Below are 72,089 nucleotides of genomic sequence, written 5' to 3'. Positions count from 1 at the left end.
ATAAGACACCGTTGTTTGTATCTGTATTTCCTCTGTCTCACACTATAGCACCTAGGGCACAGCTCAATGTACATAACAGGTGTTGAACTAATTATGCTGATTGAGAGACCCGTGAAGGTAAATCTTTTAAGAATGATTTGATGCTTAACAAAAAATGTGGCATGCTTGTAAATTATAAGCAAGCTGAGTCCATTTACTTAGCCAAATATATCCAACCAACCAGAAACCTTGCACTCCATTCCCAGTGCAGGGAAGCCAGGAGTAAAAGACTTAAGAAATGTTAGACTTAGAAAACAACAAGACGCATGTTTGTCTACTGGGTTCTGTTCCCCACGTATGATTCCTTTTTTCTTTTTTTAATTTTATTTGTAACTGGAGGATAATTGCTTTACAATGTTGTGTTGTTTTCTGCCGTGCAATAAGATGAATCAGCCATAAGTTGCATGTGGGTGTGTGTAGTATGTGTATGTTCCCTCCCTCTTGAGCCTCCCCGCCACCCCCCCCCCCCCAATCTCACCCCTCTAGGTCATCACAGAGCATTGGGCTGGTCTCCTTGTGTTACATAGCAGCTTCCCACTAGCAGTCAATTTTACATGTATGATTTTTGCTTGTTAATACCACTAAGATGCAGGACTTGTTGTGAGCACCAGTGGATGGTTGAGCTCTTTGAACTTGCCTTCCTTCTACCGCCCCCTTCCTCAGCCCCTCTCTGCTCCCCCCCTTCACGTCACCTCCATCCTCCTCTTTGCTCTCACTGCTATAAGTCCTGTGTTTTGGTGGCTTTCTCAAAACAACCCCCACCTTCCTGACAACAAGTATGGCCCTATGCTTCTGTTTCCTGGTGTTTTCTGTGTTGGCAAGGACCTCTGGGACCCACGATTGCCCAACTCTCTGCTGTCCTTGCTTTGCCCTTGCTACCACTCTGTTGCCCAAGTTCATTTCAGTCAGGTTTAGTTTTCAGTGTCAGCCCTACCATGCTTCTTGGTGAGCACATTTATGGCCCTTACCTGCTACTCCACTTTATGAAATGATATTCAGGTCTAAGTGTGCACACACTGAACATGCTAAGTAGGATGGAAGCCTTGTGCTTCAACCCAAAACATTAGCAATATTTGGAAGAGTGTGGTCTGTGGACCACTTGCATCTGGGTGCAAACTAACAAAACAAATTCCTGGGCCCTCCCTCGAGCTACGGGTTTTTGTTTCTGTAGTTCTCAGATGCTATGAAAAAAACAAAAACAAAAAACTGTCCAGTTTGAGAGTCACTGATTTGTATCTTGTTCTTAATCTTGGTTGAAAGCCCCAGCATGGAGGAAAGGGGTAGAGAGGAGGGGAGTTTCTTAAAAAAAAAACCAAAAAAAAAAAAACCATGAGGGGCTGGCCACACAATTAAGTAATTTCTGAATGTAGGGATTAAGCACCGGTGCTTTAAAAAAGCCTCCAAAGTGAATCTTGAGTGTAGCTACATTTGAAAACAACTGCTTTAGTCCAGATGATTCAATATATGCAGTTTTAAAAGTCTGTAATATAAAATCGCTTTAATAAAGTTTATCCTCTTTGCCTAAAACCTTCCTGTCTGAAGGTCATGTTAATAAATGTCTTCCTTTCTGTGTTTTGCCATGGAATTATCTTCCCTTTTTGGGTATTCTTTTTGTTTCTGGCTTTTTTTCTGATTAAGTAAACAACAGGAGCAAATATAAAGCTGGTGGTCCACTGCTGAAACTGGTATAGCAGGTGTGTTTTGTTGTAAAAAGGCTATAGTTAAAAACAGAGATTTTTCTCATGAAAAATATAGGCAAGAATACTGGAGCGGGTTGCCATGCCCTTTGTCAGGGGATCTTCCCCACCCAGGTGTTGAACTTGAGTCTCCGGCATTGCAGGCAAATTCTTTCCCATCTTAAGTACCAGGGAAGCCACAATGAAGGCAAAACCAGAACTCTCCACACTGGAGTCACCCTCCTGGGAGTGCTTAGTAGTGTCTGTTACTCCCTCAGAGGGAGCAAGTCACCTCCTGCCCCCAGCCCAGCTGGCTAACTCTGACCACTTCTACCTGGTCCTACAGGCACTTGTATTTGTGACCTGTAGCGTAAAGGAATGGATTTAATCAGTCAGCATTTGAGTACCCACTATGTTTCACATACTCCAGGATAAATGCTTTTCTTTTTCTCACACCAATCTGTGAACTCTACATTGTCCTCTTTATAGGGAACTCAGAGGTTGGCCAGGAGTGGGGCTTGGCTTGGCTGAGGCACTAGATCCAAATTCCATCCAACTCTATGTTCTCGAAGCTTCCCCAGTTTCACATACTTGTAGGAACTGCAGTAATTCTGGCTTAGCTTCATACCTCTTAGATTTGAGAGAAGGAACTTTCTGGGACACCTGTGTGAAGTATTTTGCATTCCATTAAGGCTTCATCATCTGGATTAAGAGAATTTAAAAATCAGTAAACTTGGGGAGGGCTTTAGTCTAATTAGGTTCAAGTGTCAAAGCAGAAATTTTTGGGGCAATTGAAGACAGATTTGCAATCCTGTCAAGTGGATGCAGTCAGATATGTAACCTGAACATTTCAAGGACAGTTAATAATGGCTTCTCAGGGAACTGAATGGGAAGAACATTTGTTTGATGTAGTTAGTTATCTGAGCAGTTTTTTTGGTAACACAAATTCCTAAGTGCACTTCTGGTGAAGTGAGGCCTCATGCTCACAACTTAATAGTGGTCACTTCAGCTTCTGATTGTCTAGAGTACCAGCCTTTTGGTATAGTTTTCAACTGGTGTTATAAATATTTTATCAGAGTTAGTTCATTAAATAGCATTTTATGTTCTTAGTATGATTTTCAGTGACATCTTGGGGCCAGAATCATTCTTTTAGAAATGAATCGCAAGTTACGAGGTATTAGTGGAAAAATTCCGTTTCTATGTTCGTTCAGTGATACAGCCTTTCTGTAATGAAAGCATGCAACTGTTTTATGTAGAGCACTTTGGGGTCACTGAGTAAGGACTCCAAGGGAGGCATTGCTGAGCCATTCTGTGTCTAGAAAACACATGGAATGATAAGAAGGAATGGAGGACATTTAAGGTCCATAAAGAGGATGTTAAAAAAAAAAAACTTTTAAAATTTTATTTTGTATTGGGGTATAGCCAACTAACAAACAATGTTGTGGTAGTTTCAGGTGAGCTGCAGAGTGACTCAGCCATACATATACGTGTATCCATTCTCCCCCAAACTTGCCTGCCATTTATGCTGCCACATAGTGTTGAGCAGGGTTGCATGTGCTATACAGTTGGTTCTTGTTGATTATCTATTTTAAATGAAGCAGTGTGTACATGTCCATCCCCAATTCCCTAACTGTCCTTTCCCCCCACCCTTCCCCCAGCCCCGACAACCATAAGTTCCTTTTCAAAGTCTGTAAGTCTGTTTCTGTTTTGTAAGTAAGTTCGCTGTATCATTTCTTTTTAGATTCCACATATAAGGGACATATACGATATTTCTTCTTCTCTGTCTAACTTACCTCACTCAGGATGACACTCTTTAGGTCCATCCATGTTGCTGCAAATGGCATTTCATTCTTTTTAATGGCTGAGTAATATTCCATTGTATAAATATATCACATCTTTACTCATTCTTCTGTTGATGGATAATTAGGTTGCTTCCATGTCTTGGCAATTGTAAACAGTGCTGCAATGAACACTGGGGTGCATGTATCCTTTCAGATCATGTTTTTCTCAAGATATATGCCCAGGAGTGGGATTGCAAGGTCATATGGTAGCTCTATTTTTAGTTTTTTAAGGAACCTCCATATTGTTCTGCACAGTGGCTGTACCAATTTACATTCCCACCAACAGTGTAGGAGGGTTTCCTTCTCTGCCCACTGTCTCCAGCATTTATCGTTTGTGGATTCTTTGATGATAGCCATTCTGGCTGGTGTGAGGTGCTATCTCATTGTAGTTGTGATTTTGCATTTCTCTAATTATTAGCGATAGTGAACCTCTTTTCCTGTGCCTATTGTCCATCTGTAGTCTACTTTGGAGAAATGTCTATTTAGGTCTTCTGCCCATTTTTTTGAGTGGGCTGTTTGTTTTGATGCTGTTAAGTGTCATGAGCTATTTGTAAATTTTGGAGACTAATGATTAGTCACATCATTTGCAATTATTTTCTCCCAATCTGTAGCTTATCTTTTAATTTTGTTTATTGTCTCCTTTACTATGCAAAAGTTTTTGAGTTTAAGTAGGTCCCATTTGTTTATTTTTGTTTTTATTTCCATTATTTTGGGAAAAAGATACTGCTGCGATTTATGTCAGAGAGTGTTCTGCCTATTTTTTTTTTCCTGCCTATGTTTTAAGAAGAAATATTTGAAAAGCAACAAAGGAAAAGCAACAAATAACATACAGAGAACCCCACAAGGTTATCAGCTGATTTTTTTTCCAGTGGAAACTCTGTAGGCCAGAAGGGCACAATATATTAAAGTAATGAAAGGGGAAAATCTACAACCAAGAATACTCTAACCAGTAAGACTCTCAGTTAGATTTGACAGAGAAATCAAAAGCTTTATAGGCCAAACAAAAGCTAAGAGAATTTAGCACCATCAAACTAGCTTTACAAGGAATGAAAGACATTTAAAATATTAAAGTTAATAGTTATCAGGATAGGAAAAACATCTGTGGCTGTTTAGTGAGATCATGTTCAATGAGTTTTTCACCTTTGTACTCCTGCAGTTTCTGCTGTGAGGTGGGTGGCTTTGTTTATTAAAGTATTGTCTACCTCTGTCCCCATTGGCTCAGGGTCCAGCTGAGCCTCATCTTGAGGGTAGTAGGATTTAACATTTAGAGCTGCCCGAACTGGAAAAGACCAGATAGACACTTCGCCTTCCTACTGCCTGGAGAGGTATTGGGAGGCTGAGGACCGAAGGGGACCCTGTGCTTTTTTGGTGATGATCTCGGATGACCTTGGCCTGCAGTGGCTTGAAGCAGGGTTTCCATTCCCCAGCCAGAGACTGAAGTCAGGCTGCAGCAGTGAGAGATGAATGGACCAGTGGGCAGTGACAAGGACCTGGCCCATCAGCAGGGCAGAAATGAATTCCCAAAAAGTGATGGAAAGTAGCAAAACAAGAAAAATATTTATTAGGTAGAAAAAGAGTACATGTGGATAGACACATGGGCAGGCTCATAGAGTCATGCCCTTCTGATAATTCAGATCACTTATGTGGGGCATCTCTTTTGGGTTTCCTTTGGCCAATCATCTTGCTTTACCTGGTTCTGTGTCCATATTTTGTTTATCTCAGGATCCTCCCATGTGTGTACTCACATGCATCTCTTAGCCAAGGTGGATTCTTGCCAAGAGGCCTCTGGGTAGGTCTCCCTTTTTGATCTCCAAGGAGCCTTTCTATGCATGTGTAGTCAAGAAGGTTTCTTTGACTTGGAGAATGAGGAGTATGTGGTCTTTTATCTCTTATCTGGGCAGAGCTCAGCTCCTTTCTCCCTCCTGCTATTTTGGAGCCAGAGAGGACAAACTCCGGCTACTTAGCTTGGGGCCCTTATTATCTCTTGTCCCAGAGGGAGTCTGTTCCTTCACTTCCTCTCTGACTAGTGCATAGATGGGGCTACTAAAACCACACCCGAGATGAAGGAAGAGTCTGCTATCCTGATTCCCAGGGTGGTGCCCTAGGTCATTGAAAGGGAGCGCAGCTACTGGGTTGCATGCTACCGTGCGGGCTCATTTGCTCAGCTGGTCTGCTCTTAGTTTTGTGTATCAGCCTTTTACCCACTGCTAAGGAAACTCTCTCCAATGAACAAAATCATCTCTCTCCAGGATATAGAGCCTGTAGATTCTGTCCCAGACCTGGTCACAGTGGGTCAGAGAGATTGGTATTCTCAGTCCCTCACATGGGGAATTTTGATTCTTGTAGTCTTTTGAAAGGAAGGGCCCAGGACTGGAGATAACACTTCCTGAAATTCATCCACAAAAGTGCCTACAGGTCTGCCTTGGCTACAAGCTTAGTTTCCTTGTTTTCTTTTGGTGAGGGTTGGCCTAGCAACTGACAGCTCTTAATTAGGCAACACTTTTGTGATCTTTCAGCATGGAGATGGTAGAGAATAGTGGTAATGAGTTCCAGGTTCGGCATCATTCAGACCAGCATTCCAGTCCCGATTTACCAGTTACTAGCTGTGTGTGCTGGATCACAGAGCTCTGAGCCTCAATTTCCTCATCTGTAAAATAAGATAATATCAAAATGTGTGGGAATATTAGAGGATTAAGTGAGGATGTTTATCAAGGGCTATCACAGAGCCTGGCACTTAAGTCTGGGATTAATAGACATTGTTTTTAAATAAGGAAATATTCCCCAAAGTAACTTCAACTTCTCATTCATCAGATGTCGAAAGGGTCCCTGAATTTTCAGAACTCCTTTCACAGATCACCATCAGCAACAGTAAAGATTCCTTCTGCCTGGAATTCTCTTTCCTAAGAAATTTACATGTTTAGGTTCCTCAATATACTCAGAAATTGAAACAAAAGCCACCTTTCTGAGGTTTTCTCTTATCATCTTACCTAAAACCTCAACACCTCATTAAGAATTCATCTGTTGTTGTTCAGTCGCCTAGTTGTGTCTGACTCTTGGTGACCCCGTGGACTACAGCACACCAGGCCTCCCTGTCTCTTACCATCTCCTGGAGTTTGCCCAAGTTCATGTCCATTGCATCAGTGATGCCGTCCAGCCATCTCATCCTCTGATGCCATCTTCTCCTTCTGCCCTCAATATTTCCCATTATCAGGGACTTTTCCAATGGGTTGGCTGTTCACATCAGGTGACACTGGAGTGTCAGCATCAGTCCTTCCAATGATTATTCAGGGTTGATTTCCTTTAAGATTAACTAGTTTGAGTCACTCCTTATTTTTCCTCTTGGCAATTATCACTATGTAGTATGGTATTTTAATTTATTATCACTATCTTCCAATAACTCTTTATATTATGAGGGCAGTAATTTTTGTCTGTATTGTATCCCCAGGGCATAGGGAAGTACCTGGTACTTGGTAGTTAATGAAGGTTTGATTACTTCTGACAGAACATCATGCTCCTTGAATGAAGTGGGAAGTCATTGGAGGATATTGAGCAAGGAGTGACATGATCTGACTTACATTTTAATAGGATCGATCTGGGAAGCCAGAGTATTATTACTATCACTTCTCCATTGTACCCATTATTCATCCATTCATTCAGTAGCCAGTTTAATTTGAAAATAAAAACCCTCCAACTGGAATGTAATATTTTCTATGGGATAATCACACACCCACACACCCACACACCCATCTTGTTTCTGTTGGTTCCCAAGGAAGAACCAAGCAGATACCACTACTTCATGGCTTCTTCCAAATGTAGATAATCATAAGCTAGGTCCATATTCATAACCAGCTTTACTGTATTCAGTTTGAACAAACACAGTCCTGGTTGATGCCAGCATATGTTGGCACAATGAGACAATCAAATGCCAAAGCCCGTATGCAGTGATTCAGGGAGAGAATGTTGGTTTGGGTTTTGAACAACTACTCCAGGCAGCAGTCTTGCTTCTGTCCCAGGTTCCCCATCTTCTTAAGGTACTTCTCCCTTAGGGCCTTCTGGAATCTTATCTTGGCAGAGCTCAGTATACCAAAATTAAAAACAAAAAACCTTAAACTTGTTTGGTAAAGGCTTCAAGAGCAACTTTGGGTAGGGTTATGGTATTTTTAAGTGGGATTCATTGTAGAAGGTGATGAGAGAGGATTTATAGTCTTGGACTTAAGGTGTTTACAACCACATTTCTTATCCTAAGAAGGGGAGGGCTAATGACCACTTGCATCAGTACTTTTGAATATTTGCTCACCCCTGGTTTATATACCAGCACATAATGCGTATGCCCTAAACACTAGCCAGGTCAAAGATGCAGGCACAGCACATACAATAGTGGAAAGAAAGACAGATGGCAGCAGTAACAGAAAGGTTTAAAATAATCAGTAATTCATCTTTGTTGGTGAGTTTAAAATAATTTATTTTCTAATGACACACTCAAGAATTTTAAACATTTTTCTAGCTGAAACCTCCTACACTCTGCCAAGAACTTCAGTCCCCTTCTCCACTTTTCTGGTCTTTTTGAGAAGAACTTGAGGGGAAGCAGAGATAGACAGGGACTCAGGAAAGGAGATGATATAAAATTTTTACTTTGAAGTTTGATTTATTGATCTCTGTGTCTTGTATAGATAAGCTGGAAACATGAAAGCACACATAGAACATCACAAAGTATTATTTGGTCCCATAAAATGTCATTCTGGATTGACACTGGCAATTTTAAGTGATTACTGGAGTTTTCTTTTGATCACTCATCCTGTTCTTCAAATGTAAAGACAAATATGGACCGAACAGCCTGCTAATTACATTTCATTTTGTAAAATACTTTTTTCTTTCATGATCAATGTATAGACCTTTTCTTTAAAATAATGCAAAGTAGAACATGACCATTACCTAAAACTTATGAAATTTACACTTAAGAAGTTACTGAACGATAGCTTTGAAAAGTTTCTCAGAGTTATGTGAAGAACAGTTTTATAATACAGATGGTTCTTATAATTGACAAAGACATTTACACTCTTCTCAATAAAATGTGTTCCAGCACCTTGACAAATTATTGTCTAATACTGCACAAATGTGGCATTAATGAAGAAATGGAAAAAATAAATATCACCATCAGCTTAACTATCAAAATCATCAATATTCATTTTAATGTGATTAAATACATTACGATGTGTGAACAGATTGCTTCCTTGACTTGCTGGTTTAAATTTTAGACAGCTGACAGTATGTAGAATTGTTTATTTTGTAATTGCAATGCATGTTATGTGTCTAACATAATATGAGCCTTTTCTTAATAGAATATTCATATTTGGGAATTAAATCTTGGTGTAGTCAAGTTACATTTTTAAGCCTATTGGCTTAATATGAACACAATACAGACTTGTGGTATTTAAAATATTCCTTTATTTTAAAATGCATCCCTTAAAAATGAATTTCTACAGATTACAAAGAGTTGGGTGAAGTGAAGAGAAATAGATATATCAGGGGATTGAAAATTCAAGGTGACTTTTATTAAAAAAAAAATTGAATGGTCCTACTTTGGTTCAAATGCTAGAAGTTTTCCACTTCCTAGACCTTGCTTTGCAGATGGCAACACAGAACGGTTCTGGTTCAGTTAGTATCCTGCTAGAATGAATTATGAGAAGTCCAGACATGATTTAGTGACTTGGAGCTGCTGCTTTGAGTTCTGAAAATGGTGAATGTAGTCAGGAAACATCGGAAATAATCACAAAAAATGACCCCATAAATCTTAAACACTTCACTGAAAAAACATGTCCAGAAAATAATGCTTACCATGTATTAGTGTTTCATGTTGAGGAAGCAGAGATTCCTTGAGTTACTCAATTGAGCCATTTTCTTAAGCTTAGCTGGCAAATAATCCATGGCCAATTGTACCTCATCTGAAATGACAGACACTAGGATAACATGGATAAATGGGATGACATCTTTAATTTATCATTTAAGTATTTGATGGTGATGGCCTTAGTTTGCTTTACAATAGTGCTTCTTCTGGGGGATGGGTGTTAGAGAGAATTGAAAGAATTGGTACCAGAGAAATGCTCCTGACACCTTGTGTGAGATGAATGCTTAGATATAGGGCAGGGCCCTATGGATTTAAAGGTAGCCCATACAGAGTTCACTGGAGTGGACAGGGGTTAAAACAATTTACTTGATTGAATTTCAAATTAACGAACCTAGAGACCATCATATTCACACTTATTTTTAGATGAACAACTTAGAATTAACAGGAAAAAAATTTCCCTGTAATTCTTAATACCTTAAAAAGTCAATAACATTTTCCACAGACGTTAACAGCTTCAAATATTATTTCCTCAAAAGCCTTTCCTGACTTACTTTCTAGAACACTCCCTCGTTATAGACATTATAGCATCACGTCTTTTCATACATCTTGTTATTTGATTATTTTACTGAATGCCTTCTTACCTACTTGTTCCTGGCTGCTTTGTCTGCCACTGTATTTGTAGTGTCTGTTCGGTACACACTCAGTGGGTATTTGGTGACAGGATCATAAATGAATGAGTCTGGTCCATAGTCCTGAGGGCCCTTATAGCCTACTTGGACAGGTAGAAAACATGGATGAATGTTACCCAGTAATGCCCAGAGGGTGATATAAACATGTTAGTGTACAGAATACACTGTGTACACAGTGTACCTCAAGTTCTGAGGTTTATTTCAAGGAGCAATCAGGTGACAAAGGGCCATGCATGACACTCTGTCCTCCACACCTGGCCAGGCATTTAGGACATCATTCTGATGCAGGGGTAGCCACATCTCCCTCTAATTTCTTAGGACTTTGTCACGTGCCAGTGACAGAAAACCTAACTCAATTTGGCTTTTAACAAAAGAGAATAGAATTCCATCTCTGAGAATATGGTTAGTTAGGTATTTGAACTGACGTTTCTTCTTAAGGCAAAAATGCTATATTAAGTAAAAACTACTCTTAAAAGTATTGAAGAGAGGCTAAAAATATATAAGAAGCTATTCTTGAAAGTATTGAAGATAGTGAATTATAAGGTTGTTGTCAAAGAAGATGGGAATCTAGAAAGGTAAATTGAGTGTTAAATTTTGTTTTGTTCAGAGAACATTTACCAAGCCTGGTTTGTTTTTTATTGTTGGTGTTATTTTGGGTTTTGGGGAGGGGGGGCAGCTCTGTCAGGGACAGGCCTCAGAAGGCAAAGCAGAGCATTTCCCCAGGATGGGGCACTTCGTGGTAGACCCTCCCTCCATAAAGCTGAGACTCCAAAGGTCATTCTTCAGAGTAAGGGTGCTTCAGGATTAAATATGCTCTAGATCTCTACCTCCAGGGCCCTTAGGAGATTTAACCTTTGTGGTAAGCAAAGCAGGGAGGTAAAAGACCCTGAGAAGTTTGACCTATAGGTTGGCCATCAGGTAAAGCTTTAGCTTAAATATGTATCACTTTGTTGATTCAACGAGTAGTCCAGGACTGGCAGAAGCAAATCCAGATCTTTGGGTGAATGTCCCTTTATCGTAGGTCCTGAAAAATTTTCTGCAAGAACATTTTCAAGTTAAATGACACACAGGAAAGAAAAGAGAGAGTTGGGCAGTTAAGCACAGAAGAAAATGAAGAACCATGTCCTAATTTTGCTTCTCATTGTAGCAGACTCTGCTTTTGGGGAGGATCAAATTGAAAAAACAAAATGTTAATATAACTTGACCACATTAACAGATTAAAGGAGAAAAAAAATCATGTGATAATCTCAATAGATTTAGAAACATGCTATCATAGATTTCAGCATCTTCTCATGATAAAAACTTTAAAAAAATCTATGAATAGAAGAAACTTCCTTACCCTCATTAAAAACTACAGTTTGTGAAATGTTCAAAGCTTTCCCTTTGGCTGATAATATGGCTAGTCTGTTACTGCTCTTAATCTCATAGTCTAGTCAGGAAAAAAGACTCTAAGTATTACACAGGCAAAGAAGAGTTGAGAAACCAGAGATGGGTGGTGGATTTTATCAGAGACTGCAAACAGCAGGAACCACCTGGACTGGAGTGATGTGGGACCCTAGTCACTGGGGTCCTCTGATAGAAGCTGGAACCATGGTGGCGTGGGGACCACAGAAGGAAGGGCTACGTCTGGGAGGAGCTTCAAAGAACAGACAGAGCTGCTGCTGGACGCTGTCCTACAGCGACTGACAAAGAAACTCCCTGGTTTTTTCTCTCATGTTCTAATTTTCCTTCAATACGTTGCCTTGGTCACACTTCACTGAAAACCAGAGGACAGGAGGACCTGTTAATGTAATACGTGAATTTCTTTCTCTGGGGATATAGAGCAAGGTGAAGGATGGATTGTATATCTGGAGGATAAACAGATGCTTGGAGAAGGGAATGGCAATCCACTCCAGTATTCTCGCCTAGAGAATTCCATGGGCAGAGGAGCCTGGCGGGCTGCGGTCCATGGGGTCATGAAGAGTCAGACATGACTGACTAACACAACACAAACAGAAGCTAGGTGGTACAGATGAGAAATGCTCATCACACCATGCAGGCAGGCAGTCATCTCTGGGGTGGGGGAGATACAGGAGCCTTCTGAGATACTGGCAATATTCAATTTCTTGCCTTGACTAGCGATTACATTGCTGTTTGCCCTCTAATTGTCTTTAAACCTCACATGAATTTTGCATTCTCTTTTGTGTGTGTGATTTACTTCACAGAAAGTGCATAAAAGAAAATTAATAGTTCACATAACTGAAAAACTAAGAGATAGGCCTAACTTTAAGTATATTTTAATTCAGAAGTTCAAGCATTGCCAAAAAGGCTCGTCTCTTGTCATCCCATCTCGTTTTGAGGGTGGCTGAAACAATCTCGACTTTCACCCCCTGATATTCCTTCCCTTTTCTCAGAAACTTCAGTAAATATTTCATTGTTATCTTTCATGCTCTTTCTGCATCGCATGCCCATTCCTCAGCTAATCAATGTGGCCAAGGTGGAGAGGATTCACTTCCATGAAAATTTCATTAGCTGAATTTGGAGCACAGATGAATCCGCAATGGAATCAGTTCCAATAGATGGGGACACGGGGGAGGGACATCTCAAGTGATCATTCTTCCACGTTAATCACTCTTTATCCACCCAGTTCCTGGTTTGACAGTCTTTCATGTTTGGTATAAAGCCTACTAGGACCTGGAAAGAAACAAAGAATGAGAGAGATAGAAACTGAGATCTCTGTGTATTTGTGCTTCTGCTCTGAGTCCTGACAAGCTATCCTTGAATAATACTAGTTGTTCCAACAAATGTTATCAAATAATTGCTTAAGTCACAGGGTAAATTTCTCTAAGCTGTCTGTTTGCCCTTGCTTCATCACAACTATTTCAATAGAGCACCGCTTCAAGCTCTGAAAGGAATGAGATATCAGCTAACTCTGAGGGAGGCACCCTGGATCAGTGATGGTAACTAGACAGTGTAGTTACAGATGGTCTAGACAGTGTAGACGTCACCTTATATTTGGTTTACTGCATATGTAAATAATGATTTCACCCTTAGTCATTTCTTTTGAATAGATAAGGTATATGTAATCTTCTATGTCTTTATCTTAATATATATTTATTAACCTTTGCTTTGAAACATTGTATTAAATAAACTTCTAAACTGCAGATTTAATTGTTGAATACATTTAATTAACCTGAACACAGAAAGGCGCTGCTAAGATTCCTTTCCAGGATAGGTTTTGTTTCCCTAACTGCACAATGCTATTAGCAGACTGTTTTCAGCTGTCAGCCCTTTCAGAGGTTGGAGACCCCTTTCTCAAGATCTTGCCTTTCCAGGGTGGTGTGATGGTTAAAAGGATGAATCAACTTGGCTAGACCACTATACCCAGATATTTGGTCAAACTTCATCATAGATGTTTCTGTGAAGGTATCTTTTTACATGACATTAACGTTTAAAGCAGGAGACTTCCTGTAGAACTCCTTGCCCTCTGTGGGTGGGCTTACTCCAAGTAGTTGAAGATCTTAATAGGAAACAGATGATCACCCCGGCGAAGGCAAGCATTCTACAGTAAACGGCCTCTGGGCTCGAGCTGTACTGCCTCCTCGAGTCTCCATCTTGAGGCCTACCCTGTGGGTCCTGGATTTACCAGGCCTCCACAACTTGGTAAGCAATTGTTTAAGCTTCATTTCTCTCTTTTTCTGTAGAATCCTAATTATATAGTTGAACTACATTCTAATGACTAATCAAGGTGGGAATGCAAAGGTCCAGCCGCTTTAGCTGAATTTGAGAAAACTCTGATGGGTCTGCCCTGCCCCTGAGTTCCCTCCAGTACTCTAGCTGGTGGGGCTGTTGGGTTGTGTTATAGCTTGACTTCTACCCACTTCAGAGCTCTTCCCCTTCCTTCTACCTGCTTTAATCTGAAGAGCACTCCCTAATAAACATGCTGAGTACTAAACTCCATCAGTGTCTGCTTCTTGGAGAACATATCTTATAACAAAAGGGAAGTAAAATATAGAAGGAACATACAGTAATTCCCATTCTCCCTAAAAAGAAATCCTGAATTCTAGAAGAAAGATAAAAGAGACAAAACAACAGGTTTGGGCTGAAAAGCAAGTTGACTCTGTAAAGGAGTTTGCTAGTTTGGAAGTAGAAAGGAAAGGGATGTGAAAACTTATTACCAAGGTATTAATCTTTTCCATTAGGGTAAAAGGCAACTTTATTCCTAGCCTGCTACCGCTGAGGTTTGAAGAAGGAGAAGGACTTGAACAGAGAAGTAGAGAGCAAGAAATACAGAAAAGCTTTGAACGGTTGCAGTGAGATACCAGGTGCATCCCCATTAGGAGATGGGATGAAAGTTGTCTTACATCTTTATGGAAGAAAAGGAGAAAAACTAAATGCATTTATGTCCCTCTCCCTCCTCCTTTTCCTTCTTCCCCAGTACATTTGGGACTAGTGAGTTATATGTTCACACTCTAGTCTATTACCTTTGTAATCTGTGGCATGTGCATTTAAAGGGAAAATGTGTTTTTGTCCTGTGGTTACATTACTCACTCTAGTCAATTACTCACAAAATAAGTTTAAAGTTAGAGCAGTTTCATTTAGCTTATATGGTGGTGTTTAAGTCTTCAACTAGCCTATAGACTTTGATTGTTGTTGATATATTTATTTGTTTCAGAGCTCAGGTTTCACTTTTAGATTTTCCTAATTAACTTATCTCCATGGATATATATCTTGTTGTCCATGTTGTGCTGAAATAAAGTATAATATACTGTGATAATTTGTGATAAACTTAATGTAATAGGACCTTGTGCAGTTGAGCTATGTCTTCTATTATCATTGTTGATTTTTACCTAAATAGAAATGGAGCTACCTCAGGGGACCTATGTACCCAAATTGGTGAAAACCAAAATCATTCTTTTGGGTAATTGTTTCATTGGTGATATACAAAGAAGTGTGATTTTACTTCTGTTTTCAGGATGGTGGAATAATTTACCTTTGTGACATTAATGTAAATTATCATGGTAGACTTTGTTGTTCAGAATGTTTATTTTCTCCCTAAGGAAGGATTATGTGTATATATCCTCACATGATCCTTTGATATTAGCCTTGACTATTGCGTTGCAATGAAGCAAAATGGCTAATGGGTAAAAATTATGTGTCATTTCTGAATAGCAGTTTTAAGAATCATTGCATGGCCTGTGATTTGGCCCCTTTTACCTCTCTCCAGAAATGCTCCAGTTAGGGGCTGCTCTATCAGTCTGGGCCCTGACATAAAGATTCATGGAACAGAGTCATAGCTGACTCATGTTGAAAATGCACTGGGTGAGAAATAAACCTCCGCTGTTGTAGGATACTAAAATTTTCCAGGGTTGCTTGTTATCACGGTATAATTTAGATAAAACTGATTGATAGAGTTTAATTTCATAGGTTTCATTTTTTGTATAATTTCCATGTGGAGACTTGATATATGTACTTAAATGACTAAGGGGCACTAGACTGTAATAATTCTGTCGGGTAGGAATATTGCTAAAGTAAAATTTACCTTTGTATTTTATTCCTGTAATCTGGTCCTTTCAGTGTTTTGTTTTTCTTTCATTTCCATGACAATAGCTAAGGCAAGGAGGAGAAAGGAAGACAGGGACATAGGGAGGATAAACTGGTTAAAAAATCATGACTGGGGAGGGCAGGGAGATAATGGGTGGGAATAACAGCTCTGTAATTAGAAAAAATGTTAATTTTGAATTTGCATATTTTGATGATACATATTGTTAATCCTTTTGAAAGTAATGCTATAAGTAGTTTTTTCTGCAATCTGGTAGGATCAAGGCAAAAATGTAAGGTTTTCTTGCATTAGCTCTACCCTTAAAGATGATACACATTTGTTGGATTCTCACACAGTTACACTTACATTTGCACACATACTAGAGAAAGAAATGGAAACTCACACCAGTATTCTTGCCTGGCAATCCCATGGACAGAGGATCCCGATGAGCTACAGTCAATAAGGCTGCAGAGAGTCGGACACGACTGAAGTGGCTCAGCACGGCACAGCACACACACACGTGCACTTGGTAAAATAAAGCTTTTATTTTCTTCATTGGAGATCAATACTTAAAATAGTAACATAAATAACCAAAAGATAAGTTAACTTCTAGAAGCTTTTATGTGAGTTTGCCTAAATTATTTCTTCCATTTTGCAGGAGGCATGAGGGTTCTTGTTGGCCTGTATTGCTTCAATTCTATACAAATATAAAAGTATGATTCACCAAAAACACCTAACTCCTAAAATAATAGCCACCATTTAAAATAGGCTTTTATGTGAGACACTGTATTACATGATGTATAGGCAGCAACAAGTGGATAGCTTCTGCAAAATACTTTGAAAACCAGACTCACTGATTTATCAAACTAGGAAGTAGTTACATAAGAATGCATGTGAAGTGCATAGCTTAGTGTCTGACACAGAGAAAATAGGAATAAATGATAACTAATATGTACTCTAATGTAATACTTCCACCAAATGATACAAGTTTTTAGCTTCATTTCCCCCACTTTTAAAATGGAAAAAATACAGGAGAAGATTGGCCAAGATCAATGTGTTGAGACAAAACTTTTATGTTTTCAGTGCCCACTGACTTCCTCCTTTTTCTCTTTTTAAATGCCCTGGAAACACCCAGTCATCATCCTTTTTTTGGAGTTTGATTGTGGTAGCAGAATTTTAAGATTCTGTCCATTAAATACATACCCTATGTAATACCCTGCTCTTTATTTTTACAGTTTTTAAAGAACTTTTTTATTTTGTATTGGAGTATAGCCGATTAACAATGTTGTGATAGTTTCAGGTAAACTGCAAAGGGACTCAGCCATACATATACACGTATCCATTCTCCCCCAAACTCCTCTCCCATCCAGGCTGCCACATAACACTGAGCAGAGCTCCAGTGCTATTCAGTAGGTCCTTGTTGATTATCCATTTTAACTACAGCTATGTGTCCAGGCAACCATAAGTTCAGTCTCTAAATCTATGAATCTCCTTCTGTTTTGTAAGTAAGTTTGTTTCATTTCTTTTTAGAGTCCACATATAAGGGATGTCATATGATATTTCTCCTCTGTCTGATTTACTTCACTCAGTGTGACAATCTCTAGGTCCATTTTTGTTGCTGCAAATGACATTATTTCATCCCTTTTAATGGCTGAGTAGTATTCCATTGTGTAAATGCACCACATCTTCTTTCCCCATTCCTCTGTGGATGGACATTTAGGTAGTTTCTGTCTTGGCTATTGTAAACAGTGCTGCAGTGAACATTGAGATGCATGTATCCTTTTGGATCATGTTTTTCTCTAGATATATGCCCAGGAATGGTATTACAGAGTCGTATGGTAACTCTAGTTTAAGGAACTTCCATATTGTTCTCCCTAGTGGCTGAACCAATTTATCTTCTCATTAATGTGAAGTGTAGGAGGGTTCACGACTCTCTACACCCTCTCCAGTATTTATTTTTTGTGAAATTTCTCATAATAGCCATTCTGGCTGGTGGAGGTATTATCTCATTATAGTTTTGACTTGCATTTCTCTAATAATAATACCTTCCTTGAATGGGGTCCAAGCCTGTGACTATGATGGGATGTCATTCTCATGATTACGTTACCCATCCACCAATTTTTTTTTTTAAGTTATAAGGGAAATTATTCTGTGTGGACTTGACCTTTAGAAGAAGATGGGGCCTCAGAGAGATGCTTCTGCTGGTCTTGAGGGAACAGACTGCCAAGTTGTGAGGAGGGCAACTGGGCAGAGTTCCAGGAGAGGCTTCTAGACTGAATTGATTTCCTCACCAACAGCTAGCAAGAAAACAGGCCTCAGTCACAGGGCCACAAAGAAACGAACTCTATCAACATGTCAATGGAGCATGGAAGGAGATATTTCCTTAGTCCTTGAGATAAGGTTGCAGTTGGCTGACACCTTGATTTCAGCCTTACACACCCTAGACAGGGGAATTGCAAAAACTGTAGGATGAACAATTGTGTTTTTAAGAAGCTCAGTTCAGTTCAGTTCACTTCAGTCGCTCAGTCGTGTCTGACTCTTGCGACCCCCTGAATCATGGCACGCCAGGCCTCCCTGTCCATCACCAACTCCTGGAGTTTACTCAAATTCATGTCCATCAAGTCGGTGATGCCATCCAGCCATCTCATTCTCTGTTGTCCCCTTCTCCTCCTGCCCTCAATCTTTCCCAGCATCAGGGTCTTTTCAAATGAGTCAACTCTTCGCATGAGGTGGCCAAAGTATTGGATTTTCAGCTTCAGCATCAGTCCTTCCAATGAACACCCAGGACTTATCTCCTTTAGGATGGACTGGCTGGATCTCCTTGCAGTCCAATGGATTCTCAAGAGTCTTCTCCAACACCACAGTTCAAAAGCATCAATTTTTTGGTGCTCAGCTTTCTTCACAGTCCAACTCTTCTCTGCTTTTTAATATGCTATCTAGGTTGGTCATAACTTTCCTTCCAAGGAGTAAGCGTCTTTTAATTTCATGGTTGCAATCACCATCTGCAGTGATTTTGGAGCCCAAAAAAATAAAGTCTGCCACTGTTTCCACTGTTTCCCCATCTATTTGCCATGATGTGATGGGACCAGATGCCATGATCTTAGTTTTCTGAATGTTGAGCTTTAAGCCAACTTTTTCACTCTCCTGTTTCACTTTCATCAAGAGGCTTTTTAGTTCCTCTTCACTTTCTGCCATAAGGGTGGTGTCATCTGCATATCTGAGGTTATTGATATTTCTCCTGGCAATCTTGATTCCAGCGTGTGCTTCTTCCAGCCCAGTGTTTCTCATGATGTACTCTGCATATAGGTTAAATAAGCAGGGTGACAATATACAGCCTTGACGTACTCCTTTTCCTATTTGGAACCAGTCTGTTGTTCCATGTCCAGTTCTAACTGTTGCTTCCTGACCTGCATACAGGTTCCTCAAGAGGCAGGTCAGGTGGTCTGGTTTTAAGAAGCTAAGTTGTAGTAATTTGATATGCATCTATAGGAAACTAATATAAGATGAAACACACACCTTGGAGCATGGGATGTGGCTCCAGAGTGACTGCTGTAGTCAGATGACATAGCTCAGAAATGCAGGGCCGTTAAGTCCACGTGGGAAAGATCGACCAATGGGAATGAAAGAAATAAGAGAAGCATCAATCCTCACTCCTTCCCCTCACCCTCAGTAGACTATTCTAATTCCTCTTTTCTTTGTATCTCTTCCAAAGAAGTCCTGCCTGCCAAAGGAGTGCACCTCCTGCTTAATTTGCTTTGTCTTTTTGCAGTTTGTTGTGAGTAGCAGCCAGCTTGGTAATGTGTCACATCACACTTTCCTCACTTCTTTCCTCTTCATCTGCATGCCCCAAATAAGATGTTCACACTTTAAGCCTTACCCTAGTTCTGCTTTCTGAAGGACCTGGATTGAGTCAGTCACATAATAATTAAGTGACAGATTCAGAATTTGAGTGCAAGTCTGGCCATAGAACTTGAGGTAATTTCAGGATAGCTGATTTCATTTTGAGGAAATTAAATTTAAAAGTGAAAAATACACAGTAGAGGCAACACGCTATTTCTATGCTAATAACCACTCAGGAGGACATGGAATACGGGTTTCAGATTGTCTTGTTATTCAAAATAGAGTTAGTCTGTTAGAAGGAACAATTTCTGGCTCTTTCAGTATGTTCAATTTAACATACACATATTTGGGGACAAGGAACTGTAAAGCACAACTGATACTAGATTCCTGTAATGTTCATTTGCTAGTAAGTCTTGGGGCAACAGTATGATGAAAGAGTCACTTGCTCTTCCCATAGTGAAGACAGATTTTCAGGCATACTGTTTTCTCCCAGTTTTTTACATGGTTGTTAATACGTTTCCTAAGGTGGGGATTTTGCCTTGGACTATTTCTGAGATGCTCTTTTCAAGAAGCAGTGTTCAGTGAGCCTGGGGCAGAGTTTGAGGCAAATAAACAGAAATTGTTCCTTAGTGTGTTTTGAATACTGAGTTCTGTTGGTAAATGAAAACGTTCCTTTTAATGCATTGGCTGCAATAGAGCCTGATAGGGTGGGTATCACACTTTGCTGCCTTAATGATAGGGCCCAGAGAATAGGTTTGCTCTAATTTTCAGTTTATTTTTCTCCTTACGAACTCATGGGTAACTTGATGACCATGACTGAGAGTTGAGGATGTCGCTTTTAAATATTTGTCCTTGGGATTCAGCTGCAGATTCCCTGGAAATGCCTGTGCTGCCCTAGAACTTTGACATTTTTACTGATAGTGTGGGTTATGTGGTGGTCACGTTCATACCCCAGCATGCCCCAGTCACATGTTATTGAATGAGATGTGACGGCAACCTGAATGAAGCTGGGCCAAACATTTCTCTCTCAGGAATTTGGAAGTGGAGCTAGAGATCACCAGTGAGATGGGGCTGATCTCCTGACCAGATGACAAGTAAATCTAGGAGCTCCAGAGTAGCCATCTTCCCTCCGTATGTGGATGGAGAACCTAAAGGCCAGTCTAGCTTTATTTTTTATGTAGATTCTTCATCCTTCCCCATGTTAACAGAAGTGTGGTATGAAGACAGCTTGCCAGCAGGGATGGTTTTTCACTTTTCTCTTCTGGATCTACTCTTCACCTTTCTCCTCCCTGCTTTGTTTCCCAGAAGGCTGATCTCCATCATCTGGTTCTGTGTGACTCCTTTGTCCCCCGGCCAACATGAGGAATCATTAGATCAACAAGCAGGAAGAGAGGCGGGGGTATTTATTTCCTTGCTTCCTCCCTCTCAGGTCACAGACTTGGAGTGGTTGCCTTTCAGTGACAAGTCACAGATCTCAGAGAGTGATCTTTCTCCTTCAGCTATAGCTATAGATCTTGTTTTGTTGCTGTTGTTTAGTCACTGAGCCTTGTCTAACTCTTTTGTGACCCCATGGACTGTAGCCTGCCAGGCTCTTCTATCCATGGGATTTCCCAGGCAAGAATACTGGACTGGGTTACATTTCCTTCTCCAGAGTCTCTTCCTAACCCAGGGTTCTTTATTGCTGAGCCACCAGGGAAGCCTCATAGATCTCACTATATTGGAATAACTGCACCCCAGGCCTAGCAATAGGCAGATGCTATTACCACCTCTGGGCCAAAAGGAGAAAGAGGAAGTGGCTTCATCTTGCCTTGTTTTCTCTTAACTCTTCCCTAAACCCTTTGTAAGTGATCCAGTTATGCCTTTTGAGAGTGCCTTTTATCTCCTGCTGGGATCATGACTGACTGATGAATGACCTGTGCTCCTGAAGAGGTTCTTACACCTTTTGTGTTCCTGACTGGGAAACCTAAGATCTTACAATAATTTGTTTTGCTTTAAATGGGCCTTAAAACCAACTAGCCCTAACAAAGTATATGGCTTACATATACTTATATAATACATACATAGGCCTAAACAGTTTTTCAAAACAGAGTAAGAATTTCATTAATAAATCAAATAGGCTGTTTCTGTGTATATGTTAGTTACTTTGCTATGTAGCATTTTTTTTTCTTTTCAGTTTTATTGAGATATAGTTGGCATATAACAGTGTATTAGTTTTAGATGTACAGCTTGATTTCATATGAATATATATTTTGAAATGATTACCACAATAGGTTTAGCTGACATCCATCACCTCGTGTAGTTGGAAATTCTATTTTCCTCGTGGTGAGAGCTTTTAAGACTTTCCTCGTGGTGAGAGCTTTTAAGACTGGCTGTCGCAACTTTCAAGTATATATTATTATTAACTTTAGTCACCATGATGTACATTACATTCCCCAGGAATTATTTATCTTATAACTGGAAGTTTGTACCTTTGACTACCTTCACCCATTTCACCCACCCACAACCTCTGGCAACTACCAGTTTCTTCCATGTATCTATGAGTCTATTTTGTTTTTGATTCTACATATATATGAGATCATACAGTATTTGTCTTTCTCTGTCTGACTTGTTTCACTAAATGTCTATTCAGTTACTCTGCCCATTTTTATTAGATTATTTGAGTTTTTGTTGTTCTTATTGTGTTGAATAATTTCTTTATATATTTTGGATATTAACCTCTTATTAGATAAATGATTTGCAGATATTTTTCCTTTCTGTAGTTTGCCTTTTCATGTTGTTAATCATTTTCTTTTCCTTTTTTAACAGAAGCTTTTTAGTTTGATGTAGTCCCACATGTTTGGTTTTGCTTGTGTTGCCTTAACTTTTTGGTCAAACACGAAAAATCATTGTGAAGACTGACATTAAGGAGCTCACCCCTTATGTTTTCTTGGAGTTTTATGTTTTCAAACTTTATATTCAAGTCTTTTTTTTTTTTTTCCTTTTTTAAAATTTATTTATTTATTTATTTATTTTTATTATTAGTTGGAGGCTAATTACTTCACAATATTCAAGTCTTTAATCCATTTCGAGTTGATTTTTTTGTGTTGTTAAGGTATGGGTCCAGTTTCATTCTCTTGCCTGTGAGTGTCCAGTTTTCCAAATCCTGTTTGTTAAAGAGACTATCCTTTCTCCATTGTATATCCTTGGTTCTGTTGTTTTAGATGAAGAGCTTTCAGCTTCTTACTGTTTAGTATGATGCTAGCCATGGGTTTGTCATATATGACATTTATTATGTTGAAGTATGTTCCCCTATACCAAGTTTGAGATTTTTAATGAATGAGTGTCAAATTTTGTCAGATGCTATTTTTTTTTTTTTGCATCTATTGAGGTGATCATATGACTTTTATCCTTCATTTTATGTGTGGTGTATCACATCAATTTTGCATATGTTGAACTATCCCTACATCCCTGGAATATATACTGCTTCATCATGGTGCATGATCCTTTAATATATTTTAGAATTCAGTTTGCTAACATTTTGTTGAAGATTTTGGCATCTATGTTCATCAGGAGTATTTGTCTATGTTTTTCTTTTATTTTGTGGTCCTTGTCTGATTTTGGCATTCAGTTCAGTCCAGTAGATAAGTTGTGTCTGACTCTTTGCAACTCCAAGGACTGCAGCACACCAGGCTTCCCTGTCCATCACCAACTCCTGGAGCTTGCTCAAACTTGATGTCCATCGAGTCGGTGATGCCATCCAACCATCTCATCCTCTGTCATCCTCTCCTCCTCCTGCCTTCAATATTTCCCAGCATCAGGGTCTTTTCCAGTGAGTCAGTTCTTTGTATCAGGTGGCCAAAGTATTGGAGTTTCAGCTTCAGCATCAGTCCTTCCAGTGAATATTTGGGATGATTTCCTTTAGGATTGACTGGTTTGATCTCCTTGCTGACCAAGGGACTCTCAAGAGTCTTCTCCAACATCACAGTTCAAAAGCATCAGTTCTTTGGCGCTCAGCTTTCTTTATGGTCTAACTCTCACATCCATACATGACTATTGGAAAAAACATAGCTTTGACTAGATAGAACTTTGTTGGTGAAGTAATATCTCTGCTTTTTAATATACTGTTTAGGTTGGTCATAGCTTTTCTTCCAAGGAGCAAGTGTTTTAATTTCATGGCTGCAGTCACCATCTGCAGTGATTCTGGAGCCCAAGAAAATAAAGTTGGTCATTATTTCCATTGTTACGCCACCTACTTGCCATGAAGTGATGGGACTGGATGCCATGATCTTAGTTTTTTGAATGTTGAGTTTTAAGCCAACTTTTTCACTCTCCTCTTTCACTTTCATCAAGAGGCTCTTTAGTTCCTCTTTGCTTTCTGCCATAAGGGTGGTGTTATCTTCATATCTGAGTTTATTGATATTTCTCCCTGCAGTCTTGATTCCAGCTTGTGCTTCTTCCAGTCTGTCATTTCACATGATGTACTCTGTATATAAGTTAAATAAGCAAGGTGACAATATATAGCCTTGACATACTCTTTTCCTAATTTGGAACCAGTCTGTTGTTCCATATCTGGTTTTAACTGTTGTTTCTTGACCTGCATACAGGTTTCTCAGGAGGCAAGTAATGTGGTCTGGTCTATTAGGTAATGCTATCCTTGTAGAATGAGTTTAGAGGTGTTCTGTTTATTTTTTTGGAGGAGTTTGTAAAGGATTGGTTTTAATTCTTCTTATATGTCTGGTAGAATTCACTAGTGAAGCCATTTGGTCCTTAACTTTTGTTGAATGGTTTTTAATTTGTGATTCAATCTGCTTACTCATTACTGGTATGTTCTGACTCACTCTTCCTTTGACTCAGTCTTGGTAGGTTGTATGTTTTAGCAACTTATTGATTTCTTCTATGTTTTCCAGTTTGAGGTATAACTGTTTATAGTAGTTTTTATAATCCTTTGTGCTTGTATAGTATCAGGTACAATGTTGCCTCTTCTCTGATTTTGAGTCCTCTTCCTTTTTTTCTTGGTGAGTGTAGCTAAAGGTTTGTTAATTTTGTTTATCATCTCAAAAAACAGCTCTTAGTTTCATTGATCTTTTCTATTTTCTTGTCAGGCTGTTTCATTTCTGTTCTAATCTTTATTTTCTTCCTTCTAACTTTGGGCTTAATTTGCTCCTTTTCTAGTTCCTTGAGGTGTAAGTTGTTTATTTGACATCTATCACTAAGAACTTCCCTCTTAGAACTGTCTTTTGATGCATCCCCTCAGTTTTGTATGATGTAGTTTCATTTTATATCAAGATATTTTATAACTTCTTTGACCCATTGGTTGTTCAGTAACTTATTGTCTAATCTCCACATTTTTGTGAATTTTTTGGTTTCCTTCTTATAATTTATTTTTCTTTTTATACTTTGTGGTTGGGAAAATGCTTGATATGATTTCATTCTTAAATTTTTTAAGAACTTATTTTATGACTTAACATATGACGCATCTTGAAAAATGTTCCATGTGTACTTGAGAAGAATGTGCACCTGCTTTTGGATGGAATGTTCTGTAAAGGCCTGTCTACAGAATAATCTGTAAAGGTCTACATCAAATATTTCTGTATTGATTTTTGTCTAGATGATCTATCCACTGACAGTGGGATATTGAAGTCCTGTACTATTATTGTTCTGTTTCTCCCTTTATGTCTGTTAACATCTGCTTCTTATATTTGGGTGTTCCTATGTTGGGTGCATAAATATTTTTACAGACGTTATATTCTCTTGGTTTGGCCCTTTTATATTATATGATGCCCTTCTTTGTTTCTTATTTCAGTCTTTGTCTTAACATCTATTTTGTCTGAGAAGTTTAATGAACCTTGCTTTCTTTTGGTTATCATTTGCTTGAGATATCTTTTCCATCACTTCAATTTCAGTCTTTGTATGACCTTGAAGCAGAATCTTTTATAGGCAGCATATAGTTGCATCTTTTTTTGTCATTTTGGCCACTGTATTTTTTTGTTTGGACATTTAGTCAACTTATATTTAAAGTAATTAGTGATAGATATGGATGATTGACATTTTGTTAGTTGTTCTCTAGCTATTTTGCAGTTTCTTTGTTCCTTTCTTTTGCTCTCTTCCTTGTGATTTGATGGTTTTCTGGTGGGCTTAGATTTATTTATCTTTTGTGTATCTACTATAGTTTTATGGTTTGTGATTAACATGGGGCTTATATATAACATTTTAGAACTGTGTAAGATTTTAGATTAGTCTATTTTAAGCTGATAATAGCTTAAATTTAAACACATAATTAAGGTTTGCATTTTTACTCTCACCCCTCCCACATTTTATGTTTTTTTTCTTTTGCACACATTATATTTTCATGTCACAATTTAAGTCTTTTTACTTTGTGTATTCTGTAACAAATAACTATAGTTATAGTTATCTTTCTACTTTTGCCTTTTAAACTTTCAAAATAAATTTGTGACTACTTTCTACCATTACAACATTATTCTGAATTTAAATATATATTTTCACTAATAAGATTTACATTTTCGTGTTTACTGGTACTAATGATTGCCTTTTTGTTTAAACTTGAAGTCCTTTTAACTTTCTGTAAGGCTAGTCTAGTGGTTATGAACTCCTTCATCTTTTGCTTGTTCTGAAGATTCATTATCTCTCCAGTTTTGAAGGACAACTTTTGGGTAAGGTATTCTTGATTGGTAGTTATATCTTTCAGCAGTTTGAACATATTGTTCCACTTCCTTCTGGTCTGCAAAGTTTCTGCTGGAAAATCTGCTGATTGTCTTGTGGGGGGGTTTCCTTATCTGCAACAAATTGTTTTTAAGATTTTCTCCTTGTCTTTTACTTTTGACCCCTGGAGAAGGAAATGGCAACCCACTCCAGTACTCTTGCCTGGAAAATTCCATGGACGGAGGAGCCTGGTAGGCTACAGTCCATGGGGTTGCAAAGAGTCAGACATGACTGAACAACTTCACGTTCACTCTTACTTTGGACAATTAATCATAAGTGTTTGGAACTCACTGGGCTTCCTGGATCTACTTGTCTACTTCTTTCCTATGGTTAGGAAAACCATTATTTATTCAAATAACCTTTCTTCCCCTTTCTTTCTCTCTTGCTTGTGGGACCTCTGTAATGCAAGTATTTGTTCACTTGCAGATGACCCATAATTTCCTTAATCTGTCTTCACTCTTTTTCATTCCATTTTCATTTTGCTCCTAATTGAATGAATTGCACTGCCCTGTCTTTAAGTTCCTCATCTTTGCTTTCACTTCTGTTCTCCTGTTAAACCATTCTATGGAATTTTTCAGTTTATTGGAAGATAATTACTTTTACAAAGTTACATTGATTTCTGCTATACAACAACATATATATACACACCCTGCTATATATACTCTTTCTCTTGAGCTCCCTTACCACTCCCATCCCTCCCCTTTAGGTCATCTCAGCGCCACAGGCTGGGGTCCCTGTGTTATATAGCAGCTTCCCACTAATTATCTGTTTTTACACATGGTAGCACATATTTGTCAGTGCTACTTTCTCAATTGATCCTACCTTCTCCTTCCCCTGCTATGTCTACAAGTCTGTTCTCTATGTTTGAGTCTCCATTTCATCCCTGTAAATAGGTTCCTTAGTATTATTTTTCTAGATTCCATATATGTGCATTAATATGCAACATTTATTTTTCCTTTTCTGACTTCATTCTGTATAATAGGTTCTAGGTTCATCCACCTCACTGCAACCGATTCAAGTTAATTCCTTTTTATGGCTGAGTAATGACATCACTGACTCGATGGACATGAGTTTGAGTAAACTCCAGGAGTTGGTGATGGACAGGGAGGCCTGGCGTGCTGCAATTCATGGGGTAGCAAAGAGTCGGACACAACTGAGCGACTGAACTGAACTGAATGTTCCATTGTATATATGTACCACATCTTCTTTATCAGTTTATCTGTTGATGGACATCTAGATTGCTTTTGTGTCCTGGCTATTGTAAATAGTGCTGCAGTGAACATCCGGGTACATGTGTCTTTTTGAATTGTGCTTTTCTCAGGGTATATGCCCAGTAGTGGGATTGCTGGGTCAAATGGGAGTTTTATTCCTAGTTTTTTAAGGAAATCTCCATACTGTTCTCCATAGTGGCTGTATCAATTTACGTTTCCATCAACAGTGCAGTAGGATTCCCTTTTCTGCACATCCACTCTTGAAGGAGTGGTTTTGAGTAGGAGATGAAGCTTTCCATTCAGACTGGCCCTAGCTCTTAGTTGTCTCTGCACTTTTGTGATTGTCCAAGCAGGCTTTGTTCTTAATGGTTTCCCCGTAACTGAAGATGTGCCATGACTTTCAGTGTTCCCAAGTGGAGGCTCTCAACCTAGATGCATGAAGCTGTACCCGCAGGCAGCAGTTTTTAAAAGTATGCAAATATACCACTTCCTGGAAAATACTGGGAGGTTGGTGACTGCTCCTTCTGTGATGAGCCCTGGGGAGACAGCTAGCCAAGAACTGTCTCTGTTTGCCACAGTGCCACTGAACGCATGAACATAAGCCCCACGGGCTGTCAGAGCCAGGCTATTAAGTGGTATGTCCTTTTGGTAGCAGCCACAAAACCAGGGTAACAGATGTGTGTCCAAACTCATTCACATGGACACTGGAGAAACAGGGAGAGCATGCAGATGGCGTCTGCCAGCCTCCGTGGTCTCTGGAGGAGACTGCTGTTGCCCTCATACTCGTCTTAAATTAGAAGACTGGCTCTCAAACTACAGCTTTTAAGATATTCAAATAGGCCACGTTCAGTGAAAAATGGGGTATTTTAGTCTGCTTTCTCACTTCTGAGCCCTGGAAGGATAGCCACAGCAAATCCTTATGAGCCTGTTGAGAATTGTTTCTTTGTTTCCTATGTTCTTGTGGGTCCTGTGGATGCAAGCCCTGTTGACTTTCAGAGATAGGGATTGTGGGGGCCTCCCAAGTGGAAATCTTGAAAGTTGTGGAGCTACATATTGGATTCAAACCCTTTATTCCTCAGGAAAATCTGGGAATTATGTGTTTTCTTCCAGTGCTACAGTGCTACCCTGGGTAGGGGCTTATGGGGATAGCGTGTCTCAGACTCTCTTACCCATTTGATGTGAGTTTTTTTCTTGTCTGCCTGATGTGTAGGAGTTGTTCACTGGATTTCTGGTTTTCTTTCAGAGGAAATTGTTTAGGTGTAACTGTAGTTTTGGTTTGTCCATGGGAGGAAGTAAGTTCAAGACCTTCTATGTTGCCATCTTGAACAGGACTCCACATTTGTATTAAATTTGAATCAGATATGTTCTTTGCTTAGAAATAGGTGTGGAGATACAAGAAGGGAGATTGTAAAGAAGATGGACAGATAATTATAAAACAAGCAAGAACACGAGAAAAGCCAGAGAGGTAAAACAAATGCAACAGAAGTTCAAAGGAGGAAAACAACTCATTGGGATTGGGGTGATATGGAGGATGGTAGGTACATCTTCACAGAAGCAGTATTGGATTCGCCCTTTTAGGAAAAGGAGTCATGTAGAATGAGCAGATGAGTATATTCCAGTAGAAAAAAAGGGTAAGCAAATGCAGACAACTGAGATGAAATTGGGTATGGCAAGGAAATAAGACAGTCAATTGGGCAGGAGCAAAGAAACAGTAAGTGGAATGATACTGGGGTCACATTAAAGGCTGGGCAAATAAACTCCTGAAAATATTTTGCTTTCTTGGCTAGAGAAATATATTTTTCTGTCTAGGCAATGGGGAAATCAGAGAAGAGTTTCGAGTAGGGAAATGAGCTTGGTTTGAAGTGAGATATATCTGCTTTGTCTGCTGGGTGATCCAAGTGGCTCCCTCAGGTAGACTAAGGATAAATGGCTCAGCAAAAAGGGTGATAATATCTCCAGCTGATACTGAAGATGGTTTGCAGTCTCCTAGGTGATTAACCCTGAGGCCAGATGTTCCTCATACCAGCAAGGCTATTTTCTATTACCATGGGAGCTTGAGGCCTTTTAATTCCCATTATTAGATAATTACTTGTATGTTTGTGTGTTCCAGTTCCCTCTTCCTCCACTGCTTTATAGAAAAATAAAACGAGGGAGGGCAGTGTTGCTTTTCTAGAGCCCAACTCCTGGTATGTCCAGCTATGACCAAGTACTCCTCCCTCTAGGGTGGTAGACATTGGTATCAAATGCATTATTTTTACTAATTCTCTGAATTTCTGTGTTCACAAGTAACCTGTTTCATTTGTGTTATTTGCCTCTGTTTCAGACTTGACAATTTTTGTGCTCCAGGAAAATTAATCCTAGAAAAATTCTCTAAACCTATAAAATCAATCCTAGTGGCCTATCTACTGCTACTTGATAAGAATAGAGGCAAGATAGGGAAATCAGTTAGCCAATTATAAGGGTAGTGATGCGAGTGATAATGAAGTCCTAGTGAGAATCTTAAAGACACATACTCAGGTAGTAGCTACAGGATTTGGTTAGCTGAATGTGAGAATATAGATAGGAAATGTCAAGATTTTGAACCTAGATTACTGGAGACTGATACTGTTGTTCAGATAACCATGGAAGCTGGTTTACAGAGGATGGAATGGGGAATAGTATGGATTTGGAAGGTTAGCTTTGAAATGTGTCCACACCTGATGGAGAACCGGGTAGTAAATCTGAGCCAGTGTCTTAGAGGCAGCTGTAAATATGATCCAGCATGGAAGCCAATGTTGGAAAGTTTCCTCAAATATGTCTGAAATTCGTGTTTTAAAGGAAGATTTTATTTTAGGATTTTAACAAAGAAGCTGGAATATGGTTAGTGATATTAACTAACTGAAATAAATAATTGTAAAAAGCTGAAATATGGTTAGTGATATTAACTAACTGAAATAAATTAAAAATAAATAATTTAAAAATTAAAAAATGTAAAATAAATAATTGTAAAACTGAAATAAAAAATTGTAAAATAAATAATTGTAAATAATTGAACAAAGTATTTCCCATGCGTGGTCCCAAAAAAGTGAAGGTTGCAGGAAGGAGTGCTTTTGGATTGTGTGTTCTCTGTTCTTTACTTTGTCAAGGGGATGAAAAAGCAGCCACCTGATAGAAGTGCCCCCAGACTGGATTTTTCATGTTGCATTCATCATGTACTTATTTCTCATTGTTCTTCCCATGACCTTCTCTTCTCTCTCAGACCTTCTGTCAAGTGGGCCTCAGGAGAAATAAACTAATTAAAATATGTGGGTTCATAATGAGATAATAATGCTGCTATCTCACTCTAAAGATACTTGCTATTACTGACTATGGCATTCATTTAAAAAATTTTAAAGAACCTTCTGGGTATTGTTTTGGCAAGATATAGCAGATTTCTTAACTAAGGTGGATATAGCATAAAAGTGACAAACAGTTCTAAATTGATTTTTTTCTAGCAGGTATTTCAAGGATATTTCAGCTAATGGTATAATCAAGTTTATCTGGAGGTACTGAACATATCAGTGGAAGTCTCCCTATCTTTCAGTAGAATGTTCTTAGCTCTGTTTCTTTAAGCTTGTTTGAAATTGTTTTCTCATCTATGCAGTGGAAGAGCTGAATTTTATATTTTCCAGGTCTTTTCCTGCTTTAAGTTTCTAGGGACAAGTCCAAAATCACACCAGATAGTTCTTTGCCCAGAATGAGGAAGAAGGAAGCCTGACAATAACAGAAACATGACTGGTTTTGGAATCTGAGGGACTGGGTTTGAATGCTGCTTCTAGTACCAATTACTGGTTGTAAATAAGACGGTGGATCTTTTGGTTGCATTTTTACAGATGATAAAGTAAGTCTGAAGTGCCATATATTTTAAAAGACTGTTTCAGGGACCTAAGTACAATAGGTATGTAGTCAGTTCCCATTCCACTATACCAGAAAGTTTCTTTTAGGACAATTTTACAATAATAGTGTTGAAACTAACCTTTGAGTCACCACATTTTAGTTTTATAAGCAGAGTAGACCTAGAAATTAAATGTCAGTGAACACTGAGACCAAGTTCTAGCTTTATTTTTACTTATGTCTCTAGTGATAGGTTTAGCTCATAGGTTTAGCTTCATAGTTTTAAGATTTATATAATGGAGATAACATTCACATTGACTATGATGGAAACAAACAAACAGAAAAACCCAAACTAAATCAAAACCAAAAAAAAAAAACCAAGAAAAAACAAACCCAAACAAGAAGCAAACATGAAGAACTCTTGGAGCTCTTAAATACCATGAGGTTTTAGTGTAGAATCTTTGTCAAAACCATAGCTATCGTAAAGAACATTTTCTCTCATCCCAGCCATCAAGGGATTTTGCACAAATTCAAATCACACATGTATTTCCTACCATAGTTTCTCTATTAGATGGTGGCTTCCTTTGAGGGAGACAGTGCTTTAGTCATATTTGTATTATCTGCCTCTAACACAGTGACTATCACATAGTATCAGGATAGTAAGTGTTGACTGAATATAACTTTAATCCTTCTTTCTTTCTTCAAGAAAGAAACTGAAGAGTGCCATCTCAGAGGGCTTACCTTTTATTTAGTCATGATTTTGATGGTACTCATAGATTTTATTTATTTATACTTTTTTCTTTAATTTTTACTGGAGTATAGTTGCTTTACAATGTTGTCTTTTGGCTTTACAGCAAAGTGAATCAGCCATACGTATACATAAACCCCCTCTTTTTTGGATTTCCTTTTAGGTCACGAGAGAGCACTGAATGAAGTTCCCTGAGCTATACAGTGGGTTTTCATTGGTTATCTATTTTATACATAGTATCAGGAGTGTATATATGTCAACCCCCTTCTCCCAATTCATCCCCCCACCCACGTTTTTCCCCTCCTTGGTGTCCATACATTTGCTCTCTACATCTGTGTCTTTATTTCTGTTGTGCAAATAAGATCATCTATACCATTTTTTCTAGATTCCACATATATACACTGAAACTGAAAGTCTCTCAGTCATGTCCAACTCTTTGCGACTCCATGGACTGTAGCCCACCAGGCTCCCAGGAATGGGTAACCATTTCCTTCTCCAGGAGATCCTCCCAAACCAGGAATTGAACCTGGATCTCTTGCACTGAAGGCAGATTCTTTACTGTCTGAGCCACCAAGATACAATATTTGTTTTTCTCTTTCTGACTTACTTCATTCTGCATGACAGACTCTAGGTTCATGCACATTTCTAAAAATATTCCAATTTCATTCCTTTTTATGGCTGAGTATTATTCCATTGTATATATGTACCACATCTTTATCCTTTCCTCTATTGATGGACATTTAGGTTGCTTCCATGTCCTGGCTATTATAAATAGTTCTGCAATGAATATTGGGGTGTATGTCTTTTTGAATTATGTTTTTCTCTGAGTCTATGCCCAGAAGTGGGTTTTCTGGGTCATATGGTAGTTTTATTTTTAGTTTTTTAATGGATTATCCATCCTGTTCACCACAGTGACTGTATCAATTTACATTCCTACCAACAGTGCAAGAGGATTCCCTTTTTTCCACATCCTCTCCAGCATTGTTGTAGATTTTTTTTAATGATGGCCAATCTGACGGGTCTGTGGTGATACCTCATTGTAGTTTTGATTTGCATTTCCTTAATAGTTGGTGATATTGAACATCTTTTCATGTGTTTGTCTGATAGGTTTTAATAATGTATTTTGAATATCTTAAATTACCTTGATTTTGTGTAAGCTGGGATAAGTAATTTAAAAAGCAAAATCTTATGTTCTTTATGAATAGACTGATTGATTTAAGTAAGTTTTTCAATGGATGGCAACTATTTCATTATACTGGGATGAGAGCAATAGGTAAGGAAAGACTATAGTTTTCCTCCTCGAAAGACTTTATGGCTAGGGGTTATGCTACACTTGAAATGAGTCTCTGGCATGTGGTTTCTTGTTGATATTATTAGGCCACAGGCACCATCATGCAGGTTTGGTCAAGTCCCATCACTGCTCTGCTGGGCAGATTGATATTCTCCTTGAATAGGTTTGTTTGAAGTTGATCATTTTTCTGGTAGGTGGCACAGTTTTAAAATGGAATTCTACACTACCGTGTGTAAAACAGATAGCCAGTGGGAACCTGTTGTTTAGTACAACGAGCTCCGTGCGGTGCTCTGTGATGACCTAGAGGGTTGGGATGTAGGGGTGGTGGAAGGAGGGCATGTATGTACATACATAGGTGATTCGCTCTGATGTACAGCAGAAACACAACCTTGTAAAGCAGTTATACTCCAATTTTAAAAAAGGAATTAGAGTGGGAGGTGGACAATGTTAAATTCAAATCATAAGTGGTCAGTTTTTCCTCAAACTCCAAACAGTTTACATTTAAATGGAATCTCATAATTATATAAATTAAAACAATACTTGCTAATAAAATAGTGGAGGCAAATGCAAAATAAACCATGTAGGTATGAGCCGAGAAGCCCTATAACCTGCATGCTTATAACATAATTGTTGAATGGATACACATATAACATTGCCTTTTCTACACATTGGAATTTTAAGGGAATTTCTTAATATGAGGTTTTTACCTGGTCAAAAACATAGAAATTTAGTTAGCAATTCAAGTTTGCTCTGAATTGACATTGAGACATTAGGGTTGTAAAAAGTCAAGTTTCATTCCCATAGTAAAATGTGGTGTGTTCTTAAAAAGATAAACAAAACTGAGTTCTGACTTAAGTGTATGTTGTTCTTGGTCATCTGGAGAACAGAGTAAGGCTAGGTGCTTATACTAGAGGTCCAAGACTAGGGAGGTAAGACTGAGGAAGAAAAGGACAAATGATGTAAAGATATGAAGTGCAGTGTGATATTATGTGCTATTAGCCATCTTTATTCAATGAGCTGAAGGAACACTTGTCATGTGTGTTCAGTTGGCAAAAGGAGAATGACCATTCTATCTCATGAATTGTATTAAATATGTTAATCTATGTAATGTGCTTAGAATACTGTCCATAGTAAGAACTGTTTAAATATTAGCTATCAGGTATTTTTAAAGAAATGTTCCTTGCTCCAGGGCTCATGATATATATAGTTCAGGTAAACCCATAAATTAAAACTAGCTTGGATTATATTCTATTTCTAAAATAAAGTTCTTACTGAATCAGTAACTATTAGAAATTTACTATGCTCAAGAAACAAAGAATATGGTAATGTCTTAGCCTGGGCCTTCTAGAAATCAGAGCCTAAGATAAGTTTTAGGGTGTTTCAACTCTGAAGTGCAAATCCAGGGCAGTGAGTGTGAAGGAATAAGGGAAAGGGAGTCAAGGAAAGATATGAAACCATTCAAGTGTTACCCTTCCTCATGCTTTAGCACTTAGCACCCTATAGCTACACAATAGTACATAGCACAAGTTCAGCAGTTGTATTCACTCACCACACAGGGCTTTTCTGGGAAAGGGCCACACCTTAAAAGTTCACAGGGGAGAGAAAGGAGAGATCTTATATATGTCTGCCTTCTCCTGCCTTTTGTTTCGTGTTGTCCTCAAGGGAAACAAACTCTCCTGTATCATGAGTCCATCAATAGCTCTTCAGGAAATCAGATTCATGTCCTGCATTATGGTACTTTATTTAAACCCAGAAGTAGAGCGGCAACTCTACATAGCCAGATGATGAGAGAGAAAAGGAAGGAAGCTTCTGGGTTCACAGATTGGATAGATGCATACCTCCAATTTGGTATTCTTCCCTCAATAATAACTCCTGGGTAGATATGTATATACCTGATATCTCCATCTGGTTCAAATCACCCCCCTCTCCGCAAACAGCCCAGTGTCTTGACAGTGTCTGCTTGATTAAGACAATTACCCACTTCCTCCTACTCCTAGATCAGGTGTATCATTCAGTATAAGAATATAAACAAATCTCATATCTGTTAAATCTCAATATCCCTAAGAATAGGAGCCATGCATTATCTTCTCCAGATTTCTCAGAGCACTTGGCAACTAGATGGTAATGGGTGAATAAATAAATAGTGTTCATAGTGGTTAACCCTTAGATCCTGCCTGCCACATCTGCTATTATTTCCTTCTCACTTCTCCCTTCCCCTGAAGGGAGAGAGGGACAACTGGTCCAGTTGTCACTTTAACCAAAATGGCAAAAATTCCCTGAGAGATCTTATATGGGATATCCCCCATCAAATTTCCTGTGGCATTTTACTTAAAAATCTGAATTTATCCTTTGCTATTTTGCACTGCAATCTAGTTAAATGCATATTTTACAGGTTTCATCTTTACTTTATTCAGTAAACTTTGAAAACCTGGGTCTTAGACCTAGCGTTACATACATGAGAATATGTTGTCATTGTCTTCAAGGAACTTATGATTCAGGAGAGAGGTGTTCACAAAGCAGTATCTCAATCAGTCATATTGTTATGCTCAAGTTGTAATGTGAGCAGAAAGAAAAGAGAAGCTTTAGGGTAGTTTTCACAGAGGAAATCTTGTTAGAGTGAATGTATGTTTCACTCTAACATGTTAGAGTGTATGCAAATGAATGTATGTTTTAGGGCAAAATGAGGCTGGAGGGTCATGGAGGGTGGACCGTGGAGGGGCTTCTTGCATGTGCTTCAGCGGGGCACGGTGAGAGAGGACAGCTGAGACATGGGACACCGGGAAGAGCTGGAGAGACCAGGCTGTGTAGGAGAGCATGGTGGGCTATACAGGACAGATGATTTTCCTCGGGGCAAAGGAGAATGACTGGAGCACTACATGTGGAAGGGACAACACAAGCTTCCTGAGGGTAGGGACTATATCTTGGACACATTTATTTATGATGCCTAGCAGAGCTAATAGGTAACCCACACTCAGCGCATTTTGGTTAAATGATGAATGAAGTTCCCATAGCTGTGGGACAGCAAGTGAAAGGCACAGATCTTAGAATTCACAGTAAGACAATAACTGTTTAGAAGTTTTTGTTCCTGCCGTCAAACTTTGGAATTATGACCTCGTTATTTCATACAACTTTGTTCTTCAAAAACTGCTGCTGTATAATACTTTTTGTCGATTAGTTGGAATTGCATTCGGTTAATGGCATATGTAATTAGCCATCTTATCTTGCTCGGAAGGGCACCTAACAAGAGGTAAAATGAGCGGTATGCATGGTTGTAAAACTCCTCAGCTACAGAAACGGAGGTTGAGACCCTTTCAGGGCTCAGAAGAAAAGGAGCTGAAAGTAAAGTAAAAAAAAAAAAAAGCCTATTGTGAATGGAAACTATTCTGTAAAAGGGGAGAGAATTCAGGTCTGATTTTTGGGATTATGCTGCCATATGTATTGAATTCTCAGGTATGAGTTAGCCTTTTCTACTACTGTCTCTGCATTTTTTCTTTTCCCATGTACAAAAGGAGATAATTGCTTAGTTTTGTAAACCTATTGTTTACCAAACTACAAAAAATCTGGTTACTTAATAAAATTTGACAAAACTCCGCTGCATAAAATGAGTGTTACCAGAAGAGGTAACATTTATTTTGTGCTTACTATGGACTAATATTTGAAGTTCTCCACATGTATCTTATTTAATCCTTGTAACAACTCTTTGAAGAACAAGATGGCATAACTGCTTGATTACACGTTAGTAAGGAAATAATTGGAGAAGGCAATGGCACCCCACTCCAGTACTCTTGCTTGGAAAATCCCATGGACAGAGGAGCCTGGTAGGCTGCAGTCCATGGGGTCGCTAAGAGTCGGGCACGACTGAGCGACTTCACTTTCACTTTTCACTTTCATGCATTGGAGAAGGAAATGGCAACCTGCTCCAGTGTTCTTGCCTGGAGAATCCCAGGGACGGGGAGCCTAGTGGGCTGCCATCTGTGGGGTCACACAGAGTCGGACACGACTGAAGCGACTTAGCAGCAGCAGCAGCAAGGAAATAATTATTCTCTACCCATGCTTATCTCTATAGCTGTGCTCTCCAGTATAGTAGCCATTGACCACATGTGGTTATTTAAAGTAAAAAATTTTGGTTCCCCAATAACACTATCCTATTCTAACTGCTTGATAGCCACAAGTGACTAGTGGTTACTTATTGCACAGATACAGAATATTTCCATCACCAGAGAGATTTATGGGAAGTGGCGTTCTAGGGGAACCTCACATATACTGTTATATGGCTAAGAACATTTAGACTTAGAAGAGAACTGAAAAGTCATCTGGTTTAATATCTTTATTTCTAGTTAAACTATTTGTCAAAGTTGTTAAAGGAGTTGCTTAAGATCACACAGTGTACAGTTGAGAAAGCCAGGACCTAAACCTACACATCTTTAACCATCACATGCACTGCTAGGGCCAGGTAGTACACAGCAAGGAGAAGGCAGTGAAGATGTGATGGCCACAGCTTTGGCCTTCACTGCTTCTGTTAACGGTAATCTCAGAGAGGATAAGACTATCGGAGGATTCAACTCTAAAGAGCATGGGTTAGTGTTCATTACTCTCCTTTTTGACACCCAGGTGCTAATTCAGAGGGAACAACAGGGTACCCTAATTATGGGACAGCCTGAGAGGTGGCAGATGCAGAACTGAACCTCCGTTCCTTCCTTCAAGGGCCAGAGAGTTCTAAAGCTTTCAATGAGCCCCACTCTTTCTTGTGTGATACCCCGTCGTGGTGTTACCATGACTTTGGTTCAGCATCTCAGAGAGATGGCTTGTGCCAAAGTCTGGGAACATGTTATAAAGTTTTCTGATTAGTATTTTCATTGTGACTTTCTTTCATTTAAAATATTTAAAATTTCAATTATTATGAATACCATAGTTAACATTATATAATGAATCATACTTTTGCAAGTATTATTTACATGTTCTATAGCTTTAACCTTTTTCATTTGTATATGATATTTTAAGCATATTATAAGTACCTAATGACTTTAAAGATAGGTGTTTAAAATACTATAATTTGCTCCTCTCCCCTTTTATTTTAAATTTATTGAGGCATTGCAGGTAATCTAGTGCCTAGCTGGCTTCCTCCTGGCCCTTGCAATTCTCAAACATGCTGAAGGCCTCTTATGCAAGCAACTGAGACTCTCTGTTCCATGGCTTCTTCTGGATGCAGGAGCACGTTTGTTTGCCCAATGTGGGGTAGGCAAGAAATGATAGGGAGTCATGACAGCTGACAATCGGTAGATAAATACGTTTTTGCTCTGGAAGTAGGACAACTCAGTCATGTTGTTGCCTTGAGGGAACCTACAAGGTGTCACTTCCTTGGATAATATCCTTCACTTTGGTATAGGCAGAACTTGAGACTTCCTTCTGCTCCATAAATATGACAAGTGTAATGAGCACATCACTTCCGTGATTATATTGTCAGACACCATCTTGGCAGACTGGAGATTCTCCAGGCTCCATGTGAGAGGGCGTAGGGAGGGCTGCATGGCCAGGAACTGCAGGTCGTCTGTAGGAGCTGAGGGCTTCAGTCCTTAAAGCCACATGGAGCTGAATTCTGTCCTCCACTGTGTGAGTCTGGAGAGGACAGTAAGCTCCCCGGAGGAGCGCAGCCTGGCAGACATCTTGTGTGAAATCTTGTTGAAAGCCTGGATGGAAGGTCCAGGTGAGCTGTGCCCAAACTGAGGCCCCATGGAGGTTGTGAGACGACAAGTATATGTTGTTTTCAGCTGCTATATTTGTAAGAATTTGTTAAACAGCAATAGAAATTAATACTCAGTTATTACACAGCCTCCCAGAGGGGCCCAGTGGGATGGAGCCCCAGTTGCTATCAGTGGTCACTCATTCACTGTGGTATTCTATGTAGGTTTCCATCTATTTTCTTTCCTACTTCCCTATTCTAGTACTCCTTCTTGGAATCACCTTCTAAGCAAAGTACTTGTACTCACATCCTGCTTTTTTCCTCCCAGGATCTATTCCTGGGAGAACCAAACCTAAAATTTCAGCATTTTGCCTCTTTGTTTCAAACAAATTATTTTTTAAATATTGCTTTGTGAAGATATAATTCACATGTCATGCAGTTTACCAATGTAAAGTGTACAACTCAATTTAAAAAATAGTATACATGGTCATGCAACTATCACTACCATCAATTTTGGAACATTTTTTATCACCCTAAAAATAAAACCTCTATATACATACAAGCAGTCACTCCCCCTATTTCCACCCTTCCCTCCTCCCAGCTCAGGGTAAGCGTAATCTAGTTTCAGTCTGTTTAGATTTACCTGTTCTGTATATGTCATAGAAATGGAATCATGAAATATGTGATCCTCTGTGAGTGCCATCTTTCACTGAACATATTTTCAAGGTTCGTCAGTATTGCAGAATGTATTAATACTTCATTCCTTTTTTATTGCTTAGAATTACATTATGTGGATATAGTATGTTTTATCTATTCACCCACTGATGGACATTTGTGGTGTTTTCACATTTTACATATTATGAGTAATGCTGCTATGAACATTTATATACAAGTTTTTGTGTAGACATATCTTTTTATTTTTCTTGGCTATATATACCTAGGAGTGAAATTTCTGGATCACATGGTAACTCTGCTTAACATTTTAAGGAACTGCCAAAATGTTTTCTAAAGTGATTGCATCATTTTACATTGCTACAAGCAATGTGTGAGAGCTATAAATTTATTCACTTACTTGCCAATACTTGTTATTATCTATCTTTTTTATTACAGCCATCCTAATAGGTATGAAGTATTTCATTGTGCTTTTGATTTGTATTTTCCTAATGACTAATGATGTTAAACAGGTTTTCATATGTTACTGACTGTTTGTATATATCCTTCAGAGAGATATTATTCACATCCCTTGTCCATTTTAAAATTGAAGTATTGGTCTTTTTATTGTTGAGTTACAAGTCATCTTTATATATGCTGCATGTAAGTCTTATCAGTTTGTTGTTGTTTAGTTGCTAAGTCATGTCCGACTCTGCGACCCCATGGACTGTAGCATGCCTGGTTTCCCTGTCTTTCACCATCTCTCAGAGATTGCTTAAACTCATGTCCACTGAGTCGGTGATACCATCCAACCATCTCATCCTCTGTCTTATCATATATGTTTGCATCATTCTATGAGTTATTTTTTCACTTTCCTTTAAAAAATTTATTTTTGTTGAGATATAATGGACACATGATGTTATATAAGTTTAAAGTGTACAAAATGTTGATTTGGTATATTTTTATATTGTATCATTACCACCGTGGCACTAGCTAACACCTCTAACATGTTGCTTTTTTTTTTTCTGAGCTGTGCCTCACTGCTTGTGGGATCTTAATTCCCCAACCAGGAGTTGAACTGAGGCCATGGCAGTGGAAATGCTGAGTCTTTTTAACCACTGGACTGCTAGAGAATTCCCAACTTTAAAGTTTATTATATAATATTGTTGTCTATAATGACTAGGCTGTTCCTTAGATCTCCAAGACTTGTTTATGTACTGGTTGCAAGTTTGTACCCTTAAACAACATTTCCCCAACTCCCCCACTCCTTATCCCTGGTAACTATCATTCTACCCCATGCTTTTACAAGTTTTTTTTTTTTAATTCCACATTTGTGATATTGTAGGCTATTAGTCTTTGACTTATCTCAGTTTGCATAATGCCCTCAAGATCCATCCATGTTGTTACAAATGTTAGAATATCTTTTTTCTCAATGCTGAATAATATTCTGTTGTATATGCTCAGCTGGTAAAGAATCCACCTATAATGCAGGAGACCCCAGTTTGATCCCTGGGTTGGGAAGTTCCCCTGGAGAAAGGGTAGGCTACTCACTCCAGTATTCTTGGGCTTCCCTGGTGACTTAGTTGGTAAAGAATTTGCCTGCAGTGTGGGAGACTTGGGATCGATCCCTGGATTGGGAAGATCTGCTGGAGGAGGGCATGGCAACCGACTCCAGTATTCTTGCCTGGAGAATTCCATGGACGGAGGAGCCTGGTGGGCTACAGTCCATGGGGTTGCAGAGAGTCAGACACAACTGAATGGCTAAGCACAACATATATATATATGTATACACACATATATATATATGTATATATACACACACACACACATATATACACACACACACAACATATTGTAAATAATGCTACAAATGTGGGGCTGTGTTTATCTCTTCAATATTCTGTTTTCATTTTCTTTGGATATATACATAGAAGTAGAATTCCTGGATTGTACAGTATTTGTATTTTTAATTTTGGAGGGAAACTTCATGCTGTTTTCCATAGTGGCTGAACAAATTAGCATTCCTACCAGGTGTACCTTTTCTCTAAATTCTTACCAACACTGTTATCTCTTGTCTTCTTGATGAAAGCCATTCTAACAGATATGAGCTGATACATCATTATAGTTTTGATTTGCATTTCCCAGATGATTGTTGATATTGAACATCTTCTTATGTGTTTATTGGCCATCTGTATGTCTTAGATGCTCTGGGCATTTTAAAAATTGAATTTTTTTGTTGACTTTTGTGAGTTATTTACATATTTTGAGCATTAACCCTCTGAGAATATGTTTTGAAAAATATTTCTCCCATTCCACAGGTTGCCTGTTCATTTTTATGTTGCTGTGTAGAAGTTTTTTAGTTTTATATAGTTCTGCTGCTGCTGCTGCTGCTAAGTCGCTTCAGTCATGTCCAACTCTGTGCGACCCCATAGATGGCAGCCCACCAGGCTCCCCCGTCCCTGGGATTCTCCAGGCAGGAACACTGGAGTGGTTTTCCATTTCTTTCTCCAATGCATGAAAGTGAAAAGTGAAAGTGAAGTCGCTCAGTCGTGTCTGACTCTTAGTGACCCCATGGACTGAAGCCTACCAGCCTCCTCCATCCATGGAATTTTCCAGGCAAGAGTACTGGAGTGGGTTGCCATTGCCTTCTCCATTATTTAGTTCTACTTGCTGATATTGCTGTTTATACTTTTGGTGCCATACCTAAAAATTCATTGCCAAAACTGATTCAAGGAAAATTTCCTCTATGTTGTCTTGAAGGAGTTTTGATCCACTTTGAGTTAATTTTGTGAGTGGTGTTTAATTATGGTCCAATTTATTCTTCATATGGTTATTGAGTTTCTATTAGTTTAGAATCTGTTCTTTCATAGTTGAGTGTTCTTGGCTCCCTTGTCAAACAATTGTTGACCGTAAACCCAGGTGTTTATTTCTGGGCTCCCTGTTCTCTTCCATTTGTCTATGTGTCTATTTTTGTGCCAGTATCATACTGTTTTAATTACTATAACTTTGTAATACAGTTAAATTTCAGGAATATGATGCCTTTATCTCTGTTTTCTTATTGCTTTAGATATTCAAGGTATTTGGTAGTACAATGAAAATTTTTAGGATTGTATTTTCTATTTCTGTTGGGAAAAAAGCTATTGGAATTTTGATAGAGATTGCATTGAAGCAGTAGATGACTTTGGGTAGGATGGACATTTTTACAATATTCTTCTGTTCCATGAACACAGAGTACCCTTCCATTTGTCTGTTCTTTCTTCAATCTCTTTCATCAAAGTCTTGTAGTTTTCATTGCATTGATCTTTCACTTTCTTGGTTAAATTTATTCCTAATTCTTTTGTTTTTAATGTTATTGTGGATGGGATACTTTACTTCTTTTTCAAATGTTCTGTTCTTGGTATATAGAAATGTGATTGATATCTGTATGTTGACAGTATATTCTGCAACTTTACTGAACTGTTCCAACAGTTTTTAGGGCTTTCTGTATGTAAGTTCATATCATCTATAATTAATGGCAGTTTTATTTCTTCCTTTCTGATTTTGATTCCTTCTCTTTTTCTTACCTAATTGTTCCAGCTAGAACTTCCAGTACAGTATTGAACAAGAGTGGTGTGAGTGTCATCATTGTCTTGTTCCTGATATAAGAGGAAAAACTTTTAACTTTTTACTGTCAGCTATAATGTTAGCTGTGGGTTTGGCATATATGGCCTTTTATGCTGCAGTATGCTTCTGCTATACCCAGTTTGTGGAGGTTTTAATCATGGAAAAAAATGTTGCATTTTGTCAGATGTTTTCTATTCATATGTTGATGATTACATTAGTTTTATATTTTACTCTATTAATATGATGTATCATACTTATTGATTCACATGTGCTCAACCATCCTTGCATCTCAGGTAAATCTCACTTGGTCTTGATATATAATCCTTTTAATGTGCTTGTGAATTCTGTTTGCTAGTATTTTGTTGAAAATTTTTGCATTTTTATTCATCACAAATATTGACCTATGGTTTTCTTTTCTGTGGTGTCCTGGTCTGACTTTTGGTATCAGGGTAATGTTGGCCTTGTAAAATGACTTTAGAAGGTTTCCTTTTCAATTTTGGGGGAAGAATTTGACATGAAGTGGTGTTAATTCTTTAAATTCTTTGGTAGAATTCACCAGTGAAGCCATCTGGTCCTGGGGTTTTCTGTGCTAAAGGTTTTTTATTACTAATTCAATCTCCTTGCTCATTAGTGGTCTGTTCAGACTTTATTTTTTTCTTGAATAAATCTTGGTAGGTTGTATGTTTCTGGAGAATGAGCCTGTCTCATATATTATTCAATTTGTTGACTATAATTGTTCACAGTAGTTTCTTAGAATCTTTTGTGTTTCTATAGTATCAGTTGCAATGCCTTCTCTTTCATTTTTGATATATTTGAGTCTTTTATTTTTCTTGGTTTGCCTAGCTAAAGGTTTGGTTACTTTTTTTTTTTTTTAAATAGCTCTTAGTTTTGATATTTTTTCTCCATTTTTTTTTCCTGGTCTCTGTATTTCTGCTCTGATCTTTGTTATTTCCTTCTGCTAACTTTGGATTTACTCTCTTTTTCCAGTTCATTGTAGAGTAAAGTTTGATTGTTGTTGAGATCTAGTTTCTTAATATATGTATTTATTATTCTGTTTCTTCTCAGAAGTATTTTGCAGCATCCCATAGGTTTTGCTACTGTTTTTCCATTTTCATTTTATTTCAAGATATTTTTGATTTTCCTTTGTTGGAAAAAATAGTAAGATTTCAACCTTACACTTGCTAAGTATGTTTTGTGTCCTATCATATGGGTTGTCCTGGTGAATGCTCTGTCTTCTTTTGAGAATAATATGTATTTTCCTGTTGGATGGAATGCTTTATAAATGTCTGTTATGTCTATTTGGTTAATGTACAATTCAAAACCAGTGTTTCCTCATTGATTTTTTTTTTCCTGTCTTGTTGAACTATCCATTGCTAATTGAGGGAGTATTAAAGTCTCATACTGTTTGTATTGTCTTACTTTCCTTTCAGATCTGTTAGTATTTGCTTAGTACACTCAGGTGTTCCGGTGTTGGGTATGTGCATGTTTATAATTGTTATGTCTTTGAGTTGACCACTTAATCGTTATATATTGACGTCTCTATGTATTGTTTCTGTTTTTTTGCTTAAGGTCTATTTAATCTGATGATAGAAGGTATGTGAGTATAGCTACTGCCTCTATTTTTTGGTTTACTCTTGCAGGGAATATCTTTTTTCATCTCTTCACTTTGTACATATCCTTAAATCTAAAGTAAGTCCTTGTAGGCAACATACAGTTGGTTTTTATTTTTTTATACAGTTGATCTGTGCCTTTTGATTAGTGAAATTTAATTCATTTGCACCTAGATTTATTATTTATATGTGTGGATTTACCAATGTCTTATTTTAAGTTGACTTCTACTGTGTTGTAATACCATTTCCCCTCCTTGTTTCTGCCTACCTTTGAAAATTTGATTTTTGTTTCCCCATGGTGGTATGTTCTTTCTCACTTTTTATCTTTGGTACATTTATTCTGTTTTTGTTATGTGGTTACCATCAGGCTTACATAAGACATCTCTTACATAAAACAGTCCATTTTAAGCTGATAGCAACCTAACTTCTATTGTCTATAAAAGCTTCACTCTTTTTCTCTCCCTTTTTATATGTTTGATGTCATTATTTACCTCTTTTTGTGTTGTATATATTCATTAAGAAATTGTAGTAGCTGAAATTATTTTTAATACTCTTTTTCTTTGACCTTCATACTATAGTTAGTGGTGAATACATCATTTTGTTACAGAATTAAAGTTTTCTAATCTGTGTACTTACCTTCACTAGTGTGTTGTGTATTTTTATATGTTTTCATATTGCTGATTAGTGTCTTTTCATTTCAGCTGGAAGAACTCCCTTTAGCGTTTCTTGTAAAGGCTTATCTAATGGTGATGGATTTTCTTAGTGCTTTTTTTCCTCCTAGGAAAGTCTTTATTCCTTCATATTTGATAGCCTAATTAGGGTTCCTATATCTCTATGTTCAATCTTATGCCAGTACCACACTGTTTTGATTACTATAGCTTTGTAGTAAGCTTTTAAAATTGGGATGCATGAGTTCTCCAGTGCTGACCTTTTTCATGATGTCTTGGATATTCTGTGTCCCTTATATTTCCATATGAATTTCAGGATGAGCTTGTCAATTTGCATTTTAAAAAAGGCAGTGGTAATTTTGATAATGTGTTCAATCTGATAATTGACTTAGGGAATTTTGCCAATGACATTATTTTCAGCAATATGGATGGACCTAGAGATTGTCATACTGAGTGAAATAAGTCATAGAAAGACAAGTAGCATATGATATCACTTACATATGGATTCTAAAAAAAAAATCAGGTACAAATGAACTTATTTACAAAACTGAAATAGAGTTACAGATGTAGAAAGCAAACTTATGGTTACCAGGGGTAATGTTTGGGAAAGGGTAAATTGAAAGATTGGAACTGACATACACGCTACTATATATAAAATAAAAAGCCAATAAAGACCTATAGTATAGCACAGGGAAATCTACTCAATACTCTGTAATGGCCTATATGAGAAAAGAACCTAAAAAGAGTGGACATAGCTATACGTATAACATATTCACTTTGCTGTGCAGCTGAAACTAACACAAAATTATAAATCAACTATATTCCAATAAAAATTAAAAACAATTAAGATGATATAAATCTGGGAAAACCCCTCAAAACAAATAAAAAAAAAACCCCAACAATGAAAAAACAAAAACTGCCAACCCATGGTTACCTAGATTTTCTGTTCTTTTATCTTCTAGAAGTTTTAAAGCTTTATTTTACATTTAAACCTACCATCCATATTGAGTTAATATTTGTTAAATATATAAGGTCAGTGTCTAGGTAAATTTTTTTTTTTTGCATATGTAAGTCTAATTGTTTCAGTGCTCCTTTCTACTTCAGATAGCCTTTGCTTCTTTGTCAGAGATTACTTTATTATTATTAGTATAGATCCATCTCTAGGATCTCATTTGTCATTGATCTGTTTGTCTATTCTCCCATTAATACCACAGTCTTTATAGTGTCTTGAAGATGGGTAATATTAGTCTTCTGACTTTTTTTTTTATTATCATGTTAGCTATATTTAAGTTGCATTTCCATGTAAACTTTAGAGTTGATTTGTTCATATCCACAAAATAACTTGGTGGGGTATTGATTGAGTTTGCACTGAAACTGTAGATCAAGTTGGGAAGAACTAATATCTTAGTGATATTGAGTCTTACTATCTATGAGCAATAGAATGTTTCCCAATTTATTTTAGACATTTGATTTCTATCAGAGCTTTATAGTTTTCCCTATAAAGATTTTGTATATATTTTGTTAGATTTATTTAAAAATATGTTCCATTTTCTGGGGATGTCATCTACATATCTGAGGTTATTGATATTTCTCCCAGCAGTCTTAATTCCAGCTTCCACTTCATCCAGCCCAGCATTTTGCATGATGTACTCTGTGTATAAATTAAAAAAGCAAGACAATATACAGCCTTGACATACTCCTTTCCCAGTTTGGAACCAGTCTGTTGTTCCAACAGTTTTAGCTGTTGCTTCTTGACCTGCATGCAGATTTCTGTGAATGATAATGTTCTTTTAATTTCAAATTTCACTAATTGATTACTGTTATATAGGAAAGCAATTGAACTTTTTTTATATCAACTTTATATTCTTTTAGGTTTTTTCTTTTTGATTTTTTTTTCATTTATTTTTATTAGTTGGAGGCCAATTCCTTTACAATACTGTAATGGTTTTTGTCATACATTGACATGAATCAGCCATGGATTTACATGTATTCCCCATCCCGATCCCCCCTCCCACCTCCCTCTCCACCCGATCCCTCTGGGTCTTCCCAGTGCACCAGCCCCTAGCACTTGTTTCATGCATCCAACCTGGGCTGGTGATCTGTTTCACCCTGGATAATATACATGTTTCGATGCTGTTCTCTCGAAACATCCCACCCTCGCCTTCTCCCACAGAGTCCAAAAGTCTGTACATCTGTGTCTCTTTTTCTGTTTAGGTTCCTTTTAGGTTTTTTATATTCACTTTTTAGTTTCAAAAGGGTCTTGTTGTTTGTTTGTTTGTTTTTTTGTAAATTCTTTAGGACTTCCTGCATAGACATTCATGCATCTGCAAACAAAGATATTTTAATTCTTTCTTCGGTCTGTAAACTTTTTATTTCATTCTTATTGCATTAGCTGGGACTTCCGGTAAAATACTAAACAAGAGTGGTGAGAAGGGCACTTGAATTTCTGAAGTACGGTTTTCCTGAGTATAGAAGTCTTGGTGCTATTTTTCTTTCAGCACTTTGTACCATCCTATTGCCTCTGGTCTCCATTTTCTCTAAGTCAGCTCTTAACACATTATTGACCACAGAGTAATAAGTTTTTTGTTACCTGAATGCTATTGACTGGAAATGTTTCAGTATTCACTTACATACAAATCACTGGCCACAGGCATTAATTCCTGCAAAAATCCCCTGGTTAATAATGTGTTCATCTTATTGTGGTTTTCTTGTATGTTGTCAGTCCTTTTTTTCTTGCTCCTCTTAAAATATTCCCTTTGCCTTTCAACATTTTTATTCTGATGTGTCTGTCTATGGATCTCATTGCATTTCTCTTACTTGGATTTCATTGAACTTTGGGCATGTGTAATGTCTTAAATCAAGTTTGGAAAATTTATAGCTATTATTTGTTAGGTTTTTTCTTTTTTTCTGTTCATTTTTCTCTTCCTCCTCTGACATTCACATTGCTTATATGTTAAGTTTAATTCATCATTACACTTAATGATGTCCTGCATTTCTCTGGGGGCTCTGTTCATTTCATTTTTTTATTTTTGTTCTTCACGTTATATAATCTTTATTGGTCTATCTTAAAATTCACTGATTATTCTGCCAGCTCAAATCTACAGATGATCCTGGTAGCAAAGTTTTAACTCCAGTTTTTGTATGTTTCAAAAGAATTTCCATTTGACTCTTTTAAATATAAGACCTCTTAATTGACATTACCTATGATGAAATATTATCATGTTTCCATCTTTAGACATTACTTCCTTTAGTTTTTTAAGCTTATTTATTTACTCGCCATGTTATGCAGCTTGTGGGATCTTAGTTCTCTGACCAGGGATTGAACTCAGCTCCACAGCAGTGAAAATGCCAAGTCCTAACCACTGGACTGCCAGGTAACTCCCTTTTGAGTATATTTATAATACCTGCTTTCAAATTTTTGTCTGCTAATTTTGAGATCTGGGGTCTTCAAAGGCTTTTTCTGTTGCCCCGTTTTTCTTTCTGTGTGTCTGTCTTAGTTGTTGCTTTGTATGTCTCATAATTTCTAGTTGAGAGGTGGACACTATAGATAATATAGCGAATCTAGATATTTATTTCCCCACTACCACACTTGAGGGGCTTATTGTTGTTTGCTTTTTCACTTGTTTAATTTGTTTAAACTTGGCTGTACAATTTCATTGATGTTTATTTTCCCCTCAGTATGCAATCCCCAGGGTTGCTTCTTAGAAGGTACAAGCCTGGGCCTGTGCACAGTCACTCTGATTCCCTCACCTCCCATTCCAGAGATGACAGTGGTTTTACTAGTCTCTTTAAATGTCTCTTTCTTTGACCTCCTTGTTATCTGGTTTTATTTTGTTTATTTGTTGGTATCATACCTGGATGCCTGCTCTCCAGTAATAGCTAGTTTCTTTATTGTTTTACATCCTGGAGCATAAATTGTTCCACAATCTGATCCCATTTGCAGGGACAATCTTTGAGGTTTAGGCCAACCCCAGGAGGGCTTGTCTTAGCTGTTGCTTTCCCTGATTTTCTCCGTTAAGAGTAGTTGGTCTGCCATTTTTCTTGTTGCTCTCATGGAGGTAATAACAGTTAGTGAATTGCTCACTACCAAGTTCTTCACTGCTTCTTCATCACTCTTGGCTTGAACTTCTCTTGAGATTGGTTCCAAATAATTTCAGTTCTCTTAGGAAAAGCTTTTGGTTTCTTTGTTTTATTACCTGTGTCTTCCCATGGCAGAAATTCTGTGCCTCAAGTCCTGGGGGCAGGGGATGCATACTGCTGCTCTCAAAGTTAACTCTCCTCTGTGTGGACAAGTTTAAGCCAAGAATGGGTGGTCTTCTTGACTTGCTTTTTCCTGCATGGAATGTCTGCTCTATGAGTTCAGTTCAGTTCAGTCGCTCAGTCGTGTCGCTCAGACTCTTTGTGACCCCATGAGCTGCAGCACGCCAGGCCTCCCTGTTCATCACCAACTCCTGGAATCCACCCAAACCCATGTCCACTGAGTCAGTGATGTCATCCAACCATCTCATCTTCTGTCATCCCCTTCTCCTCCTGCCCTCAATCTTTCTCAGCATCAGGGTCTTTTCAAATGAGTTAGCTCTTCGCATCAGGTGGCCAAAGTATTGGAGTTTCAGCTTCAGCATCAGTCCTTCCAGTGAACACCCAGGACTGATCTCCCTTAGAACGGACTGGTTGGATCTCCTTGCAGTCCAAGGGACTCTCAAGACTCCTCTCCAACACCACAGTTCAAAAGCATCAATTCTTCAGCATTCAGCTTTCTTTTTAGTCCAACTCTCACATCCATACATGACCACTGGAAAAACCATAGCCTTGACTAGATGGACCTTTGTTGACAAAGTGATGTCTCTGCTTTTTAATATGCTCTCTAGGTTGTCATAACTTTCCTTCCAAGGAGTAAGCATCTTTTAATTTCATGGCTGCAATCACTATCTGTAGTGATTTTGGAGCCCAGAAAAATAAAGTCAGCCACTGTTTCCACCGTTTCCCCATCTATTTGCCATGAAGTGATGGGACCAGATGCCATGATCTTAGTTTTCTGAATGTTGAGCTTTAAGCCAACTTTTTCACTCTCCTGTTTCACTTTCATCAAGAGGCTCGTTAGTTCTTCTTCACTTTCTGCCATAAGGGTGGTGTCATCTGCATATCTGAGGTTATTGATATTTCTCCCGGCAATCTTGATTCCAGCTTGTGCTTCCTCCAGCCCAGCATTTCTCATGATGTACTCTGCATATAAGTTAAATAAGCAGGGTGACAATATACAGCCTTGACGTACTCCTTTTCCTATTTGGAACCAGTGTGTTGTTCCATGTCCAGTTCTAACTGTTGCTTCCAGACCTGTATACAGGTTCCTCAAGAGGCAGGTCAGGTGGTCTGGTATTCCCATCTCTTTCAGAATTTTCCACAGTTTATTTTGATCTACACAGTCAAAGGCTTTGGCATGGTCAATAAAGCAGAAATAGATGTTTTTCTGAAACTCCCCTGTGCTATGAGTGATCTGGTATAAACCCGAATCAAAGCTCAGCATTCTCTCCCTCCCATACCTTGAGTAGATCTTCTACCCTACGAGGGCTGGGTAGAAGAAAGAAGTTGCAGCCCCCTTATCTGTATTTTTCTGGGAAAGAACCTCTGTAGCTCAGGGTTATGTGAATTGAGAAATGCTGGCAGTCTGTCTTTCTCAGAGAGAAAACATAGCCCTGTACTGGGAGCTGAGAGAGAGGGGTCAGCTTTGTCCTGGCTGCATATACTCACAGTAGAGCTTCCATAACACATAACTGGGGGGTAGGGGAGGGGGAAGGGAACATTTCATGGCTCAAATGCTATAGCCTCTCACCTTTTTGAAGAGAATTAATAGATTTTTCTTGAATAGATATGTCTACGTTTTCTGTATTCCTGTATTCTCTTGTAATTTCCAAAAATTTTAAATGATTCTTTTTAAAGATACATATAATTTTTACTTGTTGTGGTTTTCCTTAGAGAAGGTCTGCAGTGCTCCTCACAATATCATCTAAGTCTTTCCAAGTTCATTTCTGCCTAATCACCCATTTATTTTATTAGGTTGGTACAAAAGTAATTGTGTTTTTGCATTATTGAACTTTGCCTTTTGATATTGGAATGCATTCTTAAATAAATGTGATTATGTAATACATAATTTTATTGCACATTTCTCACTTTGTTTTTTTGCTAAAGACATTATTTGCTAAATATATTACTGTTTATATTTATTTCAGTATAGAAATGATGTTAGACAAAAAGCAAATTTGAGCAGTTTTTTAAATTTGATTTCAAAATGTGTTGTAAAGCAGCAGAGACAACCAGCAACATCAACAATGATTTTGGCTCAGGAATTGCTAGTGAACATACAGTGTAATGGTGGTTCAAGAAGTTTTGAAAAGGAGACAAGAGCCTTGGAGATGAGGAATGTAGTAGTCGGCCCTTGGAAGTTGATAACGACCAATTGAGAGCAGTCATCAAAGCTGATCCTCCTACAACTACATGAGAAATTGCTTAAGAACTCAACATCCACTGTTCTAGGGTCACTGGGCATTTGAAGTAAATTGGAAAGAAGAAAAAGCTTGATAAGTGGGTGTCTCATGAGCTGACTGAAAATAAAATCATCATGTTGAAGTGTCATCTTCTCTTATTCTACGCAACAGCAAATCATTAGTTGGTTGTATTGTGATGTGTGATGAAGAGTGGATTTTATATAACAAATGGCGATGACTGGCTTAATGATTGGACTGAGAAGAAGCTCCAAAGCACTTCTCAAAAAATGGTCATGATCACTGTTTGGTCTGTTGCCTGTCTGATCCACTACATATTTCTGAATCCTGGTGAAATCTTTACATCTGAGAAGTATGTGTGACAAATTGATGAGATACACTGAAAACTGCAGTGCCTGCAGCCAACATTGGTCAACAGAAAGGGCCCAAATCTTCTCCTCAACAATGCTGGACTGCACATTGTACAACCAATGCTTCAAAAGTTGAATGGATTTTGCCTCATCCACCATATTTACCTGAACTCTCGCCAACCAAGTACCACTTGTTCTTCAAGCATCTTGACAACTTTTTGCAGGGAAAATTATTCCACAACTAGCCTGAGGCAGAAAATAGTTTCCAAGAGTTCGTCGAATCCTGAAGCATGGATTGTTATGCTACAGGCAAAAATGTATTGATTGTAATGGTTCCTATTTTGATTAATAAAGATGTGTTTGAGTCTAATTATATTAATTTAAAATTCATGGTCTGAAATTGCAGTTACTTTTGTACCAACCTAATATGATCTCATATTTCCTCCTTATAACAGTTATCTGATTTTCTTATGAAGCAGGAAAACATCATGTACCTACACTCAACTTACCTTATAATTCAGGCACCTCTGGAATATTTGGAGAGCTGTGCAAGTACAGACGTCTCAGGGTTATATTTGTCAGAGAAAATGAGGAAGATCCCTGAGGAAGATTCACTGGAAAAAGGGTTAAATAACTATGCTTTAGTCATGGGGCGGGTGGAGGGTGTTTGTGACTCAGTTTTGAAAGAGTGAAACAAAATTGGGGGGAATGGAGTTTCCCTATGAATATAAGGGGATTGACCAGTGCTCATCAAGTTGAAAAGGATTGCTACAGGCGATGGCATTTCTGGGTGGTCCAAATGTAGGAGACAAGGATGTGCTGCTTAGGAATGTCAGGACCATTTCTGTCCTCCACTCCTCTCAATGCAGATATGGGCTTAATGGCATGGAATTTAGTTTAAGAGCTAACAGATCCTGATATCAAGCAGCATTTCCTTAAAGAAAGCATCAAAGTCATCAGTCACTTGTGATTTCTTTCTGGACTTAAATATCTGTACTTGTGTATACTGTTAAACTTTCTGATCTATTGAGACATGTCTAACATGTACACTGCTGCTTTGTAGTTGTGAGGTGTTTGGTGTTGGGTGTGGAAGACCGTATGAAACCCCATGAACCTAGGGGAATGGAAATTCTAAAAACAGAGCCTGCTAGTCAAGAGTTTGCACAGATATATGATATCTGTGTTGGAGGGAAAGGGCAAATTGATGCTTTATTAGGTTGTCATTGCTCTGGTCATTGCCAGTCTGTGATATGGAATCCATATACCTTGGTACAACAAAGTTAAGGTGTCACCAGCCCAGGCATTAATGACAGAGGTAGGGCTGGCATTTTGAGGACTTTAGCAGTCTCCTAGGTGGGCGGTCTGAAAAGCTCTGAGGGCAGAGGTGAGGCATTCATGTGGCTTTGTGTAACCCTTTCCAGATAAATAACAGTAAGGATTTATAATAATAGCTTTAAAAAAACTTTATACTTTTAATAACTGATTTAAATTCACAGCAAAATTGAGAGGAGAGTACAGAGGTTACCTGTATACCCTCTACTTTCACGCATGCATAGCCTCCACCATTATCCACATCCCCCACCAGAATGATACATATGTTAAAACTGATGAACCTACACTGACAAATATATGATCACCCGAAGTCCAGAGTTTACTTTAAGTTCACTCTTGGTCTTTTACATTCTGTGAGTTTGGACAACTCTTTAGTGACATGCATTCATCATTATAGTATCACACAGAGTATTATGCTGCTGCTGCTGCTGCTAAGTCATGTCAGTTGTGTCCGGCTCTGTGCGACCCCATTAACGGCAGCCCACCAGGCTCCTCTGTCCCTGGGATTCTCCAGGCAAGAACACTGGAATGGGTTGCCATTTCCTTCTCCAATGCATAAAAGTGAAAAGTGAAAGTGAAGTCGCTCAGTCACGTCCAACTCTTCGCAATCCCATGGACTGTAGCCTCCCAGACTCCTCTGTCCATGGGATTTTCCAGGCAAGAGTACTGGAGTGGGTTGCCATTGCCTTCTCCGACAGAGTATTATAACTGCCCTGTAAACACTCTGGTCTCTGCTAATTCATTCCTCCACTCCCCCATCACCCTCCTTCAGTAATAGCTTTTGAAAGCTTGCTATGTGCCAATAAACACTGCAATACCATTGAGAGGTAGATCTTTTCATTAACTTCATTTTGCAGATGAGAAAACTGAGACACCATGTTGACAGGCTTTCATGTATCTTGATGACGCCTAACAAGTGAAGAGGAGGGAATCTGATGCTTAAATCAGCACTGTTGATTAACACTCTATATTTCCTCTGCAGAGATTATTACAGGGAAGTGTAGATGACCCTGGTAGGTAGGAGGCGAAGAACCAGGGAAAATGACTATTTAGAGCCATCTCAGTTATTTTTTTTTTTTTAATACTTCAGGCTAGGGTGTCTTTGACAAACACTGTTCACATTTATTAGAGTTTGTGTTGTTTTTTTTTTACTTTACTTTTTCATCATGTAGAATATAGCCTTTAATAGACAAACATTTCACATTTTTGTTTCAAATTGCTATACTTGTTATGAGTATTAAAAACATTTTCTTTAATCATATATTTACAGATGTTATCTAGTATCAAATGAAATTTACAGAAAAATTGGGTAATTTCTTTTGCTGTGATTCTTATATACACCAAGAGAAACATTTATCCCTACTCTGTATGTTTATGTTCTTCATAACATTTCTACTGTTTTACTTATCCACCTTTGGAACAAAGCAATTAAATGATATTTTCCTACATTTTATTGTCAACCAATAATCTATAACCTGATGTATAGTGTTATAATGACTTTATTTGCATCTTTCCTGAGCAGTGAGTTACCTTTATTTACCATAATTATATTTGAAGTGTTCAGAAAGAAATCTGTGTTCTGTACTATCTGCCAAATCTACTTAACCCTCTTTGGAAAAGATAGCTCTCCAAATATGTTGCCATCTCAGATTTTGCTTCTGTGCACTAGACCCTTGCATCAGTTACCAGCTGGACAGTTGTGATTGTAACACTCCCTGTTGTGGACACTATGATGCATTATCCAGATCCCTGTTTAAAATACCTCTTACTCCAGCTATGGAGTGTTTACAGTTGTCAGCCTTCTTCAGGGAGGGCTGGCTAAAGAGAAGCAGCTTACTCAGTCTTTTGTCCCTTCCCTGAGGCGATTTCCTTCCAATGACTGATCAATAGAGGAGTAATGCCTGACCTTCCCACTCAGCTGGGGACAACCCTGAGGTTTATTTCATCTTCAAAATTCCCCATAGTGCTTCCTGGGGCTTCCGTTAAGATTACATTGCTGCCCAGCTTCTCCCTCTTTCCAATGCTATTTCCTTCTTTTCCTTCATCATGAGCCAATTCCAAGGGCACTCAGAGAAATCTCTTGTATGCCAATCTCCGCCTCAGAGTCTCCTTCCCAGGAAACCCAACTTGCAATATTGACAGGTATCTCAAATACAGACGGCTTGCTTAACATGGATTTGGGGAGAGGATGAGGACTTTTTTCTAATTCCTAAACCAGTTAAAGGCACTGTCATCCACTCTGATAACCAAGTTAGAGCTATGGGAATTTCTCTGGATTCTTCATTTTTTAAAAAATTAATTTTGAACTTCTATTTTGTATTGGGGTATAGCTGATTAACAATGTTGTGATTGTTTTAGGTGAACAGTGAAGGCACTCAGCCATACATATATTAATACACGTATCCATTCTCCCCCAGACTCCCCTCCCATCCAGGCTGCCACATAACATTGAGCAGAGTTCCATGTGTTATACATGTCCTTGCTTGTTATCCTTTTTTTTTTTTTTTTGCTTGTTATCCATTTTAAATATAGCACTGTGTACATGTGTACATGTCCATTCCAAACTCCTAACTCTCCTTCCCCATACCTCCCTGGCAAAACCATAAGTTCGTTCTCTAAGTCTTGTGGACTCTTCATCCTCCATCACTATTATTTCTTTGGTTGCCAGTCCTGTTAACTTTCCCGAATTCATTTCCAAATACTGTCTTTTCTCTTCATCCCTCCTACCACTGCTGAGGCTCAAGCCTTTGTTCACTTCTTGCCTGCCTAGGACAGCAGCCTTAGAGCTTACAGAACTGTAGCTCTGTCAGGGTATGCTGTCAGTGTTGCTACACCTCTTCACACGCACTGTTCCCAGACCTGCCAAAGGCTTGGCTATAGCATTCACCTGTTCCTCTTTGCCTGAGGGCTTTCTCTGGCCTTTGGAGACAACTGAGTTTGTGCTATGGGCAGACAGGAAGTGCTGGGGAGTTACACATGCAGAAGAAGCCCTAACCACTGGCAAGGAGGAGTTGATGGATAGATATTCTGATGGGAAACTCTTAGACATATTCTATATGGTCATACAGAGGGCTTCTGTGGATTTGAATTTTAGTTGCCCAGACTTGTAATCTTCTCGATAATATAAACTTCAGTGACACACCAACTGTGTCTTACTTCTTCCCTCCTGTATTAATGTTTCCTGGTCTTGCCTCCCCTAGAAACTGCCTGTGAGAAAGATCTCACCCTAGGCTGGGTTGTCCCAGAAGCAGACCCCAAGGTAAAAGTACAGGAAGAATTATCTGAATAAAAGACACAGATGATGATTTCATTGTCTTACAAATTGAGGCAGCTAAAGGTAAAGCCCTAAGTATTTAACATGTCATTCAAAGGGCTTCGTGACTTCTAGCAGGTTCTTTGCTGACTGATCAAACTGAGACCTCAAGCTGCCAAGCTTACCTGGTTTGGGCTAAATATAGGATGCATCTGACAGTTCTAAGAATAGTTCAAAGAGAACTTAATTGAGCCAAGAAATAAAGTAACCTCTGTCCTAGGCACACACAAATGTGAGCTTCTTAATGCACTTCAATGACAAATTTTCCCACCTACACTCTATGTTAATGGAATTTGGACTAAAATCTCTTTAATTTTTCACAGCTGAGCATTTCTTCATATTGAAGACTGAAATTTTAGAACCCACAGGAAAACAGGCATTCATTCTTATTTGTACCTTTAACTTGGCCACTAGGGTCCAAATGGAAATAAAACCCAAGGGTAAATTTACTATATCTGAAACCAAGGCAAGGTGGTACCACTAAATGAATGTGTACTGAACACCTACCATATATCATGATGTGAGAAATGCAGGAGAGGTATTGGGGCTAGGTAAGAAGAATTAGAAGAGAAGGGAGGCTACATTTGAATAGATGCTAAATAAATTTAAAAGCTGTAAGTCTCTTCTTAAAGCCTTTCACTAAAATGCTTAATCCTGTGCCCACTGTAAGGGTCTCCACTTTATACATGAGACAAATATCTTCAATTGACTAGCTAGTCCTCAGTCACAAATATCATTTCCCCAGGGATGACTTTTTGACCCCATAATCTCTTTTCCAGAATGTCTGAGAGTTTTCCTTTTTAGCCATTACAACTTAAAATTGTTCATTTAAGTTCCATTATCATCCCTGGACTGCAAGTTCCAGGAGAGTGGGGGACACATCTATATTGTTTACAACCACATTCCTAGTATCTAATGTTTGATACATAGTGGGAGCTCAATAAATACTTGTTCAGCAAACGAATACTCAAATATGACAGATTGAGGAATTGATCTAGAATCTGGCTTTCTCTCCATATGTTCTTTATGATGCATACTTTGAGCAGATTAGAGGCAAAAATATTAGTATGACGCATATCTATAAAATTGTTGCTTAGGTACATCTTGATTGGCAATGTTAAAGTGGATGAACTGGGCACTTTGACAAAACCTGTGAGCCTTTGAGTCATTTAAAAAATGCTTTTCTAGCTTCATGGACTGTGTGGACAGAGGAGATTGAGTTAGGAATTCACCCATGTGGAAAACTCAGGACATGGGCTTCTCAGTGATGGATTTCACCCACAAACTAAGTTTATGAACTGCTGTCTAAAATCAGTTACCCAGCTTTTCATTTATTCATTCCTGGCTTAGTCAATGGGAATATTTTATTATTTCCCACATTAGTAGTTAGTGTTATCGCTTGGTCTTTAGGCTGTTCCCTTCATGGCTATGGGCTTCTCTGGTGGCTCAGATGATAAAGAATTTGCCTGTAGTGTGGGAGAGCCAGGTTTGATCCTTGGATCAGGAAGATCCCCTGGAGAAGGGAATGGCTACCCACTCCAGTTTTCTTGCCTGGAAAATTCCATGGACAGAGGAGTCTGGTGGTCTATGAGGTCATGAGGTCACAGAGTCGGACATGACCGAGCAGCTTTCACTTCACTTCGTGGCTACAGGATGCCTGCCACAATTCCAGACAGTGCATATAGACAACATCTGGCCAAAAGCATGTTTTTTTTTTTTTTTCTGTATGTCCTTTGATTTTTAATTGGGAAGTAAAACTTTTTTCCTTTAAATATTTTTTTTCAGGGAAAATTTGGCTCAGGTTGGGTACATATGCCCATATTTTAGTGGAAATGTTCTGGCATTTTTAAACTTCTTTATTCACAGTCTTGTCTTGTGGGGTCTGTTTTCTATTAGAGAATAGCTGGAGTGTAGTCCATCAAAGATGTCTCCAACAAGAGCTCTTACTCAGTGGAATAGACAAGCTTAAGTTTTCATTAAAAGGTTTGATTTTAGAGCTGGTTTTCATAAGAGTTGAAGGGAGATTTGATATTTTAAACAATTCAGTGGCTAGCAAAATAATTCCCTGCTCCTGAATGTCTCCCTCTGGTATGCTCTTAAGTTTTTTCTAAAAATTAGTTATGTTCATTCCGTCTCCTCCTCTTCAGTTGATGGAGATCCAAAAGCTGCTGTTCTCTGTAAAAGAAAAGTCTGGAAAATCAGCTAGGAGATAAGATGCTCTGTTCTTGTTTCCCACCCTCCGTGTACTTGGGTTCCTGGAATTTCCTGAATATATCATGTACTTCTTACCTTGTGCTGTTGTTCCACTCAGACTGCTAAAATCTTACTAATTCTTCACAGAAGAGCTGTCAGAACTGAGCCGAGAAGTCTTTAATGATTGTTCTCTTCCCTCATCATACTTCCTTCTTAATGCTTATTGTCATGTGACACATGTCAATGTAGTTGTGTTGCTGATTTCCTAGTAATCTGTGACCTCAAGGATTTCAAAGTATAATGTTTTACTTATCTTGATACTTCCATGACTGAATGCTGCTTAAAATAGATTCTGCTCTTTCCTGTGTCTTACCCTTTATACTAATACTTTACTTATTGAGGGGAGTCTGCTACAGTCTTTAGCCAAAACAAAAGTGATACTATGTTCATTCAGAATCTAGGCTTCAAAAAGTCTTATCGAATTGGCCAAAAGTTTCATTTGCATTTTTTCAGTACCTCTTATGTAAAAACCTGAACAAACCTTTTGGCCAACCTAGTATATGCCTCTGCTCTCATTTTCTATCAGATTCGCTTGAGTTTGTTTTCACAACATAGCAGAAGGAGTAGAAGAGGGAGGGAGGAAGGGAGGGAGACCATGTAGAGGAGAACTGAGATTTTCCTAGACAAGCTGACAACCTGTTGACTGCAAAACAAGTGGAAAAGCCAAGCCAGGATTATCAGATATGTCTGTGACCCTATGCATGCCCATGAGCCTTCAGAAACCAGAAAACAATCCCCATCCAACCCATAAATGTGAGGAATATAAAATATTATGTTAATTTATTTTGGAGTTGTTTTTATAGAGCAATAACCTAATGACACCATGCTCAATAATTTATTGCATTGAAACCATCTTTTGTAATTGAATGAGAATTTCCATTCTTGGCAAAGAAAAGTCCTAATGAGAACACGGCCCAGATTGTTCATGGTAAAATTATCATAGTGAACAAGCTGATACAAAATGAGAAAAACAAGTTAGTAAGATAACATTTCCACTTAATTTTAATTATACCTGATACAAAAACAAGATGAAAAAGTCCAAGTGTAAAATTTAATACTAAGTACTTTCATTCTTGAAAAAAAGATTTTGATGTGCCTCAAGAGAGGACAGTAATAACATTCAAAAGTCAAATTTATTCCAAAAGACTTTCAAGCACTCTTTTATTGTTATGCTAATTAAAATTATTCATAAATAAAATATTAAGTTGAGATGTATGTATTTTGCAAATGTGGTCTATTACAGAGCACTTAAGTTCATAACTCCTCTCAGTTGGCTGAGTTCTTAATATTGCATGGTTCTCTGCCAGGCTAGGGGGCTTATTCTCATGTTAAAGTAACCGACTCTTGCCAAGAATCCTGACTTAACTTTGTCTTCACACACCTATAAACAAATAATGTTGAAGTCTCAGGGTTTTGTACATAGCAAGGAATCATCAGTAGCCCAGAGCTCACAATTCAGAACTTTAGATTTTATGTGGCCAGCATCAGAATGCTAATCTGAATTAGTGATGCAAAAGATATTTTCAGACTGCAACTTTCAAAACCTGTTCATGAAGAAAATATTATTATACTTTAATCATAATCTAAACAGATGTAAAAGATTGCACTGTGCCTGGCAAATTCAGTCCTGTGGTACTATAATTAAGATAAGCCACAGAGAAACTCAATAAAGGGACTAGGAGTTGGTTGCACACTCAAATCATTTGCTTCAGGGGCAGGGTAAATGGAAAGTTTAAAAGTACACAGGGTTGCACTACTCATGTTAGAATTAAAGAGGCAAACACTTAAGAGCTGGTTCTACTCAAACCCCTGTGTGTTCAGAGAAGGCATCTTCTTGGGCATAAGACTTGGGACTGGGAAGTTCATTTAGAGATGATTACAACAGGAGGTGATAGTATTGCAAATATTTATTTGATATGGTTCCTTAGGGTCTGGCTTTCCATTGAATGCTAATGAATTCAGTCAGTAATATTTACTGAGTACCAGGTGCATCTGGGTTGTGTGTTGAGTGGAAGAGAACCGGCAAAGGAAGAGCACCACTTTATCCCTGCTCAGAAGTTTACTGTCTTTTTGAAATGGGAGGGGAAACTTGGAGGACATTAAATACTGAACAGCTCTGTGCTTCTTATCTCACATGTATCTTCATAATTAAATAGCTGGCAATTCCCCTGTATTAAATAGCACACATGATGAACAGGGACTCTGAGATCAAGTGTGACTCCAAAACTCATGCTCTTTTCACTACAAAACACTGCAGAAGCGCTAGAAGAGTAACTTTTGTGACTCTAGTACTGTGTCTGTGAGAAAGTACATATACCCACACATTTATGTAGGGGCTTTTCCAGGACAAATTGCCTCCACCAGAAGTACAATATTTTAAGGGCCAGGATACTGGTAGGTGTTTGAGTATAGTTATATCTAATCTCTTTTGGTGGGGAAATAATATGTTTTCTTTAAAAAGAATCTTGCATATCAACTCACAGTATTAGAGATACATGGGAATCAGTTGGGGGGTTGGCAGATATTTTTTGCAATTGCAACTTTTATGGGGTCAAAAAGTTGGGGCATTGTTAAAGGGTATCTTTGACCTAAGAAACGTTAATGATAAAATATGTAATATGTTGTTGCTATTCAGTTGCCAAGTCGTGTCCAATTCTTTGCAACCCCATGTGCTGCAGCACACCAGGCTTCCCTGTCTTTCACAATCTCCCAGAGTTTGCTCAAACTCATGCTGTTGAATTGGTGATGCCATCCAACCATCTTATCCTCTGTCACCCACTTTTCCTCCTGCCTTCAATCGTTCCCAGCATCAGGGTCTTTTCCAATGAGTTGGTTCTTTGCATCAGGTGGCCAAATTATTAGAGCTTCAGCTTTAGCATCTGTCCTTCAATGAATATTCAAGTTTGATTTCCTTTGATTGGTTTGATCTACTCGCTGTCGAAGGGACTCTCAAGAGTCTTCTCAGGCACCACAACTCAAAAGCATCAATTCTTCAGCACTCAGTCTTCTTTATGGTCTGACTCTCACATCCATACATGATTACTATACTGATGTTTCTGTTTTTTAATACACTGTCTAGGTTTATCATAGCTTTTCTTCCAAGGAGCATGTGTCTTTTTATTAATAAGTAATTGCATGCATGCTTAGTCACTCAGTTGTGTCCTACTCTTTGCAACTCCATGGACTGCAGCTCACAAGGCTCCTTTGTCCATGAGATTCTCCAGGCAAGAATACTGGGTTGTGTTGTCATGCCCTCCTCCAGGGGATCTTCCCAACCCAGGGATTGAACCCAGGTCTCCCGCATCGCAGGCAGATTCTTTACCATCTGAGCCACCAGGGAAGCTCAATATGTAATTAGTGAAGACAGATATTTTAGGCAGAGTATACTCTGATTACTCTCTCAGGAGACATTCCTCAGAAACCATTTTATGGCAAAAATGATTAATAATAAACTTTTTGTTTTATGTAGCTTGTGGCAATTGAAAACTGCATGTGTGGTCTCCTTAAACAAAAATTTTATTTAGATATACTTTACAAGCTGTAAAATTAGTCAAATAAAAGTGTAAAATTCTGTGGTTTTAAGTATATTCATGCAAATATCACCACAATGTAAGTTTAGAACATTTTCATCATCCCTAAGATACACCCTATACCAGATTTTAAAATCTGTTCTTCAGGTAATGAATATTTGAGTAGTTTTCACTTTTTGGTTGTTATGAATGTTGCTGTGAGCATTTGTGCACAAGTTTTTCTGTGGACCTATGTCTTCATTTCTCTTGACTATGTACCTAGGAGTAAAATTACTAGCTATATGATAACTCAACTTATTTTAAAAAAAAAACTGCCAAACTATTTCCAAATTGCTGCACAGTTTTAAATTACCACTAGCCGTGAATGAGAGTTCAGCTTCTCTGCATCCTCGTTAACACTTGGTAGTGTCTGTCTTTCTGATTTTGGCCATTCATGTACATGTGTGTACATCATTGTGGTTTTAACTTGCATTACCGTAATAACTCATGACATTGAATATCTTTTCCTGGGCATATCATCCATTTGTGTATCTTCTTAGGAGTAATTTCTTCTCAGATCCTTTATTAATTTCTAAATTGGCTTATTTATCTTTTTATTGGTGTGTTATAAAAGTTTTCTCCAGCATTTACTGTTTGTGGATTTTTTGATGATAGTCATTTTGACTGGCGTGAGGTGATATCTCATTGTAGTTTTGATTTGCATTTCACTTATATTTAGTGATATTGAACATCTTTTCATGTACCTCTTGGCCACCTATATGTCTTCATTGGAGAAATGTCTGCCCACTGTTTTTTTGGTACAGGGAAGCAATGAGAGTTCTCATAGGTCCAAAAATATAGACCTATGGAGTAACTTAGGACAAGATAATACTGCACAATGGTATTCTATTAATTATTAGATTAAGCCATACTTTATTCATAGACAAATCAATGCTAAAGAACATGAGATTATTTAGCAGTGTCTTTATAGGTATAATTCTGATGAGTTTGGAAGAACTGCTCCTAATAAAATATTCATTATTCTATAGGAAATTTCATTTCTAGGGTCCTTGTAGATCTAAGAAAACTCTTTGTATATTCTCTCAAGGCTTTCAATCATGAAAAATGTCTACCCTTACCCATAATTCTGCTTTTTAAATATAAGCACTGTTAGTCTGATATACAGAGGATAATCTTAAACATTTTTTAGAACACTCCAAGGTCAAATGAACATTCAGTATTACAGCAGTGTTTCTCAAAATGGATTGTTAATGTAAAGAATGTTGTTGCAAATGACAAGTCACTGGGTGATAGGATACTCATCTTTACCATACAAATAACTCAGGTTGGAATGTATATTATGAGTGATCACTATAACATCATTACAATTTTTGAAGCTGTGATTATTAAATCAAAATGTTGAAATAAGAACTATTATTTCAGTGCATTAAATTACAATTGGGACAGTACATACGATATCAAATCACTCATATATTGGAAGGAAGGTAATCCAAGAGACTGCATCTAGATGTTGAGTCTTATGTTAGTTTGGGTCATTGTATGTAGAAGAAATTTATTAAGGAAAACGCTTGTGAAGAATAAAGAGGAGAGAAAGCAGAAGTGGGAAAGGGGAGCCTTCAGACTATGATCCAAGTCTGACATCTATGAAAAGAGAGAGGGAAAGAAAGAGACTTCAGGAGGAAGAACCTCAGACTGAATTGCAGCTCTGAGAAACCTTTGGCTAGGCTTCAACAGACCCTACGATACATTACAAGCTCTTTGGGTTAAAATATGGGAAGTTTGAAAATTTTGCTAATCTGTAAAAATCAGCTAAAATTTTGCTAATCTGTAAATGTACATTCAAATGTTCTAGATAGTCTTTCATAGTATTTTTTTCAAATTTTTAATATTTTATATATAATTTGCTTTAAAGAATATCAACAATAGCAAAAAAGGGTAGCAACAGAATAACTGGAATTATTTAATACATGAACCAGACAAAAGTAAAAATACAAGCATGCAGGTAAGATTATTCTCATGCCACTAGTTGTGTGTGTGTGTGTGTGTCTATGTGTGCAAGTGTGTATGCATGTGCTCCTACCTCTTATGTATAATTTAATGACCTCTTGCCTTCTTTTATTCCTGCCACTACTGAAATGATTAGTTTCATAGAGGCCAGCTTTGTGCAGGTACAAACTCACTTCTTGTTTCTTATCCTGGGACTTCTGATGCCATTATGGGGGATGCCCACAGACACCTGTCGTCTCTCCCAGATGTGCACACCTGTATACACAACTTAGAAGTGGAGGAGAGCTAATGTCTGTGGTTCTGTCTTGAGCAATGGAGGAAGGGATGTGATGGATAAATGTTACCCATTTGTTCACTGAGTTGATGGTTCTGAAAGTCTCATGGGTTTGCAGACAATCAGTTGTCTGTCGTGGTAATTAACATATCCTCACATTGTCTTTCCCCACTGCTTTGTTTCATTCTCTGTCCTAAAATCCTGCTCCCTGGGATTGTATTAATGTCCTGTACTCAGGTTCTTCTCTCATGACGACCCAGATCAAGTCTTGATGCAAAGACGACCTCATTTAATGGTGGTTTAGTTGCTCAGTTGTGTCTGACTCTTGCGACCCCATGGACTGTAGCCTGTCAGGCTCCTCTGTCCATGGGATTTCCCAGGCAAGAATACTGGAGTAGGTTGCCATTTCCTTCTCCACATTTAATGGTAGTGTAACTAATTTTTATGTAATTTTAATTTATGTAACTATTATCATTTTTATGCTATTTGTGCAATTTTTATAGAAACAGTTGGATATTTATAAAAATATGAAAACATCAATTTGAACATATTGGAACAAGCCTCTTTGAATAAATATTTCTCAGCTGACTAATTTGCCCTGAGGTTTATAAATACTCTGGCTTTCTTTCTGGGGCTTGGTAGGAATGTACTTCTCTGTCATTTTTGAAATTAGGCATGAACAGAAGATTTACTATAACCAATGAAAGTTGGGTGGAAGTAAGAAGGGTCAGGCACAAGTTTTATAGGCCAAGACATAATTTTCCATATTTCTACCTGCTTGCCATCAGAATTGTGACATATTGACAATATATCTTTTCAACCTGGATTGCAGTGACAATGATCAGCAGATCCTACCTGTTGATCTGTGCTGAACATATAGCATTAGCAAGAAATAAACATTGTTTTGTAAAACTGTTGAGATTTTTCCAGTTGTTTGCTGTGGTTTACAAGCCGGGATGGGATAGGTTATAACATAGTGTCATGGCATGCGTGTGTACACACACCCACATATACTACATACTGAGTATTCCTCTAAGGATAAACACAAAATAAATAAAAATAACAATCATGTAATAGCCAATGAAATGAATGAAGTGAACTTCTCAACCATAAAGTGGAAATAGTAATTGTGCCTAAGGTTCACATGTAACAACTTGTTGAAGATCATCCTGCTTGTGAGCCAAAAAGCCAGGATTCAGAACCATATTTCTAACATCTACATCTGTGTTTGTTGGTGTGGATGTAGATTGTTTATGATCCCTGATGGTCTGTCAAGTAGTTCACAGGGATGGTTTTTCTTTTTAATTACTTCTGACACATATTTTATAAATTTTATATTTGAGATTATTAATTGTAATAGTTACATGAATTATACAAAATCCATCTTTTTGATGGGTGTAGCTAATCTTAAATAATAAATTGTACTTGTGTAAAATGGATTGCATTTAAAAACACATTACAAGAGTTTCTTTTTCTCCACACCCTCTGTAGCATTTATAATTTGTAGACTTTTTGATGATGGCCATTCTGACTGATTCAAGGTGATACCTCATTGTAGTTTTAATTTGAATTTCTCTAATTAGGAATGTGGAACATCTTTTCATGTGCCTGTTGGCCATCTGTATATCTTCTTTGAATAAGTGTCTATTTAAGTGTTCTGTTCATCATTTGATTGGGTTTTTTGAAATTGAGCTGTATGAGTTTGTATATTTTTGAAGTTAATCAGTTGCACTGTTTGCAAATATTTCCTTTCACTCTGTGGGATGTCTTTTCATTTTGCTTATAAACTTCCTTTGCTGTGCAAAAGCTTGATCCATCTGTCCCACTCTTGGGCATATATACAGGCATATATAATTCAGAAAGACTCATGCACCCCAGTGTTCATTGCAGCACTATTTACAATAGCCAAGACAGGGAAGCAACATAAATGGCTATTGACAGAGGGATAGATAAAGAAGATGTGGTATGCATATAAACTGGAATATTACTCAACCATTAAAAAGAATGAAATCATGCCATTTGTAGTAACATGGATAGAGCTAGAGATTATCATACTAAGTGAAGTAAGTGAGATAGAGTAAGACAAATATCCCATAGTATAACTTACGCATAGAATCTAAAAAATGATACAAATGAATTTATTGACAAAACAGAAATAGACTCAGATAGGAAAAAATCTTATTGTTATCAAATGGGATGGATAAATTAGGAGTTTGGGATTATGATATATACACTACTATGGGCTTCCCTGGTGGCTCAGATGGTAAAGAACCTGCCTGCAATGCAGGAGACCAGAGTTTGATCCCTGGGTCAGGAAGATCCCTTGGAGAAGAGAATGGCAACCCACTCTAGTATTCGTGTCTGGAGAATCCCATGGACAGAGGAATCTGGGGGCCTACAGTCCATGGGGTCACAAAGAGTCAGACACGAGTGAGTAACTAACACACACACACACACACACGTATACACTGTGCTGTGCCAGGCTTTAGTCACTCCATCATGCCTGACTCTTTGTGACCCCGTGGACTATAGCCCCCCAGATTCCTCTGTCTGTGGGATTCTCCAGACAAGAATATTGGAGTGTGTTGCTAAACCCTCCTCCAGGGACATATACACAACTATACATAAAATAGATCACCAACAAGTACCTACTGCATAGCACAGGAAATTATGTTCAGTATCTTGTAATAACCTATAATAGAAAAGAGTCTATTGTTCACTTGCTAGGTTGAGTCTGACTCTTTGCGACCTCAGGGACTATAGCATGCCAGGGTCCTCTGTCCTGCACTGTCTCCTGGAGTTTGCTCAGATTCATGTCCATTGAGTCAGTGATGCCATCTACCATCTCATCCTTTGGTGCACTCTTCTCCTTTTGCCTTCAATCTTTCCCAGCATCAGGGTCTTTTCCAGTGAGGGTGCTTCGCATCAGGTGGCCAAAGATGGTCTGGTACTCCCATCTTTTTAAGAATTTCCCCTAGTTTGTTGTGATCCACCTAGTCAGAGACTTTAGAGTAATCAATGAAGCAGAAGTAGATGTTTTTATGGATCTCCTTTCCTTTCTCAATGATCCCACAAGTGTTGGCAATTTGATCTCTGGTTCCTCTGTCTCTTTGAAACCCAGCTTGTACATCTATCTGGACATTCTTGGTTCACATACTGCTGAAACCTAGCTTAAAAGATTTTGAGTACAACCTTGCTAGCCTGTGAGAAGAGTGCACTTGTCTGATAGTTTGAACATTCTTTGGCATTGCTCTTACTTGGGGTTGAAATGAAAACTGACCTTTTCCAGTCCTGGGACCACTGCTGAGTTTTCCAAATTTGCTGACATATTAAGTGCAACACTTTACCAGCATCATCTTTTAGGATTTTAAATAGCTCGGGTGGAATTCTGTCAACCTCCACTAGCTTTGTTCATAGTAATGCTTCCTAAGGCCCACTTGACTTTGACACTCCAGGATGTTCAGCTCTAGGTGAGTGACCACACCGTTATGGTTGTCTGGGGGCATTATGACCTTTTTTTGTATAGTTCTGTGTATTCTTGCCACCTCTTCTTAATCTCTTCTGTCCTTACCATTTATATCCTTTATTGTGCCCATTCTTGCATGAAATGTTCTCTTGTTATCTCCAATTTTCTTTAAGAGATCTCTAGTCTTTCCCAGTCTATTCTTTTCCTCTATTTATTTGCATTGTTCGTTGAAGGAGGCTTTCTTACCTTTCCTTGCTATTCTCTTGAATTCTGCATTCAGTTGGGTATATCTTTCCCTATCTTCTTTTCCTTTCACTTCTCTTCTTTCCTCAGCTATTTGTAAAGCCTTCTCAGACAACCACTTTGCCTTGTTGAATTTCTTTTTTCTTTGGGATTGTTTTGGTCACTACTTCCTATACAATGTTATAAACTTCTGTCCATAGTTCTTCAGGCATTCTGTCTACCAGATCTAATCCTTTGAATCTGTTCATCACCTCCACTATATAATCATAAGGAATTTGATTTAAGTCATACCTGAATGGCTTAGTGGTTTTCTCTACATTCTTCAACTTAAGCCTGAATTTTGTAATAAGGAGTTCATGATCTGAGCCACCATCAGCTTCAGGTCTTGTTTTTGCTGACTGCATAGAGTTTCTCCATCTTCGACTGCAAACAATATAATCAGTCTGATTTCACCATCTGGTGATGTCCATGTGTAGAGTTGTCTCTTGTTTTGTTGGAAGAGGGTGTTTGCTATGACCAGTGTGTTCTCTTGGCAAAACTGTTAGCCTTGGCCCTGCTTCATTCTGTACTCCAAGGCCAAACTTGCCTGTTACTCCAGGTATCTCTTGGCTTCCTACTTTTGCATTCTAGTCCCTTATTATGAAAAGGACATCTTTTTTGGTGTTAGTTATAGAAGGTCTTGTAGGTCTTCATAGAACCAGTCAGCTTCAGCTTCTTTGGTATTAGTGGTTGAGGTGTGGACTTAGAGTACTGTGATGCTGAATGGTTTGCCTTGGAATGAGATCGTTCTGTCGTTTTTGAGATTGCACCCAAGTACTGCATTTCGGACTTTTTTGTTGACTGTAAGGGCTACTCCATTTCTTCTAAGGGAGGCTTTCTCACAGTAGTAGATATAATGATCATCTGAATTAAATTCTGCCATTCCTGTCCATTTTAGTTCACTGATTCCTAAAATGTTGATGTTCACTCTTGCTATCTCCTGCTTGACCACTTCCAACTTACCTTGATTCACGGACCTAACATTCAAGTTCCTATGCAATATTGTTTTTTACAGCATCAGACTTTACTTTCACCACCAGACACATCCACAACTGAATGTCACTTCTCTTTTGGCCCAGCCACTTCATTCTTTCTGGAGCTATTAGTAATTGCCCTCTGCTCTTTACCAGTAGCATATTGGACATTTACCAACCTGAGTGACTTATCTTCTGGTGTCGTATCTTTTTGCCTTTTCATCCTGTTCATGGGGTTTTTGCAGCAAGAGTACTGGAGTGGTTTGCTATTCCCTCCTTTGTCAGAACCCTTCATTATGACCCGTCTGTCTTGGGTGACCCTCATGGCATGGCTTATATCTTTGTTGAGTTACGCAAGCCCCTTTGCCCTGACAAGGATGTTGTCCATGAAATTGTACATATGTGTGTTTGTGTATACATATAAAACTACATAGATATATAACTGAATCACTTCATATGCCTGAACATAATACAGTATTGTAAATCAACTGTATTTCAATAAAAATAAAAAAACACAATTGTGGAGAATACAAGAGATCTGTGAAACTAAAGAGTAATTTCTCCTTACTCTTAGATATAACATTTGCAATTCCACAATAATGTCAAATTAGTTCATAAAGAAGTGGAAGCAAATGAAGTAGTGATAAACTAGGTATAATTACTACAACTCAAAATGATGTTTAATATGTAAATACCATCTAGTACTACAGTGAATATAAAAAAACGACTGTCTACTGGGAAGAGTGATTTAGTTAGTGTGATGATTTTTCCATAAACAACCAAGGAAAGATGAGGAAGAATCTGAATATTGGTTTTATTGGATGGTACCACAGTACAGTCTTATGAAATTGTCATGAAACCCCTAAAGTCTCTATGTGGCTTTCCAGCAAAGCATGGTGACCGCTCTGGCAAATCAAAACATTTTTTTTTTTCAGCAGAAGTATAAAATAATACTTATAGTACAAAATTGATTGTCACTAAGACAGAAAAGAGACCAAACATTAGAAGCATTATTTAAAATTATAATACTTGTAGAAAATACAAATACAATTCTTGCTTTTGATAAGAAGCTTGTAAAACCACCTATAAAGTTGACAAATAAAGCTCGTACAGAAGAGACAAGCTATAGGCACAATTTCTTTACTAAAAAGTCATTTTGGGCATTGCCTTAAATCAATGGTGTACAATGTAGAAAAGCAATTACTGTCACTTACATGTTGGCAGATAATTTGCTTTTATTGTTGGACAAAGCCAATTCCAGCATATGTGTAGCACATGAAGAAATGCTAGGCTATGCTTTTCGTCTCATTTATCACTAAAACTCATTTTGTAAGCTGTGTTATCAAGGAGAAATCTTTTGAATAATAACTGAGAAAAAAGATGCCCTGGGATCAGTATTGTCAGAATACCACTTGTGAGAACAACAAAGAGCACCACTGGTGGTGGTTTTATTGCTGAGTTGTGTCCAACTCTTGTGACCCCATGGACAGATAAGCTTGGCAGGCTACAGTCAATGGGATTCTCCAGGCAAGAATACTGGAGTGGGTTGCCATTTCCTTCTCCAAAGAGCACTGCTACATGAGTGAAATTGCAGTTGAATCAAATCTACACGTTACTTTACTCATTGGGAACAGTCATGGGTCAGTATGTTGTGTGAAGGATATTCTCTGCTTGTTTAGTTACAGTAATACTCTACCTTTTTGAGCCAGGGTCACAACAAAAATCACATAGTGCACTCAAAATAGGATAATTCATGGATGGTTTATTTACAAAGGAACTATTCGTAAATATCTGGTTGAGAACCACAAGGGCTATTGCAGCAGCCCAGGGATTAGTAAAACCCAATTAACAATATTTTCACTCCTTCATGTAAGTCCAGCCAAATTCATTTAATTTAAATATTGTTGACACAATTTTTTAGCCAAGAGAACACATTGGTCATAGCAAGCACCCTCTTCCAACAACACAAGAGAAGACTACACGTGGATATCACCAGATGGTCAGTACTGAAATCAAACTGATTATATTCTTTGCAGCTAAAGATGGAGAATGCTAAAAAAAAAAAAAAAAGATGGAGAACGCTATACGATCAGCAAAAACAAGGCTGGGAAGTGACTGTGGCTCAGATCATAAAGTCCTTATTGCCAAATTCAGACTTAAATTGGAGAAAGTAGGGAAAACTGGTAGACCATTCAGATATGACCTAAATCAAATCCCTTATGATTATACAGAGAAAGTGACAAATAGATTCAAGGGATTAGATCTGATAGACAGAGTGCCTGAAGAACTCTGGACAGAGGTTCATGACATTGTACAGGAGGCAGTGATCAAGACCATCCCCAAG

The sequence above is a fragment of the Cervus canadensis genome, chromosome 6 (assembly GCF_019320065.1).
Source record: "Cervus canadensis isolate Bull #8, Minnesota chromosome 6, ASM1932006v1, whole genome shotgun sequence".
NCBI classification, from domain to species: domain Eukaryota; kingdom Metazoa; phylum Chordata; class Mammalia; order Artiodactyla; family Cervidae; genus Cervus; species Cervus canadensis.
This window is presented reverse-complemented; position numbering follows the sequence as displayed.